The sequence below is a fragment of the Aegilops tauschii genome, chromosome 1 (genome assembly GCF_002575655.3).
Source record: "Aegilops tauschii subsp. strangulata cultivar AL8/78 chromosome 1, Aet v6.0, whole genome shotgun sequence".
In the NCBI taxonomy this organism is placed as follows: domain Eukaryota; kingdom Viridiplantae; phylum Streptophyta; class Magnoliopsida; order Poales; family Poaceae; genus Aegilops; species Aegilops tauschii.
In genome coordinates, this window is record NC_053035.3 from 252,142,937 (window position 1) to 252,215,025 (window position 72,089).

The following is a 72,089-nucleotide window of genomic DNA, read 5'->3' on the forward strand; positions in this document are numbered from 1 at the left end:
AGTGGTAGGTAGCGCGACATAGCGATAGAGCGAACAACTAGCAAGCAAAGATAGAAGTGATATCGAGGGTAATGGTCATCTTGCCTGAGATCCCGCAAGGAAGAAGAACGGGTCCAAGAAGAAGACAAGCGGGCGTAGTCGAACGAATCATCACAACTCCGGAACGAAACCGAAGCTAACGAGAGAAGCAAACAACATGGTAAAAAACCATCACATAAACATGGCATGATGCAAAATCAAGTATGATGCATGTCCGGTTTAATGAGGCATGGCATGGCAAAGTGCACAAACAAAACTACAAGTTAAGTGGAGCTCAATATGCAACGAGTTGCATATTGGCGAAGCGCCACGTTCAGTTATTTAGTTCGCTCTTGTTTATGTACCCAACAATATTAAATGTTGTTAAACATGGCAAGAGGTGAAACATATATAAACTGTCTATTTAGGCAAGTTTAAATGAGGCCGGAAATAACAAACAACAATTCCGGAAAATCCCCATATGCATATTTCAAAGTTGGTACTGTTCTGACTAAAACACCATTTTAATGTTGTTAAACAGGGAAATAAAGTTCACCATGTTAAACTATGCATTTTTCTACCCCATTTACATATAAAGTTTATTAAATTTGGAGCTACGGTTATTTAGTTATGAACTAAAATATTTTAACATGGCATTTATGCAAATTGAAGCAAACATCAAGTTAAACATTTTAAACATGGATGAAAGTAGCATATTATGAAACTAGACAGAATTCTAAACATTTTACATGTATAAAACATTTTAATATGATGCACGGTTCATGAGGTATTAAATGCATGAATGTTGAGGGTTTTTCTATAAAACCGACGTTCTCTGGATTAATAGCTAAAATCGTTCAGAGGCAAAAAATGCATCGGGCCGAATCTGACGGAGCTGGGCTGCTCACATTGGTCCTGCAGGGGCGCGTGGAGCTGGGCCTCGCGGGCGAAGGGAGCTGGGCCTGCGCGGCTGTGACCGAGCCGACGCTCGCGGTCAACGGTGACCGGATCGAGCTTGATGCGGCAGAGAACAAACAAGATGGCGGTACTGGAAGCAGAGTCTTCACGGGCGCGTGCTGGGACTTGCAGCGGCGGGCGCGTTCTCCGGTAGCTCAAGGCGAAGGTGACCGGCAGCGGCTCGGTCCAGTGAAGAAGGCGACGGGGAAGGGGAGCAACGCGGCTACATGCAGCGGGCAGCAGAGCACTTCCTCTGCACTTGAACATCGAGAGAGAAATTCAGAGAGGAAGGAGCAGAACGAAAAGGGGAAGAAGCGAGAAGGTGAGGGCGACGGGCGCGCGACCTGCGGGGCTCTGGTGGCGCGGCCGGGCATGTGCGAGGAGGAGGCACGGGGTTGCGGATCCGAACGGCTGGGGTCCTACGGGTCCTTGCTCCGGCTTGCAGAAGAACGAGCGGCACCATGTCCCTGTGCATAGAACGAGAGAGAGAGACCATGAGAGAGCAGAGAGATGGAGAGGGAGATGAAGAGAGAGGCAGGGGCACGCGACCTGGGGCGTGATGATGCTCCCGGCGGTGGCGGGGCTGGCCGAAGAGGCGGCGACGATGGGTGGAGACGCGAGTTGCAGGTGCTCCCAGACGTTCGAGCGGGACCCGCGGGATCCTATAGAAGAACAGGGAGGTCGGGGTGAGAGACAGAATCAAAGAGAGAAAGAGAGAAGGAGAGCAGGGGCAGGACCTGGTGCAGCTGCTGGATCGGGCTGGACGACGAGCGGTGGGAGGATGGCGCTGGTTGGCTGGTTGCTGAAACCGAGGTAGATGCGGGATGGATCCCAAGGAAGAAGAGACAGGAGGAGTGGCGGCGGCGGCGGGATTGATGGAACAAGGCTCCTAATTTTTAGGGTTGGAACTCATGTATATATAGCAGGAGGATTTGGTTAGGGGTATTGGGTCCCTCCGATCGTAATCGGACGGTTGAAAATAAATAGGCTAGAGAGTCCAATGAATAAAACGTAGATATTTTAGGGATGTTTGAGGATGATCCGGATCCAACGGTAATGACAGCGCGCTGCCCCTCCCCCTAGTCCAATTCGGACTAGTCAATGGGGGGGGGGCACAGCCTGCCTCTCCCTCTCCCCTAAAGCCCAATAAGGCCCATATACTTCTTCCCCCGTATTCCCGTAACTCCCCAGTACTCCGAAAAATACCCGAACCACTCGGAACCTTTCCGATGTCCGAATATAGTCGTCCAATATATCGATCTTTATGTCTCGACCATTTCGAGACTTCTCGTCATGTCCCCGATCTCATCCGGGACTCCGAACTACCTTCGGTACATCAAAACACATAAACTCATAATATAACCGTCATCGAACTTTAAGCGTGCGGACCCTATGGGTTCGAGAACAATGTAGACATGACCGAGACACGTCTCCGGTCAATAACCAATAGCAGAACCTGGATGCTCATATTGGCTCCCACATATTCTATGAAGATCTTTATCAGTCAAACCGCATAACAACATACGTTGTTCCCTTTGTCATCGGTATGTTACTTGCCCGAGATTCGATCGTCGGTATCTCAATACCTAGTTCAATCTCGTTACCGGCAAGTCTCTTTACTCGTTCCGTAATACATCATCCCGCAACTAACTCATTAGTTACAATGCTTGCAAGGCTTATAGTGATGTGCATTACTGAGTGGGCCCAGAGATACCTCTCCGACAATCGGAGTGACAAATCCTAATCTCGAAATACGCCAACCCAACAAGTACCTTTGGAAGCACCTGTAGAGCACCTTTATAATCACCTAGTCACGTTGTGACGTTTGGTAGCACACAAAGTGTTCCTCCGGTAAACGGGAGTTGCATAATCTCATAGTCATAGGAACATATATAAGTCATGAAGAAAGCAATAGCAACATACTAAACGATCGAGTGCTAAGCTAACGGAATGGGTCAAGTCAATCACATCATTCTCCTAATGATGTGATCCCGTTAATCAAATAACAACTCTTTGTCCATGGTTAGGAAACATAACCATCTTTGATTAACGAGCTAGTCAAGTAGAGGCATACTAGTGACACTCTGTTTGTCTATGTATTCACACATGTATCATGTTTCCGATTAATACAATTCTAGCATGAATAATAAACATTTATCATGATATAAGGAAATAAATAATAACTTTATTATTGCCTCTAGGGCATATTTCCTTCAGTCTCCCACTTGCACTAGAGTCAATAATCTAGTTCACATCACCATGTGATTTAATACCAATAGTTCACATCACCATGTGATTAACACCCATAGTTCACATCGTCATGTGACCAACACCCAAAGGGTTTACTAGAGTCAATAATCTAGTTCACATCGCTATGTGATTAACACCCAAAGAGTACTAAGGTGTGATCATGTTTTGCTTGTGAGAGAAGTTTAGTCAACGGGTCTGCCACATTCAGATCCGTATGTATTTTGCAAATTTCTATGTCAACAATGCTCTGCACGGAGCCACTCTAGGTAATTGCTCCCACTTTCAATATGTATCCAGATTGAGACTTAGAGTCATCTGGATCAGTGTCAAAATTTGCATCGACGTAACCCTTTACGACGAACCTTTTTGTCACCTCCATAATCGAGAAACATATCCTTATTCCACTAAAGATAATTTTGACCGCTGTCCAGTGATCTACTCCTAGATCACTATTGTCACTACTAGGAAAAGGGCTATAGATGGAATGGCCACTAATGGCGCACCAGACATGTGGTGCGCCATTGCTATATAGCAATGGCGCACCATGTGCTGGTGCGCCATTAGTGTGAAAGACACTAATGGCGCACCAGACAAACGGTGCGCCATTAGTAACAAATTTTATTTTTTTATTTTGCCAGACATACTAATGGCGCACCAGGACAAGGTGCGCCATTACTAGTTGTAACTAGTAATGGCGCACCAGCAACATAGTGCGCCACTAAAATATTTTTTTTATTTTTTACTTTTTTGCAAAACTACTAATGGCGCACCTGGTGCAGTGCGCCATTACTAGTTTAAGCTAGTAATGGCGCACTGCTACCCGTGCGCCATTAGTGTATATTTCATGGACACTTGATCTCGATCCCCCTTCCATCTCGATCGCTATCCCACCTCGCCAGATCCGGTCCCCCTCGCCGCCGAGCACCCCCTGCACCCTCTACCCCGCTCCACTGGGCGCCGCCGCCGACCCCCCGCACCCTTCCCCGCTCCACCGCCGCCGACGACCCACCGCACCCTAGCTCCCCTGCTCCACCGCCGCCGACGACCCACCGCACCCTCCCGGGCCCGCTCCACCGCCGCCGACGACCACCCGCACCCTAGCTCCCCTGCTCCACCGCCGCCGATGACCCACCGCACCCTCCCGGCCCGCTCCACCGCCGCCGACGACCCCCCGCACCCTCCCCCGCTCCACCGCCGCCGACGACCCGCCGCACCCTCCCCGGCCCGCTCCACCGCCGCCGCCGACCCACCGCACCCTCCCCGGCCCGCTCCACCGCCGCCGCCGACCCCCCGCACCCTCCCCGGCCCGCTCCACCGCCGCCGACGACCCCCCGCACCCTCCCCGGCCCGCTCCACCGTCACAAATTATTACTGTTTTTGTAAAAAATTGTTACTGTTTCATATTCATATTCATTTTCTAAAAAATTTATTAGATGCAACAAAAAATAAAAAAAAAATTACTTATGGCGCACCTATGGCTGGTGCGCCATTGCTACATAATTTTTTTTTACTAATGGCGCACCCGTCGTGGGTGCGCCATTGCTATGTAAAGAAAACATTCTAATGGCGCACCGCTTCGTGGTGCGCCATTAGTAAGTTTCCCCCCTTAGCTAATTCCTCCCCTCTCCCTCGCCAGTGTCCACCCGCGCGCTCACCTGACCCACGACGCCGCCGCCCCGACCCCCGCCGGACTCCACCCCCGCCGCCTCCGCGCCCCCGTGCCCCCCACCACTGCAGCTCCCCCGCGCCGCCGCCCCCGCGCCCTCCCCCGCGCAGCCATCCCTTCGACGCCGCCGCCGCCGCCGACCCCGACCCCAACCCCGACCCCGACCCCTCCGGCGACCGGCCGCGCCCGCCCAGGTACCTCTCCTCCTTCCTCCTTCCTCCTTGTCCATCACTGTGCTGCCGGCTCGAGCAAGAGCGGTGCACGCCATCAAGGATTTTGGTGAGCTTTAGAAAGATTGGAACATGCTCCAGATATTGAAGGCAAAGTCCAGGCAGCGTTCTAGCAATGCAGCTACACACGGCCACGTTGCCGATGAGATTAGGAGCTCCTGCCTTGCCAATCATAAATTGGAGATATAGCAGGAGAGTAAAAATAAAGATGCTCTGTAAGTTCTGGAATTTTGAGAAACAATACCCCGTGTTTGCAGTTTATACTAGTACAATACAGTTAATGCAGCAATTCTCCGAACGGAGATGGAACATAAGGGTTTCTGTGTGTGTGTGTGTGTGTTTCATTTTTATTCTCATGAAAGTATATGCTTGATTCGAGTTTTTCCTTTGTGTGATCAAGTATCGACTCTGCATCCGCCTGGCCCTTTCTTTTGCACTGGTACGTGCTGCGTCTACCTGTCAGCTGCTACGGAAGAACTTGTTTTGATTTTAAAAGCTAGAGAAGAAGACTTGTAACGATCTAAAAGGCGGCGGACAATGTAGAGCGATATGACCACTGATGGCATCGAGACGCTGGAATTCTTGTTGAAGAATCTGTCAATGAGTGATAACATCCTTGTTTATTGTACTTCTGTATTTGACCACTGTTTATTGTGGTTTTTACAGTACAAATAAATTGTTCCTTCTTCTGTATTTGACCACTGTTTATTGTGGTTTTGATTTTGTTACAGTGTTCTCAAGTATAACAACATAGTGGGATCATTTGTCAACATAGTGGGATCATTTTGCAGATTCCAGCAAACAACATAGTGGGATCATTTGTCAAGGCCAGCATCGGAGTGCTAATTTACAGGTATAAATAGATAAAAGATTCAGAGTGTAGCTCTTTGTGCTCCCTGCATCCTTTTTCTGAGTTGTTTGTGCTCCCTGCATCTTTCAGCTCTCATTTTCAGTGGAGTTGTTGAATTATATGCTCTTATTGGACATGTTTTACGTGTTGATCCATCAATTGCTAGTTTGCTGGGTTTTGTCTGCGACCATCGTGTCGTGATGATTTTGCAGGTACCCCGAGAGGCCCTTGAGTTTGCCGGAATGTCGATTAACTTCCGTTCCGGCAAATTCGGGTACTCCATATGTCCTATTTTCAGCAAAGGTCATGCTGAAATTTTCCGTGAATTTTAGCATGACTTTGCTAAAAATAGGACATATGGGGCACTTCCGACTAATGCATGGGCCGGGGTATCTTAGTACTTAATTAAGTAGGATCAACTGCCTCTTGTGTTATTCATATAGAAGTGTGATATCTACTCATAGTTATTACTAATGTCAGTTGCTCGTCATCGATAAACCCTAATCTGGTAGGATGACCTACTAAAAAAGCCCATACCACATATTCTATTTGGATGGGCGTGTTTTCACCACACTGTGGATTATCTTATTGGACCCAACAGAGATGATGTAGTTTTGAATTATGAACATAGGAAATGTCGTCATCGGACGACGAAAGTCTCTCGGGGGAGTGCGACTGGTGCCACGACGGTCGAGGTCTGTGCGACAGGCCTCACCTGGACGATGATCGGCGCTTCAGCATTAAGCTCGAGGAGACCTTCGAAGTTGAAACGGTACGCAACGCCGACAAGTGTTTTTTTCATAATTAAGCATGACTTCAACTATTCCAACGTGTAATTTCATCTTTTACAATTCGAGTATAGTTTATCCCATGCCATGCAAGACGCTATGTCTTGGAGAGGATGGATTTTGAAGATCATGAAAATTTTGAAACGAAGAAAATTCACCTAAGGACACATCATGATGTGGATTTTGAAGTAAATCTGTATAATGCTGAGAGCGTAACCCATTTTGGTTGCAAAAATTGGGAAGCATTTTGCAAGATGTATGGTTTTGATGAGGGTATGCTTGTCACCATGGATCTTGGTGATCCTGGCATCGACCAAGACAATATGGACATTTGGGTCCTTGTTGATACGCCTCCAGTTCTACCGCTATGTGAGTTTCTCAAACATAGTTAATTATTAACTAATCTATATTGTTTATTTCAAAATAGTTGACAACTTATTTCCATTGACAGCTTATTTTGATTGTTCAAAAAATGTGCGGAAAATGGTAGACAAAACCCACTACACCGATGGCTCCGAGTTAACTTATCAGGAGAAAAATCATCTGGTCGGATTTTGTACTGATCTTGAGAATTACAATATCTACAATCAAACTCCTCAACATTATGGTCAATACGTGCCACTAGTGCACGTGTTGAACTACGGTAACTACCATGGAGATACCCTGGTAAGATTTTGTACTATTACGACATCCGTGCATCTTTTGCATACTTCTAAAACTAGTACATCATTGCTAACTATGAAGTTATTACTATGTTTTTCAACAGAGAATCCCAGAGGATTGTGTGCCTCATTTGATGTATCAGAATGGCAGCCTTCAAGTTTTGAACTTATATCCAGGTCATCCTACAAATCTCAATTGTCCATACCGGATTTCTAGAAGAAGTGGAGACATGCTAACCAGAGAATGGAAAAAATGTATGGACAGTCGTAAGGAGGTTCTTGGAAGCAAAAGGAAGCGCCGCGCAAGAATTGGAGACAGGATGATCTCCATTCTCCATAATGGAGAGTCAGGGTCTATATTGTTTTATGCTATTTTACCTTAAATAGGGTATTTTAGGTCCTGCCTAATACTGATGATCATGTGCTAAGAACAATTAAGTAGGGTTGGTTCGATGACTATCAGGATGATGATCGTATGACTTGTTATTAATAACGAGTTGAAGTTGTATGATGATGATTAGTAGGACTTGTTAGGATTAGTATTAATTTCGACAAACTCGCTACTCGCGGTCTCGAGACTTGTAATGTTCTATCTTTGTTCGGTCTTTTGATTTCGGAGACTAATATGATGAATTGTATTCGGAGACTAATCTTCTATTGTATTCGATGAATCTGCTGTTGCTGTGTGGTGCTGTTTATATTCTGTCCAATAATATATTTTGTAATCTGTGCAAATATCAGAAAAGAAAAAAAACCCTAATATACATACTAATGGCGCATCACCCAGACGTGCGCCATTAGTATGCCAAAGGATACTAATGGCGCATCGCCCACCAGTGCGCCATTAGTATGGCAAAGCACATGCCCACTGGGAGGCATACTAATGGCGCACCGGGGCCTATACTAATGGCGCACTGCCTGGTGCGCCATTAGAGTACCAGATACTAATGGCGCACCAGCGGTGCGCCATTAGTAAAAATTACTAGTGGCGTGATGCTAGTGGCGCACCAGTAGTGCGCCATTAGTAGGCAAAACTGGTGCGCCACTAGTAAGCCTTTTTCTAGTAGTGTGTACTCCCTTGCCAAAATCAGTGTAGGGTATACAATAGATCTGGTACACAGCATGGCATACTTTATAGAACCTATGGCCAAGGCATAGGGAATGACTTTCATTCTCTTTCTATCTTCTGCCGTGGTCGGGCTTTGAGTCTGACTCAATTTCACACCTTGTAACACAGGCAAGAACTCTTTCTTTGACTGTTCTTTTTTGAACTACTTCAAAATCTTGTCAAGGTATGTACTCATTGAAAAACTTATCAAGCGTCTTGATCTATCTCTATAGATCTTGATGCTCAATATGTAAGCAGCTTCACCGAGGTCTTTCTTTGAAAAACTCCTTTCAAACACTCCTTTATGCTTTGCAGAATAATTCTACATTATTTCCGATCAACAATATGTCATTCACATATACTTATCAGAAATGTTGTAGTGCTCCCACTCACTTTCTTGTAAATACAGGCTTCACTGCAAGTCTGTATAAAACTATATCCTTTGATCAACTTATCAAAGCGTATATTCCAACTCCGAGGTGCTTGCACCAGTCCATAGATGGATCGCTAGAGCTTGCATATTTTGTTAGCACCTTTAGTACTGACAAAACCTCTTCTGGTTGCATCATATACAACTTTTCTTTAATAAATCCATTAAGGAATGCAGTTTTGTCTATCCATTTGCCAGATTTCATAAAATGCGGCAATTGCTAACATGATTCGGATAGACTTAAGCATAAATACGAGTGAGAAACTCTCATCGTAGTCAACACCTTGAACTTGTCGAAAACCTTTTGCGACAATTCTAGCTTTGTAGATAGTAACTCTACTATCAGCGTCCGTCTTCCTCTTGAAGATCCATTTATTTTCCGTGGCTTGCCGATCATCGGGCAAGTGAACCAAAGTCCACACTTTGTTCTCATACATGGATCCCATCTCAGATTTCATGGCCTCAAGACATTTCACGGAATCTGGGCTCATCATCGCTTCCTCATAGTTCGTAGGTTCGTCATGGTCAAGTAACATGACCTCCAGAACAGGATTACTGTACCACTCTGGTGCGGATCTCACTCTGGTTGACCTATGAGGTTTGGTAGTAACTTGATCTGAAGTTACATGATCATCATCATTAGCTTCCTCACTAACTGGTGTAGGAGTCATAGGAATAAATTTCTGTGATGAACTACTTTCCAATAAGGGAGCAGGTACAGTTACCTCATCAAGTTCTATTTCCTCCCACTCACTTCTTTCGCGAGAAACTCCTTCTCTAGAAAGGATCCATTATAAGCAACGAATATCTTGCCTTTGGATCTGTGATAGAAGGTGTACGCAACTGTCTCCTTTGGGTATCCTATGAAGACACATTTCTCCGATTTGGGTTTGAGCTTATCAGGATGAAACTTTTTCACATAAGCATCGCAACCCCAAATTTTAAGAAACGACAACTTTTGGTTTCTTGCCAAACCAAAGTTCATAAGGTGTCGTCTCAACGGATTTAGATGGTGCCCTATTTAACATGAATGCAGTTGTCTCTAATGCATAAACCCAAAACGATAGTGGTAGATTGGTAAGAAACATCATAGATCGCATCATATCTAATAAAGTACGGTTATGACGTCCGGACACACCATTACGCTGTGGTGTTCCGGGTGGCGTGAGTTGCGAAACTATTCCGCATTGTTTCAAATGAAGACCAAACTCGTAACTCAAATATTCTCCTCCACGATCAGATCGTAGAAACTTTATTTTCTTGTTACGATGATTTTCTACTTCACTCTGAAATTATATGAACTTTTCAAATGTTTCAGACTTTATGTTTCATCAAGTAGATATACCCATATCTGCTCAAATCATCTGTGAAGGTCTGAAAATAACGATACCTGCCGCGAGCCCCAATATTCATCGGACCACATACATCAGTATGTATGATTTCGAACAAATCTGTTGCTCGCTCCATTGTTCAGGAGAACGGCGTTTTAGTCATCTTGCCCAAGAGACATGGTTCGCAAGCATCAAGTGATTCGTAATCAAGTGATTCTAAAAGCCCATCAGCATGGAGTTTCTTCATGCGCTTTACACCAATATGACCTAAACGGCAGTGCCACAAATAAGTTGCACTATCATTATTAACTTTGCATCTTTTGGCTTCAATATTATGAATATGTGTATCACTACGATCGAGATCCAACGAACCATTTTCATTGGGTGTGTAACCATATAAGGTTTTATTCATGTAAACAGAACAACAATTATTCTCTAACTTAAATGAATAACCGTATTGCAATAAACATGATCAAATCATATTCATGCTCAACGCAAACACCACATAACACTTATTTAGGTTCAACACTAATCCCGAAAGTATAGGGAGTGTGCGATGATGATCACATCAATCTTGGAACTACTTCCAACACACATCCTCACTTCACCCTTAACTAGTTTCTGTTCATTCTGCAACTCCCGTTTCGAGTTACTACTCTTAGCAACTGAACCAGTATCAAATACCGAAGGGTTGCTACGAACACTAGTAAAATATACATCAATAATCTGTATATCAAATATACCTTTGTTCACTTTGCCATCCTTCTTATCTGCCAAATACTTGGGGTAGTTCCGCTTCCAGTGACCAGTTCCTTTGCAGCATAAGCACTTAGTCTCAGGCTTAGGTCCAGACTTGGGCTTCTTCACTTGAGCAGCAACTTGCTTGCCGTTCTTCTTGAAGTTCCCCTTCTTCCCTTTGCCCCTTTTCTTGAAACTAGTGGTCTTGTCAACCATCAACACTTGATGTTTTTCTTGATTTCTACCTTCGCCGATTTTAGTATTGCGAAGAGCTTGGGAATTGTTTTCGTCATCCCTTGCATACTATAGTTCATCACGAAGTTCTACTAACTTGGTGATGGTGACTAGAGAATTCTGTCAATCACTATTTTATCTGGAAGATTAACTTCCATGATTCAAGCGATTGTAGTACCCAGACAATCTGAGCACATGCTCACTGCTTGAGCTATTCTCCTCCATATTTTAGCTGTAGAACTTGTTGGAGATTTCATATCTCTCAACTCGGGTATTTGCTTGAAATATTAACTTCAACTCCTGGAACATCTCATATGGTCCATGACGTTCAAAACGTCTTTGAAGTCCCGATTCTAAGCCGTTAAGCATGGTGCACTAAACTATCAAGTAGTCATCATATTGAGCTAGCCAAACATTCATAACGTCTGCATCTGCTCCTGCAATAGGTCTGTCACCTAGCGGTGCATCAAGGACATAATTCTTCTGTGCAGCAATGAGGATAAACCTCAGATCACGGACCCAGTCCGCATCATTGCTACTATCATCTTTCAACTTAGTTTTCTCTTAGGAACATATATAAAACATAGGGAAGCAACAACGCGAGCTATTGATCTACAACATAGATATGCTAATACTACCAGGACTAAGTTCATGATAAATTAAAATTCAATTAATCATATTACTTAAGAACTCCCACTTAGATAGACATCCCTCTAATCCTCTAAGTGATCACGTGATCCATATCAACTAAACCATGTCCGATCATCACGTGAGATGGAGTAGTTTCAACGGTGAACATCACTATGTTGATCATATCTACTATATGATTCACGCTCGACCTTTCGGTCTCAGTGTTCCGAGGCCATATCTGTTATATGCTAGGCTCGTCAAGCTTAACCTGAGTATTCCGCATGTGCAACTGTTTTGCACCCGTTGTATTTGAACATAGAGCCAGTAACATGCTACACTACTCTAATGCAAGCATAGAGAAGAATAGGCGATATCTGGTGATCAAGGGGGGGGCTTGCCTGGTTGCTCTGGCAAGTAGGAGGGGTCGTCAACTCCGTAGTCGAACTGGGCAGCAGCAGTGTCGGTCTCGTAGTTTACCGGAGAGAAGAGGGGGGAAGAAACAGTAAATACAATGCAAACATAAGCATGACGATGCGTGACATGACAATGAGCAGTGCGAGGTGTGTCCTAACGCGACAGTAGGTGGTACCGGCGAAGGGGGGAACATCCGGGAAAGTATTCCCGATGTTTTGCGTTTTCGGACAGATGAACCGGAGGTGAAATGTTACAGGTTTGCTATGCTACGGATGTGTGGCGCACGAACGGGCTGCGTATCCGGATTCGTCTCGTCGTTCTGAGCAACTTTCATGTACAAAGTATTTCCATCCGGGTTACGGATTAAAAGATATGATTTTCAAAAGAATTTATTAATTTCTGGAATTTAATTAATTATTTAATTTAATTCGAAATTTGGATTTATGACATCAGCATGATGTCATGCTGACGTCAGCAGTCAACGTTGACCGTTGACCTGGTCAACCTGACAGGTGGGTCCCACCTGTCAGTGACTGTTAGTTAATTATCAGTAGTTAATTAGTTATTAGTTTAATTAATCTGAATTAATTAATATTAACATGATTAAATAAGTTAATTAATTATTTTTATTATTTTTTTTATTTTTTTCATTTCCTTTTTTTATTTCGTTCTGGGGCTGGGCCCCGTTTGTCATAGGCCAGGGGCGGACATGTCCGCCCGGGCCCTTTGGGCACCGGACTTGTCCGGGCTCGACCATAGTGGGCGCGGGCGCACGGGCGCGCGTGCGGCCGTGGGCGCGCACGAGCGCGCGGACGGGCTCGGTCGCCGCGCGGGCGAGCGCGGGCGCTGGACCTGGACGCGGCCAGCCGGGGCCACGGCAAGGGGGGAGGATTCGCCGGCGTGGCAGCGGCGAGGCCACGGTAGGGCAGAAGGGGAGGAGCAGGGCGCGGGCGCCGGAGCGCCAGAGGTGGCCATGGGCGTGGGGCGTCGCCTGCGCGTGGGGAAGGAGGCCGCAGCGACGGGACAGGGGGCGGCCGGGGTGAGGCCACGACGGGCGCAGGCCTTGGCGGCCAGAGCGAAGGAGGGGGCCGCGGGGGCGCGGGCCGGCGGCCAGGTGCGGGTGTGCGCGACGGGGCATAACGGGGCGGGGCCGGGCGGAGCTGCGGGAGGAGGTGCGGTGGCGGGGCGGCCAAACGCACGAGCAGGGGCGGAGAGGAGCGCCGGCGGCGGGGCGAGGCCGGCGCGCGGCTGATGCGGACGGCCAATAGCGGCGGTGAGCGGGGGAAGCGGAGGAAGGCGGAGCCTCACCGCGGGGCGTAGGGTACGGGGCAGCGGTGCTCGGGGTGGGGGACAGGGACGAGGCGACGCAGGGGAGGAGGCGAGGCGACTCCGGGCGACGACGATCCGGGCGGCGGCGGAGAGGTCCAGGGGCGGCGGGGTCGAACGCGACGGGCGATGGCCTCCTCCTCGATCCCGATCCAATCGGGGGAGAGGGGGGGATATTTCGTGGGGGGGGGGGGAGAGTGTCGGTGGGTACTGGGGGGAGTGGGGGAGGAGTGGATAAGGGAGTGGGGGCGGGGTGGGCCGGCCGGCTGGGCCTGGGGGTTGGCCCAGTTGGGCCAGGGTCCAGTGGGGGGGCTCCTTTTCCCTTTCTTTTTTTGTTTGTTTTCTCTTTTGTATTTTCTTTCTTTCTTTTATTTATTTTCTTTTCTGTTTTATTTCAATTTAAATTATTTAGGCATTTTATAAAAATGTATTTACTACACCATATTTACTTATGCAAAATATGGCATCTCCCGAACATTTTGTTTTAAATTTTGAAAAACTTTTATTGTTGACACTAATTGAATTTAAATTATGAAACGGTTTTGGATCATCGCACGGTTAACAACAGTAACCGAGGTGACGTGGCATGATTAGCGGGATATTACTGTAGCTTGATTACCCGGGCGTTACAAATCTCCTCCACTACAAGAAATCTCGTCCCGAGATTTAGGAGGTAGAAGAAAAAAATGCGGGATATTCTTCGCGCAGACGATCCTCTCGTTCCCAAGTGGCTTCATCTTCAGAATGGTGCGACCACTGGACTTTGAGGAACTTGATCGCCTTCTGACATGTGCGGCGTTCAGCTTGGTCGAGAATGCGGACCGGATGCTCCTTATAGGAGAGGTCCTGCTGCAATTCGAGCACTTCATGATCCACTGCTCGGATTGGGTCCTTGAAGCAATGGCGGAGCTGTGACACATGGAACACATCGTGAACCTGAGAAAGGTTCGGTGGAAGCTCCAGTTGGTATGCCACTTTTCCACGCCTTTCGAGAATAATGAATGGGCCAATATATCGAGGAGCTAGTTTGCCCTTGATTCCGAAGCGGTGAGCACCCTTCATTGGTGTGACTCGAAGATAAGCCTTTTCGCCAGGTTGATAGACCATTTCTTTATGATGACGGTCATACTGACTCTTCTGACGTGACTGAGCAGTCTTGAGATTCTCGCGAATAATGCGGACTTGTTCTTCGGCATGTTGGATAATATCCGGACCGAAGAGTGGACGTTCCCCAGTTTCTGACCAGTTCAGAGGGGTTCGACACTTTCGTCCATATAACACTTCGAAGGGGGCCATCTTCAGACTAGCTTGATAGCTATTATTATAAGAGAACTCAGCATACGGGAGAGATTCCTCCCATTTCTTGCCGAAGGAAATAACACAAGCTCGAAGCATGTCTTCGAGAACTTGGTTGACGCGTTCAACTTGCCCTTGCGACTGAGGATGAAACGCAGTACTGAATGACAGATGAGTTCCCATGGCTTCTTGGAAACTTGCCCAGAATCTTGAAGTGAATAAGCTGCCACGGTCTGAACTGATAACCAATGGAATACCGTGGAGTGAAACAATCCTGGACATATAGAGCGTTGCCAGCTGGCTAGCAGTGATCGTTTCTTTGACCGCCAGAAAATGTGCAACTTTGGAAAGCCGGTCAATGACGACAAGAATAGCATCATTACCTTTCTGTGATTTGGGAAATCCAGTGACGAAGTCCATCTCAACATGGTCCCATTTCCATTCAGGAATAGAGATAGGTTGCAGAGTTCCAGCAGGCCTTTGATGTTCTGCTTTGATACGACGGCAAACGTCACACTCAGCAACATAACGAGCAATGTCTTGCTTCATATTAGACCACCAGAATCTCTGACGGATGTCTTGGTACATCTTTGTACTACCAGGATGGATACATAGAGGCGTATCATGAGCTTCTTTCATAACTTCCTGTGTCATATCCAGGTTTTTCTCTGCACATGGCACCACTAGGCGGCCCTTGAAGTATAAGGTGCCATCTTCAGCAATAGTGAAGAATGAGGGCTTTCCTTCTGTGAGGTAGCGCTTAATCTTGTGGGATTCAGAGTCATACTTCTGTAGCCTTTTGATGCTATCCACGAGATCTGGTTTTGCAACTAGGGTATTGAGGGAACCCTGGGTAACAACGTGGAGGTTCACCTTGCCAAACTCCTTAGGAGGGGGAGCGAGTGCACCCGGAGGAACAATATGGAGGTTCAGCTTCCTGAATTCTTCAACAAGCGAGGGCTGAACTTTGTGAACCTGGAGGTGGTTGCAGTAAGACTTGCGGCTCAAGGCATCAGCCATTACATTAGCCTTGCCTGGCGTATAGGAAATACCCAAGTCAAAGTCTGCAACAAGCTCCATCCATCTCTGCTGACGGAGGTTCAGATCTGGCTGAGTAAACAGATACTTCAGACTTTGGTGGTCAGTGAAGATCTCGCAACGATTATCGAGAAGGTCATGTCGCCACTGTTTCAGCGCATGAATGACAGCAGCAAGTTCGAGGTCGTGAACTGGGTAGTTCTCTTCGTGAGGGCGCAATTGCCGAGAGGCATAAGCAATCAGTTTGCGGTCTTGCATTAGGACACAGCCTAATCCTTGACGGGAAGCGTCGCAGTAAATGACGAAGTCCTTCTTAGTATCAGGTGGAGCTAGAACTGGGGCAGAAGTCAACTTGTCTTTGAGTGCCTGGAAACTTTCCTGACATTTGTCTGTCCATTGGAACTTGACGCCCTTATGCAACAGGTTAGTCAGAGGCCTGGCGATCTTGGAGAAGTTCTCGACGAATCGACGGCAATAGCTGGCGAGACCGAGAAAACTTCTGACTTGCTTAACGTTCTTGGGAGGAGTCCAATCAAGGATAGCCTGGACTCGTTCAGGGTTGACGGCAATACCATCCTTAGAGATGACATGCCCAAGATAGGTTACTTCCGGTAGCCAGAATTCACATTTGGAGAACTTGGCATATAGTTGATGCTCTCGTAGCTTTTCCAGCACAAGTCAAAGATGTTCAGCATGTTCTTCTTCGTTCTTGGAAAATACCAGGATATCATCCAGATAAACCACGATGAACTTGTCGAGGTAATCCATGAATATATAGTTCATCAGACAAGAGAAGGTGGCTGGAGCATTGGTTAAACCGAAAGACATGACGGTGTACTCGTATGAACCATATCGAGTCACGAAGGCGGTCTTTGGGATATCCTCTTCGCGAACACGGATCTGGTGGTAACCCAACCTCAAGTCGAGCTTAGAGAACACTGACGAACCCGCCAGTTGATCATACAGATCATTGATCCGAGGAAGAGGGTATTTATTCTGAATGGTAGCTTGGTTTATTGGACGGTAGTCTTGAACTAATCGGTTTGTCCCATCCTTCTTCTTGACAAAGAGAGAAGGTGCTCCCCAAGGAGAGCAACTTGGGCGAATGAATCCTTTGCGAAGAGAATTGTCGATTTCCTCCTTAAGCTCAAGGAGTTCATGCGGCGGCATCTTGTAGGGTCGCTTGGCTATAGGAGTGGTGCCTGGTTTCAAGTTGATGATGAATTCGACAGCTCTAGCAGGGGGAATCCCTGAAAGTTCTTCAGGGAAGACGTCGAGGAATTCACGCACGACGGGAATGTTTTCAATGCCCTCGAGTGGTGCAGCGTTCAATGCATTCAATGCATAGAGCCTTGCCTCGGCATTTTGCACCAGATGGGCTTGGTAAGTAACTATCTCATCTGAAGGGTGTAGCAGATGGACGGTCTTAGTGGTGCAAACGATTGAAGCAGTATGCGCTTTTAACCAATTCATTCCCAGAATGAGATCGATGCTACAAGACTTCAGTACGATGGGAGAGACAAGAAATTCCAGTCCTTCGATTTCAACGGGGACGTCGTTGCAAATCATGGAGGTTCGACATTGGCCCGCAGGGGTGTGTACTAATAGTGAAGCATTCATGTCTTCGCTTCTAATGCCATGCATGAATGCAAAATCTTCTGACATGAATGAATGTGATGCACCTGTATCAAATAAAACGGATGCTGGTACTGAATTTACGAGGAGTGTACCCATCACAGTAGCAGGCTGGTCTTGAGCTTCGTTGAGATCAACGTGGTTGGCATGAACACGACCATAAGACTTGGCCTTGTTGCTGCGGGGCTAGTTGCTTCCATGGCCAGTTGCTGGAAGGGCCAGTTGATTCTGGTTCTGGTTGCATTCTCTAGCACGGTGCCCTGGTTGACCACACCTGAAGCACAAGCCATTATTGGGAGTGGGAACAGGGGCTTGGGACGGTGGGGCTGGAAGTCTTGACTGCCTAGATGGTGGTGGAGGCAGACGAGGTGCAGTATAGGTCTGCCTTGGGGCAGATGCATTTGGACGGTACATGCTGTTCGGGATCCATATCTTACGCTTCTGTGAGGGCGAGCCCGAAGATGAGCCCGTGTCACGGTTGCGCCTGTGAGAGCTCTGGTATTCCTGCAGGCCAGTTTCAACATTGATGGCCTTGTTCACCAAGGTGGCGAAATCAGCAAAGTCATGCACTAGAAGTGCGAGCTTGATGTCAGCTTGAAGGCCATCACGGAACTTCTCCTGTCTGCGTGCATCAGTTGCAATGTCCTCTTCAGCATAGCGAGACAAGTCCAGAAACTCCCGCTGATAAGCTTCAACAGTTTTGTTGCCTTGGGTGAGGTTGCGGAACTCACGCTTCTTCCGGTCCATGACTCCCTGAGGAATGAAGCGGGCACGGAAAGCAGCTTGGAAGTCTGGCCAGGTGATGATTGTTCCAGCTGGCAGAGTACGCCTGTGGCTGTCCCACCATTGAGCTGCGGGTCCCTTCAGAAAGAAGGAAGCAAAGTTGACATAGCTGGCAGGGGCTACATCGGCAGACTCCATCTCATAGGTGATGTCACGGAGCCAGTCATCAGCATCCAGAGGCTGAGTTGAGCTGCGGTACACAGTTGGGTTCAGGCGCATGAAATCCTGCAGAGTTACTGGGGTTGGTTGCTGGTCCATATTGGGGCGAGGAAACTGAGCCATCATATTTTCCATGAATTGGCGGTTCAGTTCGAACTGTTGGATCATACCAGCCATGTACTCAGGTGGTGGTGGGGCATTGCCACCACTACCACGACCACCTGGTCTAACCATCCTGCTAATATATAACAGGGGTAGTTCAGCATTGAGAAATTTGCAAAGACAAGAATCATTCATGATGAAACATGCATAATGAAAGGAGCATGATAGCTACTACATAGTAGTCGGCATAACTTACAAAAAGGGTCATGCATAGAGTTCAGTACATAGACTAAAACATCATAGGCGGCACACAGGCTCGCGGCGAATGCATCTAACACTAACAAGCAAGCCTACATCAGTCCCAAGAGGAACTGTGGAGGTAATCGTAGCCCGACAGCTGGTAGTGAGGCAACGGATAGCCCTCCATGTCAGCAGACTGGGGGCCGCGGATACTCAGGTGTAGAGCCCGACGCTCAGGTGGCAGAAGAGGACCAAGTGCGGGAGAGTAGCCTCCCACCTCTGGCCAACCGACACCGTGGGGCATCACGGTCCTGGCTGGGTAGATCGCAGTACGCGGTAGCTGTCCAGATCGGACAAAGGGGTGTAGCAGCGTCAGAGCACGGTAAAGGTGCTGACGGGTGGTGTACATCTCGTGGCGAAGAGCTCGGTTAGCTCGATCCAGCCCATCAGCATGCAGAACCAGGTTCTGATGGTAGAAGGGCTCTCGGGTGACAGTGGAGTAGGCAGCAATATAGTATCCCTCCGCACCAACATCAGATGCGATAGCAATGTGCCTGAAAGGGGAGGTGTCCAACTCCCGATACTCTCCACGAAGACGTGTCAGAGCAGCATAGGCAGCATCGTGGACAGCCATATCGATGGTCACACCAACACCATGAGCGGTGTGCAGCACAGTAGTGGAGTCATACTCCCGCGAGTAGAGGTGGACGATGGCACGATACTGCTCCTGGTTAAAGTCCCGGTACTCCTCGTAGACGGTGTAGTCAGGGTGCCAGCGATAACCCAAATAGGTCATCATCTCAGCTAGCACAGCCGGTGATCCCGAGGCACCAATGGCCGTCGTGTGACGCACGACCTGCCTCGTGGGTTCCATCTGAAAGCAAAGACGTTTCAAAGGAGTCAAATGACAGTGTGTGAATTGTTCAAAATACTATTCTAAGAAACAACTATGGCTTATCCAACTTTGGGGTGAATGCGGTCACGGGATCCTAGTGTTAGAGTTAGTAAATTCGTTTAACCCGAGTAGAAGAGATTTCAGAGTCCCAGAGTAAAGGTCGAGGAGTAAAAGATCCTAGTACCACCCAATGGCGACGTGGGCCCATAACCCACAGGTCCCAGGATCGAAACCTGGCTCTGATACCAACTTGTGACGCCCCTGATTTGACCGTACACTAATCATGCACGCAAATGAGTACGATCAAGATCAGGGACTCACGGGAAGATATCACAACACAACTCTACAACATAAATAAGTCATACAAGCATCATAATACAAGCCAGGGGCATCGAGGGCTCGAATACAAGTGCTCGATCACAGACGAGTCAGCGGAAGCAACAATATCTGAGTACAGACATAAGTTAAACAAGTTTGCCTTAAGAAGGCTAGCACAAACTGGGATACAGATCGAACGAGGCGTAGGCCTCCTGCCTGGGATCCTCCTAAATACTCCTGGTCGTCGTCAGCGGCCTGCACGTAGTAGTAGGCACCTCCAGTGTCGTAGGAGTCAGCGTCGACGGTGGCGTCTGGCTCCTGGGCTCCAGGATCTGGTTGCGACAACCAGGTGGAAAGGAAAGGGGGAAAAGAGGGAGAGAAGCAACCGTGAGTACTCATCCAAAGTACTCGCAAGCAAGGAGCTACACTACATATGCATGGGTATATGTGTAAAGGGGCATATCAGTGGACTGAACTGCAGAATGCCAGAATAAAAGGGGGATAGCTAGTCCTGTCGAAGACTACGCTTCTGGTCATCTCCATCTTGCAGCATGTAGAAGAGAGTAGATTGAAGTCCTCCAAGTAGCATCGCATAGCATAATCCTACCCGGCGATCCCCTCCTCGTCGCCCTGTTAGAGAGCGATCACCGGGTTGTATCTGGCACTTGGAAGGGTGTATTTTATTCAGTATCCGGTTCTAGTTGTCAGAAGGTCAAGGTACAACTCCGGGTCGTCCTTTTACCGAGGGACACGCTCGATCCCATTTGGCCGGACACACTTTTCTGGGTCATGCCCGGCCTCGGAAGATCAACACGTCGCAGCCCCACCTAGGCTCAACCGAGAGGTCAACACGCCGGTCTAAATCCTATGCGCGCAGGGGTCTGGGCCCATCGCCCATTGCACACCTGCACGTTGCGAGGGCGGCCGGAAGCAGACCTAGCCTAGTGGCGTTCCAGTCCAATCCGGCACGCGCCGCTCCGTCGCTGACGTCAAAAAGAGCTTCGGCTGATACCACGACGCCGGGATACCCATAACTACTCCCGCGTAGATGGCTAGTGCGTATAGACCAAATGACCAGACTCAGATCAAATACCAAGATCTCGCTAAGCGTGTTAAGTAACCGCGAACGTCGACCAGGGCCAGGCCCACCTCTCACCTAGGCGGTCTCAACCTGCCCTGTCGCTCCGCCACAAAGATCCACTTGCGGGTACTCCTACGAGCCGACCCGACTTTAGTCATCACATGTGTCATGTATATAGTATATAAGTATATACCCGTGATCACCGCCCAAGTGATCACGGCCCGATAGTATAGCACAGCAGACGGACAAGGATGTAGGGCCACTGATGGAAACTAGCATCCTATACTAAGCATGTAGGATTGCAGGTAAAGGTAACAACAGTAGAAGCAAGGGCAGGCTATGCATCAGTATAGGATCAACGGAAAGCAGTAACATGCTACACTACTCTAATGCAAGCAGTATAGAGAAGAATAGGCGATATCTGGTGATCAAGGGGGGGGGGCTTGCCTGGTTGCTCTGTCAAGTAGGAGGGGTCGTCAACTCCGTAGTCGAACTGGGCAGCAGCAGTGTCGGTCTCGTAGTTTACCGGAGAGAAGAGGGGGGAAGAAACAGTAAATACAATGCAAACATAAGCATGACGATGCGTGACATGACAATGAGCAGTGCGAGGTGTGTCCTAACGCGACAGTAGGTGGTACCGGCGAAGGGGGGAACATCCGGGAAAGTATTCCCGATGTTTTGCGTTTTCGGACAGATGAACCGGAGGTGAAATGTTACAGGTTTGCTATGCTACGGATGTGTGGCGCACGAACGGGCTGCGTATCCGGATTCGTCTCGTCGTTCTGAGCAACTTTCATGTACAAAGTATTTCCATCCGGGTTACGGATTAAAGATATGATTTTCAAAAGAATTTATTAATTTCTGGAATTTAATTAATTATTTAATTTAATTCGAAATTTGGATTTATGACATCAGCATGATGTCATGCTGACGTCAGCAGTCAACGTTGACCGTTGACCTGGTCAACCTGACAGGTGGGTCCCACCTGTCAGTGACTGTTAGTTAATTATCAGTAGTTAATTAGTTATTAGTTTAATTAATCTGAATTAATTAATATTAACATGATTAAATAAGTTAATTAATTATTTTTATTATTTTTTTTATTTTTTTCATTTCCTTTTTTTATTTCGTTCTGGGGCTGGGCCCCGTTTGTCATAGGCCAGGGGCGGACATGTCCGCCCGGGCCCTTTGGGCACCGGACTTGTCCGGGCTCGGCCATAGTGGGCGCGAGCGCACGGGCGAGCGGGCGCGCGTGCGGCCGTGGGCGCGCACGAGCGCGCGGACGGGCTCGGTAGCCGCGCGGGCGAGCGCGGGCGCTGGACCTGGACGCGGCCAGCCGGGGCCACGGCAAGGGGGAGGGTTCGCCGGCGTGGCAGCGGCGAAGCCACGGTAGGGCAGAAGGGGAGGAGCAGGGCGCGGGCGCCGGAGCGCCAGAGGTGGCCATGGGCGTGGGGCGTCGCCTGCGCGTGGGGGAAGGAGGCCGCAGCGACGGGACAGGGGGCGGCCGGGGTGAGGCCACGACGGGCGCAGGCCTTGGCGGCCAGAGCGAAGGAGGGGGCCGCGGGGGCGCGGGCCGGTGGCCAGGTGCGGGTGTGCGCGACGGGGCAGAACGGGGCGAGGCCGGGCGGAGCTGCGGGAGGAGGTGCGGTGGCAGGGCAGCCAAACGCACGAGCAGGGGCGGAGAGGAGCGCCGGCGGCGGGGCGAGGCCGGCGCGCGGCTGATGCGGACGGCCAATAGCGGCGGTGAGCGGGGAAAGCGGAGGAAGGCGGAGCCTCACCGCGGGGCGTAGGGTACGGGGCAGCGGTGCTCGGGGTGGGGGACGGGGACGAGGCGACGCAGGGGAGGAGGCGAGGCGACTCCGGGCGACGACGATCCGGGCGGCGGCGGAGAGGTCCAGGGGCGGCGGGGTCGAACGCGACGGGCGATGGCCTCCTCCTCGATCCCGATCCAATCGGGGGAGAGGGGGGATATTTCGTGGGGGGTGTCGGTGGGTACTGGGGGGAGTGGGGGAGGAGTGGATAAGGGAGTGGGGGCGGGGTGGGCCGGCCGGCTGGGCCTGGGGGTTGGCCCAGTTGGGCCAGGGTCCAGGGGGGCTCCTTTTCCCTTTCTTTTTGTTTGTTTGTTTTCTCTTTTGTATTTTCTTTATTTTATTTATTTTATTTTCTGTTTTATTTCAATTTAAATTATTTAGGCATTTTATAAAAATGTATTTACTACACCATATTTACTTATGCAAAATATGGCATCTCTCGAACATTTTGTTTTAAATTTTGAAAAACTTTTATTGTTGACACTAATTGAATTTAAATTATGAAACGGTTTTGGATCATCGCACGGTTAACAATAGTAACCGAGGTGACGTGGCATGATTAGCGGGGAATTACTATAGCTTGATTACCCGGGCGTTACACTATCACACCCGATCATCACGTGGTGTCTCAGCACGAAGAACTTTCGCAACGGTGCATACTCAGGGAGAACACTTATACTTTGATAATTTAGTGAGGGATCATCTTATAATGCTACCGTCAATCAAAGCAAGATAAGATGCATAAAAGATAAACATCACATGCAATCAATATAAGTGATATGATATGGCCATCATCATCTTGTGCTTGTGATCTCCATCTCCGAAGCACCATCATGATCACCACCGTCACCGGCGCGACACCTTGATCTCCATCATAGCATCGTTGTCGTCTCGCCAATCTTATGCTTCTACGACTATCGCTACCGCTTAGTGATAAAGTAAAGCATTACAGGGCGATTGCATTGCATACAATAAAGAGACAACCATATGGCTCACGCCAGTTGCCGATAACTCGGTTACAAAACATGATCATCTCATACAATAAAATTTAGCATCATGCCTTGACTATATCACATCACAACATGCCCTGCAAAAATAAGTTAGACGTCCTCTACTTTATTGTTGCAAGTTTTACGTGGCTGCTACGGGCTTAGCAAGAACCGTTCTTACCTACACATCAAAACCACAACGATAGTTTGTCAAGTTGGTGTTGTTTTAACCTTCGCAAGGACCGGGCGTAGCCACACTTGGTTCAACTAAAGTTGGAGAAACTGACACCCGCCAGCCACCTGTGTGCAAAGCACGTCGGTAGAACCAGTCTCGCGTAAGCGTACGCGTAATGTCGGTCCGGGCCGCTTCATCCAACAATACCGCCAAACCAAAGTATGACATGCTGGTAAGCAGTATGACTTATATCGCCCACAACTCACTTGTGTTCTACTCGTGCATATAACATCAACACATAAAACCAGGCTCGGATGCCACTGTTGGGGAACGTAGTAATTTCAAAAAAAATCCTACGCACACGCAAGATCATGGTGATGCATAGCAACGAGAGGGGAGAGTGTGTCCACGTACCCTCGTAGACCGAAAGCGGAAGCGTTAGCACAACGCGGTTGATGTAGTCGTACGTCTTCACGATCCGACCAATCAAGTACCGAACGCACGGCACCTACGAGTTCAACACACGTTCAGCTCGATGACGTCCCTCGAACTCCGATCCAGCCGAGTGTTGAGGCAGAGTTCCGTCAGCACGACGGTGTGGTGACGATGATGATGTTCTACCGACGCAGGGCTTCGCCTAAGCACCGCTACGATATTATCGAGGTGGACTATGATGGAGGGGGGCACCGCACATGGCTAAAAGATCAATGATCAATTGTTGTGTCTCCAAGGGGTGCCCCCTCCCCGTATATAAAGGAGTGGAGGAGGAGGAGGGCCGGCCCTATCTATGGCGCGCCCTAGGAGGAGTCCTACTCCCACCGGGAGTAGGATCCCCCCTTCCAAGTAGTAGGAGTAGGAGTCATGGAAAGGGAAGAGGGAAGAGAAGGAAGGAGGGGGCGCCGCCCCTCCCCCTAGTCCAATTCGGACTAGTCAATGGGGGCGGCGGCCTGCCTCTCCCTCTCCCCTAAAGCCCAATAAGGCCCATATACTTCTTCCCCGTATTCCCCTAAGTCCCCGGTACTCCGAAAAATACCCGAACCACTCGGAACCTTTCCGATGTCCGAATATAGTCGTCCAATATATCGATCTTTACGTCTCGACCATTTCGAGACTCCTCGTCATGTCCCCGATCTCATCCGGGACTCCGAACTACCTTCGGTACATTAAAACACATAAACTCATAATATAGCCGTCTTCGAACTTTAAGTGTGCGGACCCTACGGGTTCGAGAACAATGTAGACATGACCGAGACACGTCTCCGGTCAATAACCAATAGCAGAACCTGGATGCTCATATTGGCTCCCACATATTCTACGAAGATCTTTATAGGTCAAACCGCATAACAACATACGTTGTTCCCTTTGTCATCGGTATGTTACTTACCCGAGATTCGATCGTCGGTATCTCAATACCTAGTTCAATCTCGTTACTGGCAAGTCTCTTTACTCGTTCCGTAATACATCATCCCGCAACTAACTCATTAGTTATAATGCTTGCAAGACTTATAGTGATGTGCATTACTGAGTGGGCCCAGAGATACCTCTCCGACAATCGGAGTGACAAATCCTAATCTCGAAATACGTCAACCCAACAAGTACATTTGGAAGCACCTGTAGAGCACCTTTATAATCGCCCAGTTACGTTGTGACGTTTGGTAGCACACAAAGTGTTCCTCCGGTAAACGGGAGTTGCATAATCTCATAGTCATAGGAACATGTATAAGTCATGAAGAAAGCAGTAGCAACATACTAAACGATCGAGTGCTAAGCTAACGGAATGGGTCAAGTCAATCACATCATTCTCCTAATGATGTGATCCCGTTAATCAAATAACAACTCTTTGTCCATGGTTAGGAAACATAACCATCTTTGATTAACGAGCTAGTCAAGTAGAGGTATACTAGTGACACTCTGTTTGTCTATGTATTCACACATGTATCATGTTTCCGGTTAAAAAAATTCTAGCATGAATAATAAACATTTATCATGATATAACGATGCGACTATATCTTCCACTGTCGAGGCACGACTTAGAGGCATAACCGCATTGTGGTTTTGTCGCAAGAAGGGCCATCTTCACACAATCCCATGTAATGAACAAGAATGGGATAAAGAGTTGGCTTACAATTGCCACTTCACACAATACATTAATTAAACATACATCATCAGAGTACACGCATAGTCTGACTACAGACAAATACAAATGAAAAGGAAGATAACCCCAAATGCTAGATCCCCGATCGTCCCAACTAGGCTCCACTACTAATCATCAAAAAACGAAACATAGCAACGACCAAGGTCCTCGTCGAACTCCCACTTGAGCTCGGATACGTCACCTGCACTGGTATCATCAGCACCTGCAACTGTTTTGGTAGTATCTATGAGTCACGAAGACTCAACAATCTCAAAACCCGCGAGATCAAGACTATTTAAGCTTATGGGTAGGATGGGGTAATGAGGTGGAGTTGCAGCAAGCACTAAGCAATTATGGTGGCTAACATACGCAAATAAGAGCGAGAAGAGAAGCAACGCAACGATCGAGAAGCTAGAAGTGATCAAGAAGCGATCCTTAAAACTACTTACGTTCAAACATAACCCAAAACTGTGTTCACTTCCCGGACTCCGCCGAAAAGAGACCATCACGGCTACACACGCAGTTGATGCATTTTATTTAAGTCATGTGTCAAGTTCCCTACAACCGGACATTAACAAATTCTCATCTGACACATAACCGCGGGCACGGCTTTCGAAAGTTTATACCCTGCAGGGGTGTCCCAACTTAGCCCATCACAAGCTCGCACGATCAACGAAGGATATTCAATCTCCCGGGAAGACCCGATCAGACTCGGAATCCCGGTTACAAGACATTTCGGCAATGGTAAAAAAGACCAGCAAACCACCGAATGTGCCGACAAATCCCGATAGGAGCTGCACATATCTCGTTCTCAGGGCACACCGGATGAGACAAGCTACGAGTAAAACCAAACCTCAAGTTCCCCCGAGGTGGCCCCGCAGGCTGCTCGGTTCGGACCAACACTCAGAGGAGCACTGGCCCGGGGGGTAAATTCAGATGACCCCCGGGCTCCGGAAACCCAAGGGAAAGGCTTAGGTGAGGCAAATGTAAAACCAAGGTTGGGCCTTGCTGGAGGAGTTTTATTCAAAGCGAACTATCAAGGGGGTCCCATAACCCCAACCGCGTAAAGAACGCAAAATCAAGGAACATAACACCGGTATGACGGAAACTAGGGCGGCAAGAGTGTAACAAAACACCAGGCATAAGGCCGAGCCTTCCACCCTTTACCAAGTATATAGATGCATTAATTAAAATAAGAGATATTGTGATATCCCAACATAATCATGTTCCAACATGGAGCAATCGTCAACATCACCTGCAACTAATAACGCTATAAGAGGGGCTGAGCAAAAGCGGTAACATAACCAAACAATGGTTTGCTAGGAAGGTGTGTTAGAGGCTTGACATGGCAATATGGGAGGCATGATATGACAAGTGGTAGGTAGCGCGACATAGCGATAGAGCGAACAACTAGCAAGCAAAGATAGAAGTGATATCGAGGGTAATGGTCATCTTGCCTGAGATCCCGCGACGAAGAAGAACGAGTCCAAGAAGAAGACAAGCGGGCGTAGTCGAACGAATCATCACAACTCCGGAACGAAACCGAAGCTAACGAGAGAAGCAAACCAGAAAGAAGCAAACAACATGGTAAACAACCATCACATAAACATGGCATGATGCAAAATCAAGTATGATGCATGTCCGGTTTAATGAGGCATGGCATGGCAAAGTGCACAAACAAAACTACAAGTTAACTGGAGCTCAATATGCAACGAGTTGCATATTGGCGAAGCGCCACGTTCAATTATTTATTTCACTCTTGTTTATGTACCCAACAATATTAAATGTTGTTAAACATGGCAAGAGGTAAAACATATATAAACTATCTATTTAGGCAAGTTTAAATGAGGCCGGAAATAACAAACAACAATTCCAGAAAATTCCCATATGCATATTTCAAAGTTGGTATTGTTCTGACTAAAACACCATTTTAATGTTGTTAAACAGGGAAATAAAGTGCACCATGTTAAACTATGCATTTTTCTACCCCATTTACATATAAAGTTTATTAAATTTGGAGCTACGGTTATTTAGTTATGAAATACAATATTTTAACATGGCATTTATGCAAATTAAAGCAAACAGCAAGTTAAACATTTTAAACATGGATGAAAGTAGCATATTATGAAACTAGAATGAATTCTAAACATTTTACATGTATAAAATATTTTAATATGATGCACGGTTCATGAGTTATTAAATGCATGAATGTTGAGGGTTTTTCTGTAAAACCGACATTCTCTGGATTAATAACTAAAATCGTCCAGAGGGAAAAAATTGCATCGGGCCGAATCTGACGGAGCCGGGCTGCTCACATTGGGCCTGCAAGGGCATGCGGAGCTGGGCCTCGCGGGCGAAGGGAGCTGGGCCTGCGCGGCTGTGACCCAGCCGACGCTCGCGGTCAACGGGGACCGGATCGAGCTTGACGCGGCAGAGAACGAACAAGACGGCGGCACTGGAAGCAGAGTCTTCGCGGGCGCGTGCTGGGACTTGCAGCGGCGGGCGCGTTCTCCGGCAGCTCAAGGCGAAGGTGACCGGCAGCTGCTCGGTCCAGTGAAGAAGGCGACGGGGAAGGGGAGCAGCGCGGCTACATGCAGCGGGCGACGGAGCACTTCCTCTGCACTTGAACAGAGAGAGAGATTCAGAGAGGATGGAGCAGAACGAAAAGGGGAAGAAGAGAGAAGGCAAGGGCGACGGGCGCGCGACCTGCGGGCTCCGGTGGCGCGGCCGGGCATGTGCGAGGAGGAGGCACGGGGTTGCGGATCCGAACGGCGGGGTTCCTACGGGTCCTTGCTCCGGCTTGCAGAAGAACGAGCGGCGCCATGTCCCTGTGCAGAGAACGAGAGAGAGAGACCATGAGAGAGCAGAGAGATGGAGAGGGAGATGAAGAGAGAGGCAGGGGCACGCGACCTGGGGCGTGATGATGCTCGCCGGCGGTGGTGGGGATGGCCGAAGAGGCGGCGACGATGGGTGGAGACGCGAGCTGCAGGCGCTCCCGGACGTTCGAGCGGGATCCGCGGGCTCTTATAGAAGAACAGGGAGGTCGGGGTGAGAGATAGAATCAGAGAGAGAAGAGAGAGAAGGAGGAGAGCAGGGGCACGACCTGGTGCCGCTGCTAGATCGGACTGGACGACGAGCGGAGGGAGGATGGCGCTGGTTGGCTGGTGGCTGAAACCAAGGTAGATGCGGGATGGATCCCAAGGAAGAAGAGACAGGAGGAGCGGCGGGATTGATGTGACGGCTCCTAATTTTTACGGAATCAATAACTCCCGAACCTACCGCGTTTTACACTTTGAGTCCGAACGCTGAAATCGCCGTCCATCTGGTCTCCCGATTTTTAAAGCCACGAGTAGTGCCACGTCAGCCTGCTACCACCGTTCGTCCTGAATGAAGCTCGGCCCGTACGCCCCTCCCTCTCACTCTCTCAGCGGACCTTGTCCTATCAGTTCCCCTCCCCACCTTGCTCACCGCCGCACAAATCGACACCATAGCCGCCGCTAACCATGTGCCAATCCGGCCACCGCAGTGCAGCTGCGTGCCGTCGCCTTCGTACAACATCTCCCGCCCGACGACCATTGCCTCCGCCGCGCGGCAAGAAGCCACACAGTTCCCGCGGCGGCCTCGCGGCGAGGAGCATGGCAGGCCCTGGCGGCGGCCTCGTGTGCGGGTCAGGGCACCACGCCAGGGAGAGGGGTCTCGCCCTCCACGGGATCCCGATGCGGGGTGGAGTCGCGGTGGAGGTGCTGCTCGTGGGGGGGCGATGGCCTGCCTCGCGCGAGTGCGGTGGTGAGGATGTGGGATGGCTGCGGCGGGCGGCTACGTAGCAGGTGGCAATGGAAGCTGCCGAGTCACGGCACTAGAGGGGGAGGGAGCGGCTAGTGATGGGGGCGACGGCTGGGGGTTCTCCTCGTCTCACGCGGTCGCTGAGGGAAGCCGGCGGCTACTTCTGTTTCCGTTGGCAGCCGCTCCCGCTTCTGATATGAGTGGATCCTGCTCCCGCTCGCCCCTAGTCAACCTCCTGCGTCGGCGCGCCACTGTCGCCTCCGCCGACTCCACCCATGGGTGGAGGAGATGGCCGAATCGGCCGCCGTGGCGTGCAAGCGCGGGCTGCTCCTGCACAACCACCAGCGCCCGTGGAGGAGCTGCGGCGGGGAGGTGTTCATCTACTCTTTTTTGTCACTGGAATAAGGTGCGCCTGTACTGACGTCTGATGATTTTGCTAGGAGTTAATCTACCTGCTAGATGATGAGTACTATGAGCTTTTTGAACACAATTTGGCGTGATGCTTGTGTATGAAACAGTCCCTAAAAATTGCCATGCTACACTAAAATCAGAGTAGCACGCACTTTTGACGTGATTTAGTTACTAAATTTGCCATGTGAGTAGTACAGAATTTTAGGATTTTGGTCTAATAATACATGGTAATTTCTAATCACGATGTTTAGCAAAACATGGCAAGTTCTTAGATTATTTACAAATTATCACAGCATGGCAACTTTATAATTTGTTAGTTCATTCACCAAACTAGAGAAAATGTACATATAGGTTTGCGAAACTATGATGTATTTTTGCCTCGGCCACTAAAAACGTACCGGCATGGTAGATTTGAGACCATGGGTACATGACATATTTAATTTTGCTCTTCTCTACAACATGACAATTTCTGAAAGTTTCTAAAACATGCCAATCTTGATATACTTCAAATAGTTTGCCACCATTTCTCTTCAAATGTAAGTTAGTTTTTATTTCTCTAACATGGCAAACTTAGTATATGGACCATGGCACAATTAATTGATGGACCATGGCAAGTTTAATTCAAGTATCATGGAAAAATTATTTTCTCTAATATGGCAAACTTGCCATGTTTTTAGACACCTCTAATATTGCCATGACAAAACCACTAAAACATGGCAAATTTTGAAATTTTTAAATCATGGCAAACTGGCCATCCTTCAAATAGTTTACCACCATTTTCTTTGAATGTAGATTATTTGTTATCTCTTTTTAACATGGCAAACTTATTTGATGGACCGTGGCAACATTAATATATTCGCCATGGCAAGTTTAATCCATGTACCATGGCAACTAACACAAAATCTTACCACGGCAATTTAAGATGTGCTTTTGCCTTGGCAAATTAAGATGTTTTTTTACGGTTTGTTTTGCCATAAAAAACTAACATAAATTCTGAAAGTTTCTAAAACATGGCAATATTGCCATCCTTCAAGTAATTTGTCATCATTCTACTTTAAATGTATGCTAGTTTTCATTTTTCGAACACGGCAAACTTAATATATTGACCATGGCAAAATTAATTGATGTACCATGGCAAGTATCATGGAAAAATTCTTTTGTCATATCACGACCGAATTATTTTACATAAATGACATTTTTCTTTATAGATTTTACATGGCAAGTTTAACTCAAGTATCATGTCTACATTTGCCATGTTTTTAGACATCTCTAAAATTGACATGACAAAACGATCACTAAAACATGGCAAGTTATGAAAGTTTTTAAATCATGGCAAACTTGCCATCTTTTGAATAGTTTTCCACCATTTTCTTGAAATGTGGATTATTTTTTATCTCTTTTAACATGGCAAACTTATTTCATGGACCAGGGCAACATTAAATGACCAAGTTTAATCCATGTACCATGGCAACTAACATATAATCTTACCATGCCAATTTAAGATGTGTTTTTGCCATGGCAAATTAAGGTATGTTTTTAGGGTGTGTAAAATTTTGAAAGTTTCTAAAAACCAGGCAATCTTGCGATCCTTCAAATAGGTTGCCACCATTTTCTTCAAATGTATGTTAGTTTTCATTTCTCTAACACGGCAAACTTACTATATGGACCATGGCAAAATTAATTGATGGACCATGGCAAGTTTAATTCAAGTACCATGGAATATTTATTTTGTCACATCGCGGCTTTTTTTTACGTAAATGACATTTTCCTTTATAGATTTTACATGGCAAGTTTGACTCAAGTATCATGTCTATTTTTTGTCCATGTTTTAGATTCCATGGCAAAACAATCACTAAAACATGACAAATTCTGAAAGTTTTTTAATCATGGCAAACTTGCCATCTTTCAAATAGTTAACCCCATTTTTTCTTGAAATGCATGTTACCATGGTCCATATAGACATGGAAATTTTTCCATATTTTATTTATATATTTTTTAACATGGCAAACTTTTTTATGGACCATGGCAAAATTAATTTATGGATCATGGCAAGTTTAATCCAAGTACTATGGCAAATTCATACTCGATAACATGGCAAGTTTAATCCAAGTACCATGGCAAAAACTTTTAAATTTGCATGTTTTCTCATTTAATACCATGGCATTTTCTCGTGTATATGCTGTTTTTTTGTTTTTTACCAGGGCCAATTTTATTTTCTATTCTACGGCAAATTCATCAAGTATACCATGGAAAACTTCTAATTGTGTCATGGCACTTTTTGTCCATGTTTTTACTTTCTCTTGGTTGTGTGTAAGGAAAATGCAAGTAAATTTGTGTATTCAAAGATGTCAAAGTTAATAAATTTTGATCCATTTGACATGGCATTGCTCAGAATTTTTCTATACATGCCCAATGGCAATTTTTGTACAAGTCTTTTTTGTTCTATCTTATATGGTCATTTTTTTTGTGTTTTCTTAATATTATGGCAAAATTTCCACACTCAATTTGTCATGAAGTGTGCAGGAACATCATGTCAAATCATGAAAATTTCTGTAATATACGTTTTTTCCATGATTATGTGGTAGTTCTGTTTATTAAAGCATGGCAACTTTCTGTTCCTGGATATTTTTCAGGTAGTGTTTTTCTTGGTCCAGTACATTTTTAGGCATTTTTTGTGTTTTCTCTATTGTTTAGGATAGAAGCAGTTTTGGGCCTTCAATATTTTAGTTCTTTGTTTTTTTTATTCTTGGGCTTGCCCCATTTTTGGGCTGATCGTTGTCCTTGCCAGATCGTTGTCCAAGTTTATCTGACGTGGGATGGTTCGGGCTAGAGGGGTACTTCTATCGAACGAGTTCGTTCGTTCCAACGACTCTCCCAGCACGAACGACTCGTTCGGGCTGGGGTATCCCCAGACCGATCGTTCGGCAGTTATCGATGTCCAATTTTTATGGTTGGACCTCGTGTATATATAGCAGGTGGATTTGGTTAGGGGTATTGGGTCCCTCCTATCGTAATCGGACGGTTGAAAATAAACGAAAACACTAACGTCCACACATGTGGCACTACTGTAACTCGTCCACATGCGTGGATCACCGTCCAGTTAAGTTCGCACGAATCTTGACACATTGAGGCAGTTTTCACTTGCCACGTAGAACGAAGTTGGTGGGTGGGAGTTTTGGCAGCTCGCCCGCACGCTGGTTTCTCGCACTGATCTTTTGGTTCATGTTCGGGCCGAACGACGCGCTACCGCACAAATCTTATCCACTCCCCCGTCCACTCCTCCCGCGGGTTCACTCTCTCCCCTTCCTCTCGAGCTCGTGCGGCGGAATTTTGAGAGACCACGGTGAGAGGAGCTCGTGCCTGTGGCTGCGTGGTGGCCTACTCAGACCCCGCGACGGAGGAGCTGCTCATGGACGCATGCGCGGCTCTCCCAAGCGCTCCTGCTCGGCGGCTCCGGCGACGCGCGCGCTGGCGGTGAGGAGCGGCGGGAAGGAGATGGGGGCGATGCGTTCGACGACGATGGCCACCCCTGCTACTGTCCTCGGTGTCGGCGCTCGTTCCTTGCCTGCGACGACGGCGCCGCCAGGAACGGCGCCCTCCGCTCTTCCCCACTGTTCTGGCTTGATCTGGTGGCAAGGGTGCTCAGGAGCGATTCGTCGGCGGCGGGGGAGGCGGAGCTCGACAAGGAGGTGAGCGAGGTCGTGCGTCTTGCGGCCGAGCTGCTTGTTGTCGGGGGGAACGTTGTCGTCTTCATGCACTGCGCCGTCAGGGAGATGGTCACCGGGAGGCGTAGGTGTCCGAGGGAGAGGCCACGGAGGTGGGCAGAGGTTGACGACGAGCTTCCGTGCTTCACCATCGGCATGAGGCGCAGTTGGGCCAGGAGGTGGACGAGGCCCTGCTAGTTGCAGCGGAGCTGCTCGTCGGCGTGGACGACGTCTTCTTCGTGTGTGTCGCCGATGGGGAACTGCTCGGCGGAGTTCGTCGCGAGCTCAGGTATTCCGCTGTTTCCCAGTAGCCATCTAATATTTTCCTCATCTACCATGGCCGCCAGCTCGAGTTCTTCTACGGGCCTGGGACGAGCACGATCCCACTACGTTTCATACTGCAATCTTAGATATTGGTTTTACAATTTTTGCATGGATAATCTGTAGTTGCCACGCACATTCCCGGTATGCCGTGATGAAAAGTTTGATATGCACACCTACTGCAGTTCTTGCCATGTTTTTTGCTTAGAAAGAACATGGTTTAGGGAGGAAACAAGTGAACTACATTGGACATGGCAAAAAAACATGGCCGTTTTTTAATATGAGTTGTTGCCATGGATATGACATTTTTGCCATGGCAAAAAACATGGCAGTTTTTTGATACTAGTAGTTGATGGATAAATGCTTTGAGTTTTTTGCCATGGCAAAATTCTGGTTCAATTGCCATGGCAGAATTTTTTGGAATTCATCCCATGACAAATTTGTATGACATCATCTGACTAAGCTAATAGAGCATGGCAACTTAATTTCATGGACCATGCCAATTTTTATTTATTTTTATTTGCAAATTTATTCTTTTTCTAGATAATATGGCAACTCTAGTGTTTATAACATGGCAATTTAACTTTTTTATTTTGGACCACGGTTGCCATGGCAACATGAAAATTTTAATTAAAAATAACATGGAATTTTTTTAATGAACTCGCCATGGAAATTCTTTGTTCATAATTTGTTCCTTTTCTACATGCAGACATTGGTCATGACATTTTTGCCATGGCAACTTTCTTAACCATGGCAAAGAAATCTTCATCGTCATGGCATATTTATTATTTGAACCATGTTAAATTCATACTTCATATATGGCAAATTTATTTATTACGGGGCATGGCAATTGTAGTTTATGGGGCATGGCAAATTCATGCTTCATAACATGGCAAATGTAGTCATGGCAAAAAAAACTTGAAACCTTTTGTGATGAATCCAATAAAGAAACTTGCCATGGCAAAAATCTTACAAGTTTTGCAATGCCATCAATTCAAAATTTGCCATGGTTCCATCCTAAGTCCCCACGACCACTACAAAAAATTTTCATGGCAAAAATCTTATATTTTTTGCCATATCATCAGTTCAAAATTTGCCATGGTTCCAACACAAAGTTTGCCATGTCAAAATCTTACAACTTCTTGCCATGGCAAAATCTTACAACATTTGCCATGTCAAGTTCAAAAACTTAAAACGCCATTGCAAAGCATGGTATTTTAAGAGAAAATACCATGGCAAATTTTTATATACATTTGCCATGGCAATTTTTTATGTACATTCTGCCATGGCAATGTATTAATTATACTTTGTTTTATACATGGCAAATTTCTTTTATATAAGCATGGCAATTTGAAATATGCATTTGCCATCGTAATTTTGGTCCTAATTTTGTTTTGGTGTATGACAAAATAACGTAACATGATTAAAATGACGTAATGATGTTTTCGGCCACGGCAAATTTGTGCTCCACTTTAGTTTTTTTTTTTCAGCCAAGGCATTTTTGCCGTGATTTGGATAGGTTTTCATACCAATTTTTGCCATGTATAATGGTAAATTATTCTTTTGTGTCTTCATAACATAGCAAATTCATTTTTTGTTCATACGGCAAATTCCATTTTTCGTCATCATTTTTTCATATGGCAAATTCTATTATTGTCACATGGCACATTCTTGACATTTTCTATTTTTATATTTTTTTGTTCATAACATGGCAAATTAGTTTATCTACGGTCATATGGCAAATTCATTTAAGTTCTCATGGCAAATCCATACCATTTTTCTTTCAGGTTACCTAGGCCAACAGGGGACGAGAAATTGGATCAGCAGCTGGCGGTTTAGTTTCTCTCCAGCGGATCAGCAACCATGGCAATTTTTACACTGAACTCTATTTTTGATGGCAAGGAGTTCCTTTTTCTTCTTCATTTTTTACTTTTTTTCCTCGTGCTTTTTATTTCACGTCTGGGAAGAGGCCCAGCAAAATGGGCTCTTAGGCCTTTTTAGATCGCTAAGATCGTTCCGAACGTCAGTGGGTTATCGTACCCGAAGGACTCGTCCGGTGCGCTGGTCCTGCTGCCACACGTGTGGGCATTTTAATGTTCGCCCACACAGGGCCGTGTGGGCTGTCTCCTGGGTACACCACACGACTCGTGTGGGCGGGTGTCCATTGTGTCACACGTGTGGCAGTTATCGGCGTCCAAAATAAATAGGTTAGAGAGTTCAATGAATAAAACGTAGATATTTTAGGCAGGTTTGAGGACGATCCGGATCCAAGGTAATGACAGCGCGGTTCGGGTTCGGGGAAGTTTCGGACGCGGGCGAAGGGTCGATGCACTGTGCAAAAAAAGGGTTAGGTGGTTTGACAAGAGGGGATCGAAAACCCAGTTGGTCTGAGAGAGGTCGACGAAGACAAGAGGGCTTGACAAAAGGTCAACAAAGAAAGAGAGAAGCGGCACGAAGAACGACTACGAGCTTTATGAAAACATGTGGATGCAAAGCGCGTGATGACATGATGAAACGCAACAACACCACCAATAAAACACACAACGGTCACGCAAAACATGGAAGGCATCTGGAGCGCCGGTCTTGGGGCGTCACAATTTCATTTCAGATAGATCAGATATAGCATCATGATGCCCAGCTGCAGTCTCAGTGTCACTGGGGTCAGCTGATGCATAGCTACTCTTATGCGGCGTTGTTGCGTAATAATCAACATCCTCCATGCTCGCCTCCCCTCCCATCTCCTGGCTATCTGTCAGTGTTAGAGTCGTCTGCATCATCATTGACTGCCCAATTTCCTTTCGAATCCTCGGATCCATGTCCCTCCTCAACCTTTCATACAATTTATTCTATTTCATTTCACTCCTCGCTTTTTTCATGCTGAGCCTCTCTTCTTTGCTGAGTGTGTAAGCCCTCTTGTGCGGGACATTGACACCTATACCCCTTACACGGCCAGGGGGCTCTTTTGTTTTCAGAGCATTGGACAGTGTCACATGGCCATGAGTTCCTGTAGAACCTTCCAGGGATCTTGGAAGCCTTTAACATCACACGATACAGTTCTTCGGCATGTGAGTTTTCAAAGTAATAAGTTCCGCCGTCACACCTCCTTGCACGTGCCCGCAAGTAGTCTCTAGCACACTCGCCCATGATTTCACTAAAGGTCGGTTTCCCACCTGCAGCTACTACTTCTTTGTCCTCATGGTCCCATATGGTTTCATGCCTTAGTATCCTGCCACACCCATATGGTGGGGTGTGTGTGTTTCTCTTCTGACCTTCCGATTGCTTGACACTCTTCTCAGTAAACTCTATAGTTGCCCTGGACCTTTTGAATTCTGCCCAGTCTGCCTTTGTAATTTGGGGGTATGCATGGATTGGTTTCTTGCCTTCACTCAAGTACTTCTTGTATAACACGTGCTTCCAGTTTCTCCAAGCATCCCTGGCCTTCTTCAGTGCAGCGTGTTCCACCTGCATTCTCCACTACTCTGGAACGTTGAAGTGTTCCATGATCTCTCGGACTATCCTTTGCCGTGTTTATGTGTCAGCTTTCCGAAACCCCGACAGATTAATGTTGAGCCTTGCCCTGCCAACAGATCCACGCACACTCCTGAACCTCGTGCGTGCTTTATCTGGTTTTGTTGGAGCCCAAGACTTTAAATCGATGTCGGTTAATTCATATACACCTTTAGGCTGGTGTGTGGGCTTTCTTGGAGCGTTCTTCCGTGTCCTGGCCGAAAGGGTGATTGCTGCAGCTCTATCCCGTTCCAGATTACTTGATCCCTGACCATCTGCTGGAGACCTAGGGTTGTCGAACTTAGATGAAGATACATCGCCTGAAGCATGAGTGATGTCGCTGCTACTCGGCATCTATAGAGAACATATGTGAAACTCAGGAAAGGAGGATAAGCATAAAGCTAACAACTTGGTAGCAAGCTGTCTAAACATGTCATGCAATAATTTTGAAAATGTACGGCTAATTTGTTAACTTTGTGTAACTCGGGCGCCCATGATCGGTAAATCGACAATACCTAATTGAAACAAATACAACTTATATGTACTAGTTAGGAAAGTAAATAATGAACATATATACGCTCTTCACTATTTTATAGCCAAATTGGGAACATACCGAACGAAATAGGAAGAAGGATTGCAAGGAAACATGCCTCACCACGATGGAGAGCAGTAACTAATAGGTTTTGTGCAAACCCGGCAGGACCACAGGAGAGGCGAGGGTTACAAGATCGATATGCTTGAGGGCGGCTGGCGAGCAAATGAAGACGATGAGGTGCGGGCAGCCGCGTGTTAGGAACGACAGTGGAGGTAGGGGTGACGCCAAAGAGCAGGCACACGGCTGGGTTGAGCACGCTGGCGCCAGAGAGGGTTCTGGTGTGGATCTGGGGGAGGGGGGAGCATGCGATGGAGATTGGGTGCACTAATGAGTGAAATGGGGGCGAGCGGTGGGGGGATGTTGGCGGCTTCGGTGAAAAAAGTGAAAAATGATCCTCGATCGCCGCACCAAAAGGCCTATGCAAACGGTTGCCTCTAAGCGCCCGTGTGCACAAACAACATAATTTCGTTTGAAATGAAGACGTGCTAATTTTGAAATGAAGACGTGAGTTCATCATTTCGCCTTGAATTTTTTTCCATAGTAAACAATCACCATTATACCATAGGTTTGATTTTCTGGCGCATTTCAGGTTCATTTGCTATACTTAAGCCTTTTTTGCATTTACCGTGCATTTTGGCATATAAATCAAATCCTACCCGCAACTGGATGTGCTGATGAAAGGGATGAGGATTGCCGTTTGATCTAGGAGCATCCAACGGTCCAGACGTACGATCCGTGGGGTTTGGGTTCTGGCTAATCAGAACACTCGACTCACTCGCGCGTGCAGTATGGAGGTAGGCATCGGCCACGGTTTAGTAGGCACACGGCTTTCATGACTGAACTGTGTCCTATTTGAAAACATTTACATCAACTAACAACATATTTTCGTTTGAATGAAGACCCGAGTTCATCTTTTTGCCTCGATTTTTTTTCCATGGTAAGCAATCACCATTGTACCCTAGGTTTGATTTTTTTTCCGTGCATTTTAGGTATCGTTTGTTATATTTGAGCCATTTTTGCATTTACCATGCATTTAGTGCACATATATATTCTCCTATACTAACACTTCCGGACTGCATTGATAAGACATTGATAATCCCAAAGTGCAAGGAATCATCGTAGCAATTTCCAAAGGTGGACGTGATAATATGGAGTGTCGAACCCTCAAGGAGCTAAAGGTAAGATTAATATTAACTCAAGTCCTATCTGCCACCGATATAACTCTACGTACACCGAGCGTTTGCTTTCATCTAGAAACGAGAAATAAAACTACGTTGTGGGTATAAAGAGGATAGCTTTGCATAATATCGGAGAGCTAAAATATAAAAATAGGTGTTGTTAACATAAAGTTAGAATATATCACAATATATTACAAATAGCGAGATTGAAATAATGATGGAATGATGTGCGGAATTGTCCTACGCAATTGTTAACAAGATCGGTTATCATTATTGCAATTTTATATGAGGGAGATGTATAAGCTAACATACTTTCTCTACTTGAATCATATGCACTTATTGAATGGAACTCTAGCAAGCGTCAGCAACTACTAAAGATCATTAAGGTAAAACCAAACCATAGCATTAAAGTATCAAGTCCTCTTTACTCCCATACGCAAACAACCCCTTACTCGGGTTTAAACTTCTATCACTCTAGCAACTCACTATAAGCGAATCATGAACATATTGCAAACCCTACAGCGTGAATTCCTGATACGTCTCCAACGTATCTATAATTTTTGATTGTTCCATGCTATTATATTTTCTGTTTTGGATGTTTTATATGCATTAATATGCTATTTTATATGATTTTTGGGACTAACCTATTAACATAGAGCCCAGTGTCAATTTCTGTTTTTTTTCTTGTTTTAGAGTTTCGTAGAAAAAGAATACCAAATGGAGTCCAAACGGAATGAAACTTTCACGATGATATTTCTTAAACCAGAAGACATCCAGTGGACTTGGAGTACACGTCAGGGAAGCCACGAGGCATCCACAAGGACGTTGGGCGCGTCCCCACCCTTGTGGGCCCCTCGTGACTCCACTGACCTATTTCTTCCGCCTATATATTCTCAAATACCCCAAAACCTTTCGGGGGTGCCACGAAACCACTTTTCCACCGCCGCAACCTTCTGTACCCGTGAGATCCCATCTAGGGGCCTTTTCCGGCGTCCTGCCGAAGGGGGATTCGATCACGGATGGCTTCTACATCAACACCACTTCCTCTCCGATGAAGCGTGAGTAGTTTACCACATGCCTACGGGTCCATAGCTAGTAGCTAGATGGCTTATTCTCTCTCTTTGATTCTCAATACCATGTTCTCCTCGATGTTCTTAGAGATCTATTCGATGTAATACTTTTTTGCAGTGTGTTTGATGAGATCCGATGAATTGGGGATTTATGATCAGCTTATCTATGAATATTATTTGAATCTCCTCTGAATTCGTATATGCATTATTTGATATCTTTGTAAGTCTCTTTGAACTATCAATTTGGTTTGGCCAACTAGATTGATTTTTCTTGCAATGGGAGAAGTGCTTAGATTTGGGTTCAATCTTGCGGTGCTCGATCCTAGTGACAGAAGGGGAACCGACACGTATTGTATTGTTTCCACCGAGGATAACAAGATGGGGTATTCATCATATTGCTTGAGTTAATTCCGCTAGATCATGTCATCTTACTTAATGCGTTACTCTGTTCTTATGAACTTAATACTCTAGATGCATGCAAGAGTCGGTCGATGTGTGGAGTAATAGTAGTAGATGCATAATCGTTTTGGTCTACTTGGCACGGACGTGCTGCCTATATTCATGATCATTGCCTTAGATATCGTCATAACTTTGCGCTTTTGTATCAATTGCTCGGCAGTAATTTGTTCACCCACCGTAATATTTTCTATCTTGAGAGAAGCCTCTAGTGAAACTTATGGCCCCTGGGTCTATTTTCCATCATATAATCTTCTAGTTTTCATCATATAAGTTTCCGATCTACAATTTTAGTTTCCTTTAACTTTATTTGCAATCTTTTACTTTCTGATATATAAACCAAAAATACCAAAATATTACTTTACCGTTTATCCATCTATATCATATCTCACTTTGTAAATAACCGTGAAGGGATTGACAACCCCTTTGTCGTGTTGGGTGCAAGTTGGTGTTTGTTTGTGCATGTATTCGGTGGCTTGTTGCGTTGTCTCCTACTGGATTGATACCATGGTTCTCAAAAGCTGAGGGAAATACTTACTCTACTTTGCTGAATCACCATTTCCTCTTCAAGGGAAAAACCAACGCAAGCTCAAGACGTAGCAGGAAGAATTTCTGGCGCCATTGTCCGGGAGATCTACGCCAAGCCGAGACATACCAAGTACCCATCATAAACTCTCATCCCTCGCATTACATTATTTGCCATCCGCCTCTTGTTTTCCTCTCCCCCACTTCTAAAACGATTTTCGAAAAGATTCGCCTTTTCTTCGCCCCTCTTCCGTCTGTCTTCTCTCGCTTGCTTTTTTGTGTGCTCGTGTGTTTAAACGTCTGCTTCGCTTTTATGGCTAGTCCTTTTTCTCTTCCCTTGTCTCCTGAGTTTGAAGTTCTTCACTTCTAACAAAGACAAAGAGAAAAATTAAAAGATTCTTGGTATAGGATGATAGAATCCTATCGTAATTGCACTATAGAAGGGGATTTCAAGATTTTACTTTATAACTTTTATGTTGGGCTAAACATGTCCCATAGGCAACTCTTGGATTTCGCTACTAAAGGGAATTTTATTGAAATTAATCCCAGTATTGCGTATGAGATTATAGAGGGAATAGTAGAATAGTTCGCCCACAAAAGGGACTACATCATACTCAGGAAGGGACCCAAGTTTTTGAGAAACTAAGCGAAGTAACGAAAATTTTGCAAAAATCTCTTGAACCTCTCAAAAATGTTAGCGGGAACCTTCACCGCATGATTATGTTGATCACTCTTTGCAATAAGCGGTTAGATGCTCTAGATCTATAAATTTCCAGATATGAAGGGAAACGTAAGGAACCTCCCGGATTCGAGAATGTTTCCATTAAAAACATAAAAGCTAAAGATGATAATACTTAGATCTATTCGTGTTTTATGCCTAGATAAGGGCGTTAAACAATAGCGCTTGTTGGGAGGCAACTCAGTTTTATTTTCCTTTTTGCTTTTTAGGCCCTGTTTTGAAATAAATAATTCTTCTAGCCTCTGGTTAGATGTGGTTTTATGTTTTAGTTAGTGTTTGTGCCAAGTAAGACCTTTGGGATAGCTTACGGTGATAGTTGATTTGATCCTGCTGAAAAACAGAAACTTTTGCGCCCAGGAGATTAGTTTTCAAATTTAACAGAAGCGCGATAAAATACTGATTATTTTTGAAGGTGATTAATAAACAAATTGCCTAGGACTTTCTAATTTCTCAGAATTTTTGTGTTACAGAAGTATTCAAAATGTCCAGATTGCTACAGACTGTTCTGTTTTTGATAGATTCTGTTTTTCGCGTGTTGTTTGCTTATTTTGATGAATCTATGGCTAGTACCGGGGGGTATGAACCATGGAAAAGTTGGAATATAGTAGATATTACACCAATATAAATAAAGAATGAGATCACAATAGTACCAAAAGTGGTGATTTATTTTCTTATACTAATGGAGCTTACGAGATTTTCTGTTGTGAAGTTTTCAAGTTTTGGGTAAGGATTTGATGGACTATGGAATAAGGAGTGGCAAGAGCCTAAGCTTGGGGATTCCCAAGACACCCCAAGGTAATATTCAAGGATGCCAAGAGCCTAAGCTTGGGATGCCCCGGGAAGGCATCCCCGCTTTTGTCTTTGTAACACCCTGAACGTAACTTTCCATTTTTGTAACTCCAACTCTTGCCATTTTCGGCTATGTGTTATAATATTCCCTCAGTGGTTGGGTTTTTGTTTTTCGTTTTGCATTTTGTTTATGTCATGCATCTCATATCATGTCATCATGTGCATTGCATTTGCTTACGTGTTCGTCTTTTGCATCCGAGCATTTTCCCCGTTGTCCGTTTTGCAATCCGACACTCCCACCCCCTCCGGCGCACCCCTCTTGTTTCTTTTCGTGAGCGGGTGTTGAACGTTCTCGGAATGGACCGAGGCTTCCCAAGTGGCCTTGGTATACCACCGGTAGACCACCTGTCAAGTTTCGTTCCATTTGGAGGTCGTTTGGTGCTCCAACGGTTAACCTGGTAACCGCAAAGTCCTTTTGCGTGTTGCAGCAAAACCCCTCTCTAAATAGCCCAAAACCCCTCTAAGTCATCTCCATGCTCTAGGTCATTCGATCACGATCGTGTGGGCGAAAACCGCACTCCGGTTGGAGTCTCCTAGCTCCCTCTAGCTATTTAAACACCTCCCCCTCCGAAATCTCGGGCAAAAACCACCCTAACCTTAGTTCTTTTCCCCTCCGCGCCGCCGGACGCTTATCCCGCAGCCGCGGACGCGTCCACCGCCACCCCTCGCCCAATCGGCGCCTGCCCGTGGCCGGCCCTCCCGGTCCTCTCGCGCGCCGCCCGTGCCTCGCCTGCGCACGCCGCTCCCGCGCGTCCACCGCGCGCCGCCGCCCTCCGTCCGCCGCCGCACTCCGCTCCCCGCCGTCTGCCCGCGCCGCCGCCTCGGTGCCCGCCGGCGCCACCCGTCGCTGCTCCTCCTCCGCGCTGCCCCGCGCCCGTCGCCGCCTCCCCGACCGCCGTCCTCCCGCGCCGGCCCCGCCGTCTCCTCCCTCGCCGCCATCCCCCTCCGCCGCCGGCAGCCGCGTCAGCTCCAGCGAACCCTAGCCCGATCCAGATCGGGTCAACGCCGAAGGTTGACTCTCCCATTCCCCCAAAATTTCTCCAAGTCCCATGCATCTTACAATATATGGCCATGTTCATCGCATCATAACTCTCTGCATATATCTCCATTTCGTGCGTGTAATATATCGAAATGTTCGCCTCTAGATGCTCTTCATTTTGTTCCATTGCACCATATTTATTTAGTCCATCTTGATGCCCAAATCTCTGGTGCAAGAGTGCTAGTTGCTGTTACTTATCAAAACTTTGGGTTTTGTTATTTTTGTTGCATTTGATGTGTGCATCTTATGGGCATGAGCCCTACATGTGTTTTGATGCATGCCATGCCATCTTTACAGAGGTGTATGCCATGTATTTTTGTGATCTCTGTGGTGACTAGCACAAGCATGCAAACTAGGCTCCGTAATGTTCTGATTTCAGAGACTTGGTGATTTCTCTGTCTGAGACTGCTGTTATTTTGTTGCTATGTATCCATGTGGCTACAGAGGGATCCATGCTTATTTTGGTGATGTTCAGTAAGGATGTTTTGTAGATATTGTTGTAGTTGATCCATTCATGCCTTTGTTTGTAATTATGGAGTGCCATAGCATGACTCAACAGAATCCAACCACACTAGAATGGTTGGTACAAAGCCCTCCGGCCTTTCATACTTTTGGAGAACTTCCTGCGGTAAAAGAGACAAAAAGCTAAAAAAAAACCTCTCCTAACTATGAAGGAAGTTTCATAGAGATAGGTGTGGGGAAATCAGTTCTTCATTTGAAGAGTTAGTTGGCTGGCCTACCGGCCCGCAGATTAGGTTGGCTTTTATCGCCAACTGAACTGCGTAACCAAAGCGATTTCTTCTTGGTGGAGATAGGTGGGTCCTGGTCCAACCTAAGTCAGTTCGAACCTGACGGAATCTTGCTCTACTTTTGCTATAAAATATTTCTAGCAGATTGTTAACATGATATCCAATTTTGTCAAGCTTGTTGTACTTGTTTCATACATGCTATGTACTTGCTCTTGCCATGGATAGCTTCATAAACATGCCATCTTGCTGTAGGTATGATTGTTTTATCATGCATTGCTTTGTGGTGAGTGCATCAAGATTACCAAGATGCCCTCATAATGTCTGTTTCTGCCATGCTCTGTTTTCTGCTAAGTCTGAAACCTGTTAACGAAACTTGCTATGTTTACATGGTTGCCATCATATCTTCTGGTCCTTTTTGGCTTATGGTCAGTAAGGGACTTTTGTCATAGGAATTTAGTAGAATACTGCCATGCCTTGTTTTGCCATGTTAAGTTCCTGTATCATGTTGATTTCGTGCTCTGAACATTGCTACCTGATGCTGATTCTGCCATGTCCAGTAATTTTCACCAAGTCTGTGAACCTGTTATTTTTTTGCACTTCTGCTATGCTTGTTTGAACCTGTTGTGGTGTGATCTAGCCATGGCTCAGTGTTCATCTTTTGTCAAGCATCTCCTGTAGATTACTGCCATATGCTTTGTTGCTATGTTAGAGTGCTGTAGCATTGTTACTTGTTGCATTCTAAGTGCTATCATGCTGTTAATCGCAGATTCGTGTCATTCTTGTTTTGCTTGCCATTTGCAAACCGTGCATCCGTTTCCGGTGATCTTTATATCGATTTCAACCGAAATCATCTCATCTTTCCAGTGGCATGCTTGGTTTGCCAAGTTACTGCCTTGTTCATCATTTTTCCTCCGGAGCATGCATACGCATCACATATCATATCTCGCATATCATACATGTTTTGCATCATGTTGCTTGTGCATTTCCCGTGTTTGATTGTGGTTCCGTTGCTTGTGTTTTTGTTTCGGGTAGAGCCGGGAGACGAGCTCGTGAACGAGGAACCTGTTGAGTACGCTTACGAGGATCAAGCTTTCGACAACTCTGAGAACCTTGCAGGCAAGATGATCATACCCTCGAAATCACTTCTATCTTTGCTTTGCTAGATGTTCGTTCTATTGCCATGCTGCGCTACCTACCACTTGCTATATCATGCCCCCATATTGCCATGTCAAGCCTCTAACCATCCTTTCCTAGCAAACCGTTGTTTGGCTAAGTTACCGCTTTTGCTCAGCCCTTCTTATAGCGTTGCTAGTTGCAGGTGAAGTTGAAGTTGGTTCCATGTTGGAACATGGATATTTTGGAATATCACAATATCTCTTATTTAATTAATGCATCTATATATTTGGTAAAGGGTGGAAGGCTCGACCTTATGCCTGGTGTTTGTTCCACTTTTGCCACCCTAGTTTCCGTCATACCGGTTTTACGTTCCTTGAGTTTGCGTTCCTTACGCGGTCGGGTGATTTGTGGGACCCCCTTGACAGTTCGCCTTGAATAAAACTCCTCCAGCAAATCCCAACCTTGGTTTTACCATTTGCCACCTAAGCCTTTTCCCCCGGGTTTTCGCGAGCCCGAGGGTCATCTTTATTTAAACCCCCGGGCCAGTGTTCCTCTGAGTGCTGGTCCAAACTAGAGCCACCTGCAGCGCCACCTTGGGGAAACTCGAGGATTGGTTTTAGTTGTACGTAGTGTTCATCCAGTGTGCCCCGAGAATGAGATATGTGCAGCTCCTATTGGGATTTGTCGGCACATTCGGGTGGCTTTGCTGGTCTTGTTTTACCATTGTCGAAATGTCTTGTAAACCGGGATTCCGAGACTGATCGGGTCTTCCTGGGAGAAGGTTTATCCTTCGTTGACCGTGAGAGCTTATAATGGGCTAAGTTGGGACACCCTTGCAGGGTATTATCTTTCGAAAGCCGTGCCCGCAGTTATGAGGCAGATGGGAATTTGTTAATGTCCGGTTGTAGAGAACTTGTCACTTGACTTAATTAAAATACATCAACCGTGTGTGTAGCCGTGATGGTCTCTTCTCGGCGGAGTCCGGGAAGTGAACACAGTTCGTGTTATGCATGAACGTAAGTAGGTGTTCAGGATCACTTCTTGATCATTTCTAGCTTCGCGACCGTTACGTTGCTTCTCTTCTCGCTCTCTTTTGCGTATGTTAGCCACCATATATGCTTATTGCCTGCTGCAGCTCCACCTCATTACACCATCCTTCCCTATAAGCTTAAATAGTTTTGATCTCGCGGGTGTGAGATTGCTGAGTCCTCGTGACTCACAGATTCTACCAAAACAGTTGCAGGTGCCGACGATGCCAGTGCAGATGATGAGATCGACCTCAAGTGGGAGTTCGACGAGGAACGTCGTCGTTACTATGTGTCTTTTCCTGATGATCAGTAGTGGAGCCCAGTTGGGACGATCGGGGATCTAGCATTTGGGGTTATCTTATTTTCATTTGGATTTGACCGTAGTCGGTCTATGTGTGGATTTTGGATGATGTATGAATTATATTTATGTATTGTGTGAAGTGGTGATTGTAAGCCAACTCTCGTTATCCCATTCTTGTTCATTACATGGGATTGTGTGAAGATGACCCTTCTTGCGACAAAACCACAATGCGGTTATGCCTCTAAGTCGTGCCTCGACACGTGGGAGATATAGCCGCATCGTGGGCTTTACAAGTTGGTAATCAGAGCCATCCCTGACTTAGGAGCCCCCTGCTTGATCGAATCGCTAGCGTTGTTGAGTCTAGAACAAAAATGTTTTGAGTCTTAGGATTATATATATCGGAGAGTAGGATTCTTTTTACTCCTCAGTCCCTTCGTCGCTCTGGTGAGGCCTCCTGACGTAGAAGTTTTGACTCTTCTCACCTCAAATTTCACTAATTTTTTTTAGGATCACGCGGGTATCTTGGAATCGTTCCGATGGTTTTGTGACGAGAACATTGTCCTTGGTGCCTCCTGACATTTAGGGGTTGTGGCAGTGTCCCGGGGAGTTGAGCTCCGAGGTGTTGTCGTCACAATTTTATCATTGCAGTTCTGGAATACCTGAGTTTCGCCGACATCGAAATCTCTTTTATGCAGTTGTTGGTGAGATCACCTCGACGCCACCCAGTACTGGGGCGGGAGTTCGGGAGTATTGCCATAACTCGTATAACGGATGCTTTTCGAAGGTTGAGGTACACGATTTCTGAAGGTTTCTTGGTTATGTGTTGACGGATGGATACAGCTGGATCTAGGGATTGCTAGTTTGGGTGATATATTTTGTGTCCCCTGTATCCCCAACACCAGATTGCATAACCAGAAAGTTTCGGGAGTTTATAAGTGGGAATTCAAGTAGCTCCTAGGATATCTTTCTGACAGACGCATGATATGAGATTGGGGTTCGACGTCTAGTGGTCCGCCTTTCCACGGTTGGTTTTACAGTGGTCTCGTAGTGTCTTAAAGATTCCTTGACTATGCCGACTCGGGGACGCTTTGTATGTCATGTGCACAGCCTTGTACATGATGGTGCTGTACGATCGAGCCCGTGTGGGCCCCACCACAAAAACTTCGGACGAAATCTCTATCATATGTTTGTTCCGGCTTATTCTGCAAGCCAATACTTTGTTTTGTTTTGAATTGTGCTATTTGAGTTGCTTCGAAGGCAAATATTGATTCCATACCTTTTTCTAAGTGGCTTCTCAACTTAATGGAAGTGTGATGATTTACTATGGAATTCATTCGTTCATCTTCGTTCGAATGTTTATTGTGAAGACTATATGTTGCAATTTCTATCCGTTGATTCTACTTGTCTATTTGTCTATCAAGATGCTAACGGGAGTCACCCTCTTCAGGATGGCTCCGCCAACGCGTCAGAATCCGGAACGCAATGATGGGAGTCAGGCGAACCCTCCGCCACCACCTCCGCCTCCGGAGGCATGGAAAGCTATCTTGGCAGCCACCAACGCCAATGCTCAGATGATTCTGCAACTCTTGCAAGAACGCACCCAAGGGCAAGGCAATCAAGGAAATCAAGGTCAAGGCAACAATCAGCCTCACTTCGCTACCCTCAACCAGTTCCTCGCAAATCAGCCCAAGTCTTTCAGCTACTGTGCCGAGGCCACGGATGCCGATGATTGGCTCGTGGACATCAACAAGCATTTTGAATGTAGCAATGTTAGGCCTGAGGACTATGTCAAGTTCGCTTCTTTTCAGCTCAAGGACCAAGCTGCTGATTGGTATCAACAATACAAAGATTCCAGAGGAGGTCGTGTGATCACTTGGACTGACTTCTCTCGGGACTTCAAAGCTCACCACATTCCACAAAGTGTTGTTGAGAGCAAGCGTGAGGAGTTCCGCAATCTAAAGCAAGGCAACATGTCTGTGTATCAATTCAACATCCAGTTTCAGAAACTTGCTCGCTTCGCTAAACAAGACGTTCCTGATAAAAAGAGCATGATCTATCACTTCAGAGGTGGCCTTAGAGAGGATCTGCAGTTAGCTCTCGTTCTTGTTGAGCCTACTCAGTTTGATCAATTCTATAACATGGCACTGAAGCAAGGGGCTGCTCAGCTCAAGTGTGAGGCTTCTAAGAAGAGAGTCAGGGACGCAGTTCAGTCTTCTTCTTCCTCACTAGTGGCTGCTAAGCAACAGAAGTTCTGGTTGCCTCCTCCTCCTCCGTTTCGTCAGCCTTGCCAGCAGAAGAACAAAGGTGGCCATGGATCTTCCCACTCTGGCTATCAGAACAAGTCTCAGAATCAAGCTCCAAAGTCGAATGCTCCTTATCATCGTCCACTCTCAGAGGTGACTTGCAACAAGTGTCAGCAGAAAGGTCACTATGCTAACAAATGCTTCAACCAGAGGCGCCTTCCGCCTCCTCCTCTTGTGAGATCTTCCAGCAATGCAGTGGTCAAGCATAATCCCAAGTCTGCAAAGGTGAACATGATGAATGCAGCTCAAGCAGAGGAATCTACTGATGTGATAATGGGTAATCTCTCAGTTAATGATATTCCTGCAAAAGTTTTATTTGATACTAGTGCATCGCATTCTTTCATTTCAAGACCTTTTGTGGCTATGCATGATCTGGTTACTGAAGTATTGCCGAGTCCTTTGTCTATTGTTTCCCCGGCTCGACAAATGACTTCTCGAGTATTCGTTCGGCATTCCGTTATCAAGATGGGCGATTATAAATTTCTGGCCAAACCAATTGTTCTTGGTGACTCGGATATTGATCTAATTCTCGGGATGGACTGGCTTTCTAAGCACAAGGCTCAACTTGATTGTGCTGCCAGGGAAATTCAATTGACACACTCTTCTCAGGATGTTATCATTTATGCCGCTCGTGATGAAACCATTCGGTTATTTTCTCTCAATGAGAAGGGCGAATTGAATGCCATCTCTCAAATTCCAGTCGTTTGTGATTACCAAGATGTCTTTCCAGAAGAGCTTCCGGGTATGCCTCCTCACCGACCAGTTGAGTTCGTTATCGATCTTGAGCCGGGCACTGAACCCGTTTGCAAGCGTCCATACAGGCTTGGACCCAAGGAGCTGAAGGAATTGAAGAAACAGCTCGATGAACAAGAGCGTCTGGGTTTGATCAGACCGAGTTCATCTCCATGGGGTTGTGGTGTTCTTTTTGTCCAGAAGAAGGATGGCACGGACCGACTTTGTGTCGACTACCGTCCATTGAACAAGAAGACAATCAAGAACAAGTATCCACTTCCCAACATCAATGAGCTATTCAAGCAACTCAAAGGTGCTAAAGTATTCTCCAAGCTTGACCTTCGTATGAGTTATCACCAGATTCGCATTCGTGAAGAAGATATTCCCAAGACAACATTCAGAACAAGCTTTGGTTCTTATGAATATACTGTCATGTGTTTCGGCCTTGTCAATGCTCCTCCAACATTCTCTCGGATGATGAATTTCATCTTCAACCCCTATACCAATGAATTCGTCCTGGTGTATCTCGATGATATATTGGTCTTCTCCAAGAATAAGAAGGATCATGCCAAACATTTGCGATTGGTGCTCGACAAGCTCAGAGAGTATCAATTTTATGCGAAGTTTTCCAAATGTGAGTTTTGGCTTGATGAAGTTCTTTACCTTGGTTACATCATCTCTGCCAAGGGCATCGCTGTTAATCCCGAGAAGGTGTCCGCAATTGTGAATTGGGAACCTCCTCAGAATGTCAAGCAGCTTCATAGTTTTCTTGGTCTTGCAAGCTATTGCCGAAGATTCGTTGAGAATTTCTCTAAGATTGCAAAGCCTCTTTCTAACCTCCTCTAGAAGCATGTGAAGTATGTCTGGTCTCGTGAGTGTGACGTTGCTTTCAACACTCTCAAAGAGAAACTCGTCACAGCTCCTGTCTTAACTCCTCCTGATGAATCCAAGCCATTTGAAGTTTTCTGTGATGCTTCTCTTCAAGGTCTCGGTGCTGTGTTAATGCAAGAGAAGAAAGTTGTGGCCTATACCTCTCGTCAGTTGAAGCCCAACGAAAAGAACTACCCCACTCACGATCTTGAGTTGGCGGCAGTTGTCCATGCATTAATAACATGGAGACATCTCTTGTTGGGAAGGAAAGTGGACATTTTCACCGATCACAAGAGTCTTATGTACATCTTCACTCAGCCCAACCTCAACCTCAGGCAGACTCGTTGGGTCGAAATGATTCAAGAGTACAATCCGAGTATTGAATATACTCCAGGCAAAGCCAATGTCATTGCAGATGCTTTGAGCAGGAAGGCTTATTGCAACAACTTAATCCTCAAGCCTTTCCAACCGGATCTTTGTGAAGCTTTCCGCAAGCTGAATCTCCAAGTTGTTCCTCAAGGCTTTCTTGCCAACCTCATAGTCTCTCCTACTTTGGAAGATCAAATTCGTGAGGCACAACTTCTTGATGCCATGGTGAAGAAGGTGAAACGTGGTATCAACAAGGGTCTTTCCAAATACAAGTGCTATCGCATTGATGACAGAGACACTTTATTCTTCGAGGACCGGATTGTGGTTCCTAAAGGTGATCTAAGGAAAGTCATAATGAACGAGGCGCACAATTCTCTTCTTTCCATTCATCCTGGAAGTACGAAGATGTATCATGACCTCAAGCAGTCGTATTGGTGGACTCGAATGAAGCGAGAAATCGCTCAATTCGTGAATGAATGTGATGTCTGTCGAAGAGTTAAAGCAGAACACCAACGACTAGCTGGTCTCCTCCAACCTCTTGCTATCCCAGAATGGAAGTTTGATCATATCGAAATGGACTTCGTGACTGGTTTTCCAAAGTCCAAGCGTGGAAATGATGCTATCTTCGTTGTCATTGACAAGCTTTCTAAAGTGGCTCATTTCCTTCCAATCAAAGAATCCATCACATCAGCTCAGTTGGCAGAGCTATACACCTCCAGAATTGTCTCCTTGCACGGCATTCCATAATTGATTTCTTCAGATCGTGGAAGCATCTTCACTTCTAAGTTCTGGGACTCCTTCCAGAAGGCCATGGGCACCAACATTCGCTTCAGCACAACTTTCCATCCTCAAACTAGTGGCCAAGTCGAGCGAGTCAATCAAATTCTTGAAGATATGCTCAGGGCTTGTGTCATTTCCTTTGGCATGAAATGGGAAGATTGTCTTCGATATGCCGAATTCTCCTACAGCAACAGCTTCCAAGCGAGTTCGGGCAAGGCCCCATTCGAAATTCTCTATGGCAGAAAGTGCCGTACTCCTCTCAATTGGTCAGAGACTGGTGAACGCCAACTTCTTGGCAATGACTTAATCACAGAGGCTGAAGAAATGTGTAAAGTCATCCATGACAATCTCAAAGCCGCGCAATCGTGCCAGAAGAGTTACTATGATAGTAAGCACCGTGATGTGGCTTTCGAGATCGGAGACCATGTCTACCTCCGCGTCTCTCCAATGAAAGGCACTTGTCGCTTCGGTATCAAAGGGAGGCTTGCCCCTAGATACGTGGGTCCTTTCAAGATCATTGGCAAAAGAGGCGACCTTGCCTATCAACTTGAGCTTCCTTCCAACTTCGCGAACGTGCACGATGTGTTCCACGTGTCACAGCTCCGCAAGTGCTTCAAGGCTCCTGAGCGCACCATCAACTTCGAAGAGATTGACCTTCAAGAAGATCTGTCTTATCATGAGCACCCAGTTGCTATTCTTGAAGAAACTGAGCGCAAGACTCGCAACAAGTCAATCAAATTCCTGAAAGTCAAGTGGTCGCACCATTCCGACCGAGAAGCCACCTGGGAACGCGAGGACCACCTCCGTTCCGAATATCCGGAGTTCTTTCAGTCCTAGATCTCGGGCCGAGATCCTCTCGTAGTGGTGGAGTGTTGTAACACCCCGGACGTAACTTTCCATATTTGTAACTCCAACTCTTGCCATTTTCGGCTATGTGTTATGATATTCCCTCCGTGGTTGGGTTTTTGTTTTTCGTTTTGCATTTTGTTCATGTCATGCATCTCATATCATGTCATCATGTGCATTGCATTTGCATACGTGTTCGTCTTTTGCATTCGAGCATTTTCCCCGTTGTCCGTTTAGCAATCCGACACTCCCACCTCCTCTGGCGCACCCCTCTTGTTTCTTTTCGTGAGCGGGTGTTGAACGTTCTTGGAATGGACCGAGGCTTGCCAAGTGGCCTTATACCACCGGTAGACCACCTGTCAAGTTTCGTTCCATTTGGAGGTCGTTTGGTGCTCCAACGGTTAACCGGGTAACTGCAAAGTCCTTTTGCGTGTTGCAGCAAAACCCCTCTCTAAACAGCCCAAAACCCCTCTAAGTTATCTCCATGCTCTAGATCGTTCGATCATGATCGTGTGGGCGAAAACCGCACTCCGTTTGGAGTCTCCTTGCTCCCTCTAGCTATTTAAACACCTCCCCCTCCGAAATCTCGGGCAAAAACCACCCTAACCCTAGTTCTTTTCCCCTCCGCGCCGCCGGACGCTTATCCCACAGCCGCGGATGCGTCCACCGCCGCCCCTCGCCCAATCGGCGCCTGCCACGTGGCGCCGTACGCCGCGCCGCCGCGCGAGCCCGCGAGGCCCGTCGCCGGCCCTCCCGGCCCGCTCCTCCCGCGCGCCGCCCGTGCCTCGCCTGCGCACGCCGCTCCCGCGCCTCCACCGCGCGCTGCCGCCCTCCGTCCGCCGTCGCACTCCGCTCCCCGCCGTCTTCCCGCGCCGCCGCCACGGTGCCCGCCGGCGCCGCCCGTCGCTGCTCCTCCTCCGCGCTGCCCTGCGCCCGTCGCCGCCTCCCCGACCGCCGTCCTCCAGCGCCGGCCCCGCCGTCTCCTCCCTCGCCGCCATCGCCCTTCGTCGCCGGCAGCCGCGTCAGCTCCGGCGAACCCTAGCCCGATCCAGATCGGGTCAACGCCGAAGGTTGACTCTCCCCTTCCCCCGAAATTTCTGTAAGTCCCATGCATCTTACAATATATGCCCATGTTCATCGAATCATAACTCTCTGCATATAGCTCTGTTTCGTGCGTGTAATATATCAAAATGTTCGCCTCTAGATGCTCTTCATTTTTTTCCATTGCACCATATTCATTTCAGTCCATCTTGATGCCCAAAGCTCTGGTGGAAGAGTGCTAGTTGCTGTTAACTGCTGTTACTTATCAGAACTTTGGGTTTTGTTATTTTTGTTGCATTTGATGTGTGCATCTTATGGGCATGAGCCCTACATGTGTTTTGATGTATGCTATGCCATCTTTACAGAGGTGTATGCCATGTATTTTTTTGATCTCTGTGGTGACTAGCACAAGCATGTAAACTAGGCTCCGTAATGTTTCTGATTTCGGAGACTTGGTGATTTCTCAAGTCTGAGACTGCTGTTATTTTGTTGCTATGTATCCATGTGGCTACAGAGAGATCCATGCTTATTTTGGTGATGTTCAGTAAGGATTTTTGTAGATATTGTTGTAGTTGATCCATTCATGCCTTTTTTTGCAATTATGGAGTGCCATAGCATGACTCAATCTTGCTCTACTTTTGGTATAAAATATTTCTGGCAGATTGTTAACATGATATCCAATTTTGTCAAGCTTGTTGTACTTGTTTCATACATTTTATGTACTTGCTCTTGCCATGGATAGCTTCATAAACATGCCATCTTGCTGTAGGTATGCTTGTTTTGTCATGCATTGCTTTGTGGTGAGTGCATCAAGCTCACCAAGATGCCCTCATAATGTCTGTTTCTACCATGCTCTGTTTTCTGCTTAGTCTGAAACCTGTTAACGAAACTTGCTATTTTACATGGTTGCCATCATATCTTCTGGTCCTTTTTGGCTTATGGTCATTAACGGACTTTTGTCATATGCATTTAGTAGAATACTGCCATGCCTTGTTTTGCCTTGTTAAGTTCCTGTAGCATGTTGATTTCGTGCTCTGAACATTGCTACCTGATGCTGATTCTGCCATTGTTATTTTCTCACCTTCACAGATGATTTAAGCAGATATGGGTATATCTACTTAATGAAACATAAGTCTGAAACATTTGAAAAGTTCAAAGAATTTCAGAGTGAAGTGGAAAATCATCGTAACAAGAAAATAAAGTTTCTACGATCTGATCGTGGAGGAAAATATTTGAGTTACGAATTTGGTCTTCATTTGAAACAATGCGGAATAGTTTCGCAACTCACGCCACCCGGAACACCACAGCGTAATGGTGTGTCCGAACGTCGTAATCGTACTTTACTTGATATGGTGCGATCTATGATGTCTCTTACCGATTTACCGCTGTCATTTTGGGGTTATGCTTTAGAGACAGCTGCATTCACGTTAAATAGTTTGGAGCTGCAATGCTTATGAACTAAATCCATTGAGACGACACTTTATGAACTATGGTTTGGGAAGAAACCAAAGTTGTCGTTTCTTAAAGTTTGGGGCTGCGATGCTTATGTGAAAAAGCTTGAACCTGATAAGCTCGAACCCAAATCAGAGAAATGTGTCCTCATAGGATACCCAAAGGAGACTGTTGGGTACACCTTCTATCACAGATCCGAAGGCAAGACATTTGTTGCTAAGAATGGATCCTTTCTAGAGAGGGAGTTTCTCTCGAAAGAAGTGAGTGGAAGGAAAGTAGAACTTGATGAGGTAACTGTACCTGCTCCCTTATTGGAAAGTAGTTCATCACAGAAACCGGTTCCTGTGACACCTACACCAGTTAGTGAGGAAGCTAATGATGATGATCATGAAACTTCAGATCAAGTTACTACCGAACCTCGTAGGTCAACCAGAGTAAGATCTGCACCAGGGTGGTACGGTAATCCTATTCTGGAGGTCATGTTACTTGACCATGACGAACCTACAAACTATGAGGAAGCGATGATGAGCCCAGATTCCGCAAAATGGCTTGAGGCCATGAAATCTGGGATGGGATCCATGTATGAGAACAAAGTGTGGACTTTGTTTGACTTGCCCGATGATCGGCAAGCCATCGAGAATAAATGGATCTTCAAGAAGAAGACTGACGCTGACGGTAACGTTACTGTCTACAAAGCTCGACTTGTTGCAAAATGTTTTCGACATGTTCAAGTAGTTGACTACGATGAGACCTTCTCACCCGTAGCGATGCTTAAGTCCGTCTGAATCATGTTAGCAATTGCTGCATTTTATGATTATGAAATTTGGCAAATGGATGTAAAGACTGCATTCCTGAATGGATTTCTGGAAGACGAGTTGTATATGATGCAACCTGATGGTTTTATCGATCCAAAGGGTGCTAACAAAGTGTGCAAGCTCCAGCGATCCATTTATGGACTGGTGCAAGCCTCTCGGAGTTGGAATAAACACTTTGATAGGTGTTATTTATGTGCAGAAACAAAAGTTCTCGGAATGACCTGAAACTCCACGGAACATATTTTTGGAAAATATTAAAAATACTGGAAGAAGAATCCACGTCAGGGGGCCCACACCCTGTCCACGAGGGTGGGGGGCGCACCCCTACCTCGTGGGCCCCCTGACGCTCCACCGACCTCAACTCCAACTCCATATATTCGTGTTCGGGGAGAAAAAATCAGAGAGAAGGATTCATCGCGTTTTACGATACGGAGCCACCGCCAGGCCCTAAAACCTCTCGGGAGGGCTGATCTGGAGTCCGTTCGGGGCTCCGGAGAGGGGGATCCGTCGCTGTCGTCATCATCAACCATCCTCCATCACCAATTCATGATGCTCACCGCCGCGAGTGAGTAATTCCATCGTAGGCTTGTTGGACGGTGATGGGTTGGATGAGATTTATCATGTAATCGAGTTAGTTTTGTTAGGGCTTGATCCCTAGTATCCACTATGTTCTGAGATTGATGTTGCTATGACTTTGCTATGCTTAATGCTTGTCACTAGGGCCCGAGTGCCATGATTTCAGATCTGAACCTATTATGTTTTCATGAATATATGTGAGTTCTTGATCCTATCTTGCAAGTCTATAGTCACCTACTATGTGTTATGATCCGGCAACCCCGAAGTGACAATAATCGGGACCACTCCCGGTGATGACCGTAGTTTGAGGAGTTCATGTATTCACTATGTGTTAATGCTTTGGTCCGGTACTCTATTAAAAGGAGGCCCTAATATCCCTTAGTTTCTGCTAGGACCCCGCTGCCACGGGAGGGTAGGACAAAAGATGTCATGCAAGTTCTTTTCCATAAGCACGTATGACTATATTTGGAATACATGCCTACATTACATTGATGAATTGGAGCTAGTTCTGTGTCACCCTATGTTATGATTGTTACATGATGAACCGCATCCGGCATAATTCTCCATCACCGATCCAATACCTATGAGCTTTTCATATATTGTTCTTTGCTTATTTACTTTTCCGTTGCTACTGTTACAATCACTACAAAACCCAAAAATATTACTTTTGCTACCGTTACCGTTACTTCCATACTACTTTGCTACTAAATACTTTGCTGCAGATACTAAGTTATCCAGGTGTGGTTGAATTAACAACTCAACTGCTAATACTTGAGAATATTCTTTGGCTCCCCTTGTGTCGAATCAATAAATTTGGGTTGAATACTCTAGCCTCGAAAACTGTTGCGATCCCCTATACTTGTGGGCTATCAAGACTATTTTCTGGCGCCGTTTCCGGGGAGCATAACTCTATTCTTTGAGTCACTTGGGATTTATACCTGCTGGTCACTATGAAGAACTTGAAAGACGCGAAAACAACAATTTATCCCTCAACTACGAGGGGAGGTAAGGAACTGCCATCTAGCTCTGCACTTGATTCACCTTCTGTTTTGAGTAAGCTTGCGACACCTAAACCTGCTTCTGCTATTAATTTTGATATGTCGCATGTTATTGATGATGCCACTTCTGCTATGCATGATACTTATGATGAAACTACTTCTATGCCTGATACTACTGTGCCACTTGGTGAATTTCTTGATGAACAACTTGCTAGGGTTAGAGAGAATGAAATTATTGAAACTGATAATTTTGATGATAGTGATGATGAAGACTCTCCCCCTAATAAATATGAATTGCCTGTTGTGCCTGAGGGTTATGCTCTGGATGAAGAATCTACTAGAGCTATTCTTGCTTGCAATGATAGAAGTGATTTAAAGAGGTTATTAGCTAAATGGAAGCAGCGATCTCTTAATGCTAGAATGAAACCTGACCCTGCTTTTGCTACTTCACCTATCTGTGTTACTGATAAGGATTATGAATTCTCTGTTGATCCTGATATAATTAATTTGATTGAATCTGATCCTTTTTATGGCTATGAATCTGAAACTATTGTGGCACATCTTACTAAATTAAATGATATAGCCACCCTGTTCACTAATGATGAGAAATCTCGCTACTTTTATAACCTTAAAATATTTCCGTTCTCATTAAAGGGTGATGCTAAGATATGGTTTAATTCCCTTGATCCTGGTTGTGTGCGTAGTCCCCAGGATATGATTTATTACTTCTCTGCTAAATATTTCTCTGCTCATGAAAAACAAGCTGCTTTAAGGGATATATACAATTTTGCGCAAAAAGAAGAAGAGAGTCTCCCACAAGCTTGGGGGAGGCTTCTCCAATTACTTAATGCTTTGCCTGATCACCCTCTCAAGAAAAATGAAATACTTGATATCTTTTATAATGGACTAACCGATGCTTCCAGAGATTACCTAGATAGTTGTGCTGGTTCTGTTTTCAGGGAAAGAACACCGGATGAAGCTGAAATTCTATTGAATAATATGTTGACAAATGAAAATAATTGGACACTTCCTGAGTCAACTCCTGAGGCTATTCCTAAACCAACTCCGAAGAAAAGAGGTGTTCTATTTCTCAGTCCTGAGGATATGCAAGAGGCAAAGAAATCTATGAAAGAAAAAGGTATTAAAGCTGAAGATGTTAAGAATTTACCTCCTATTGAAGAAATACATGGTCTTAATTTACCGCCCGTTGAAGAAACATATGATCTTAATCCATCACCTATTGAAGAAACTCATGGTCTTGATAACCCGACACAGGTAGTAAAGGTAAATTCTCTCTATAGATTTGATGAAGGCAATGTTCCTCACTATAAGTCTGCTAGACAATGCTTAGAAGAGTTTGATAATTTTATTGTCAAACAAGAAAACTTCAATGCTTATTTTGGTAGGCAATTGAAATACAATTCCGATACGCTTGAACACTTGGGTGATTATATGTCTAGAGTTAAAGGTGAACTTAAACTCATTACTAAACATGCTTCTATGGTTACCACTCAAGTAGAGCAAGTACTTAAAGCTCAAAATGATTTGCTCAATGAATTGAATAGTAAGAATAATGATTATACTGTTAGAGTGGCTACTAGAACTGGTAAGATGACTCATGAACCTTTGTATCCTGAAGGCCACCCTAAGAGAATTGAACAAGATTCTCAGAGAAATAATACAGATGCACCTAGTCCTAAAAAGAAGAAAAAGAAAAATGATAGGACTTTGCATGCTTCTAGTGAACCTATTGCTGAACCACCTGAGAATCCAAATGATATTTCTATTTCTGATGCTGAAACACAATCTGGTAATGAACATGAACCTAATGATAATGTTAATGATGATGTTCATGATGATGCTCAACCTAGTAATGATAATGATGTAGATAAGAGATACTTTGTTGCTAGGAAGCACGGTAAAGAAAGAGAACCATGGGTTCAGAAACCCATGCCTTTTCCTCCCAAACCATCCAAGAAAAAGGATGATGAGGATTTTGAGCGCTTTGCTGAAATGATTAGACCTATCTTTTTGCGTATGCGATTAACTGATATGCTCAAAATGAATCCTTATGCTAAGTACATGAAAGAAATTGTTACAAATAAAAGAAAGATACCGGAAGCTGAAATTTCCACCATGCTTGCTAATTATACTTTTAAGGGTGGAATACCTAAGAAACTAGGAGATCTAGGAGTACCAACTATACCATGCTCCATTAAAAGAAACTATGTTAAAACTGCTTTATGTGATCTTGGAGCCGGTGTTAGTGTTATGCCTCTCTCTTTATATCGTATACTTGATTTGAATAAGTTGACACCTACTGAAATATCTTTGCAAATGGCTGATAAATCAACTGCTATACCTGTCGGTATTTGTGAGGATGTGCCTGTTGTGGTTGCAAACGTTACTATTTTAACGGGCTTTATTATTCTTGATATTCCCGAGGACGATAGTATGTCTATTATTCTTGGAAGACCTTTTTTGAATACTACAGGGGCTGTTATTTATTACAACAAAGGCAATGTCACTTTTCATGTTAATGGTAATGAGCATACAGTACACTTTCCGAGGAAACAACCTCAAGTTCATAGTATCAACTCTATTGGAAAAATTCCATCGATTATTTTTGGAGGTTTTGAATTTCCTCTTCCTACTGTTAAGAAGAAATATGATATTCTTATTATAGGGGATGTGCATATCCCCGTTGAGTAACATAGTGTTATTCGAAATTTCTCCGGTTCCATGTTATTCGGAATGAGTTTGTTAACAAGACCTGATCAACCTTGTTAGTGGATTCCTTTTGATGAGCATGAGATGGATGAAACTAGAAGGCACAACCTTCTGTACCTTCCTTTTACCTTCTGTTATTTAGTTGAAATAAAGTAAAAATAGTATTTTCCTGTCTGTTTTCTGAATTATCCGTGCAATATAAAAATACCCCAAAAATAAAAGTTCTCCAAATGCCCCGAAATTGAAATATGTTTTTTTCTAGAATATTTGAGAATATCTGGCACTGAGAACACAGCACGGGGAGCAAGCACCTGGGCACGAGGGTCTAGGGCGCGCCCTACCCCCTGGGTGCGCCCCCTGCCTCGTGGGCCCATGGTGGCTCCCCTCCACTTATTCCTGCACCCACACACTCCTTCTTCCTCCCAAAAAATCACCATCCAGCTCAAGCACGAGTTCTAGCTCATTTTGCTGCGATTTTTGATCTCCTTGCTCAAAGCACCTCTCACAAAACTGCTTTAGGGGATTGTTCCTTGGTGTGTGACTCCTCCATTGGTCCAATTAGTTTTTGTTCTAGTGCTTTATTCATTGCAAATTTGTGCTGCCTAGGTGACCATGTTCTTGAGCTTGCATGTCAAATTTATATGGTTCCAAGTAGTTCTAATGCATGATATAGGCCTTAGGCACTTGTAGGAGTAGTTGCTATCAATTTTGTTGAGCTTGGTTCACTTTTATTTGAAGTTACTAAAAATTTCATAAATTTTTCAGAGGAAGAAATATGCTTAGGAAAATGTACCAAGGTGGCTCTTCAAGGAAGCAAGGACCCAGGCTTGCAATGCGTGATGCTGACGATGAGCCACCAAGGGACGCCCCAGTGCGGCCCTGTGAATGGCCTTCAGAAAACTTTATGGATCGAGCGGGAATCAAGGAAGGATTTAACGCATATTTGCGTAACGCTGATCTTGTGAGCTCCGAGGAGGAAAAATGCCGCCAGTACCACTATCTGACTAGTTCCTTTGTGAGGAGGTTTGAATTTTCATCTTCACGCAATTCTCCAACTGTCCTGTTTGATCTTTATGAAAAATCTTATACGATGGACTTAGAGGATTTTACCACTGCTTGCAAACTTCCACAATGGGGTAGTGCTAGTGAACCTCGCAAATCTGAATTTATAAATTTTCTTGCTAGTATAACTGTGGGGGAATCTAGAGATATAGCACAAGCTACCATTGGGAGCATTCATTTTCCTGCTATACATTATTTTGCTCTCTTCATAGGTAGGTGCATAAATGGTAAAGATGAAGCATGCCATATGTGTGTCCCCGACCTCAGTATTCTTAGGAGTGCTGTGTTAGGAGACAAATCTTATAATTTGGGAGCCATTGTTGCACGTAGGTTGCATCATAATAGATTTAATGGAGATTTCCTTGGTGGAATTTATGCAACCCGCTTAGCTGATTTTCTTGGTGTAACCATACGTAATGATGATATTGAATTGCCTCCTACTTATTTAGACTTTAATGCTATGGTTCACCACCAGTTTGTCGAGAGGAATGAATCACCTCTCCGGTATCGCTTAATCTTTGACAGACGTCGTGCTGTCCGTATTACTCTCCTTGCTCCTGCCTTCTTTGATTATCAGGGAAAAGGAAGACATTTTATTACCAGAGAGGAGGCAGATGAGTACGAGAGGAGGGCGGAGGCAGCTCGCCGCCACGCTGCAGCCCAGGAGGCAATAACTGCCGCATCGCAGTACGACCCCAGCTACAACTACGGATATCCGGCAGGCCATCCGTGGCAATAAACCAACTTAGGCCAAAAGCCTAAGCTTGGGGGAGTACGTATTTCTCACCGACATTACATTTATGTTCACACACTCATTGCTATCGGTGCTCATACTCTTTCACTGTAATATCCATGCTAGTTTATTTTCCTTTTTATGCCTTCTTCTTGTGCGTTTAATAAACCTTAAGAAAAACAAAAAAAAAATAGTTGTAGCTTTAGCTAGTTTACTTTCTTGCTGTAGTAGTAATAATTAAAAAAAAACCCAAAAAGATTTCCCGTTCTTCTTTTGCTTGTAGGGAGCTTTCCCGTGTAAATTGTTTTATTTTCTTTTCTTTTCTTTGGGGGTTGATAGGAGAAGACCATGATTAAATTGTTGAAGTGGCTCTTATGTGCATTATTGTTGATTTAACCAAGAGCCCATATTGCCTTGTCTTCTCCTGTTTATTGAATGCTCGCAAATTCCAGCTTAGTCCAATGCACGTGCACTCTTATTATATTCACATCGTTCGGTCGTGCAAGTGAAAGGCAATTATGACTATATATGATGGACTGATTGAGATGGGAGAAACTGGTATGAACTCGACCTCTCTTGTTTTCGTAAATATGATTAGTTCATCATTCCTGATTCAACCTATTATGGATAAACATGTTTGCAATGACAATTAGAGATCATAGTTGCTCGTGCCATGCTTGATTAGCTATGAGTTATAATGGTTTACCTTGCGTGCCAACATGCTATTAAAATGGTTGTGATGTGGTATGATGGGGTGGTATCCTCCTTTGAATGATTTAAGTGTCTCGACTTGGCACATGTTCACACATGCAGTTGAAACAAATCAACATAGCCTTCACGATATTTATGTTCATGGTGGATTATATCCTACTCATGCTCGTAATCAATGTTTATTAATTTTAATGCATGTTCATGACTGTTGTCGCTCTCTAGTTGGTCGCTTCCCAGTCTTTTGCTAGCCTTCACTTGTACTAAGCGGGAATACTGCTTGTGCATCCAATCCCTTAAACCCCAAAGTTATTCCATATGAGTCCACTATACCTTCCTATATGCGGTATCTACCTGCCGTTCCAAGTAAATTTGTATGTGCCAAACTCCAAACCTTCAAATGAAATTCTATTTTGTATGCTCGAATAGCTCATGTATCAACTAGGGCTGTCCGTATCTTCCATGCTAGGCGGGTTATTCTCAAGAGGAGTGGACTCCGCCCTCACTCACGAGAAAATGGCTGGTCACCGGGATGCCCAGTCCCATGCTTTATGCAAACTAAATCAAAATAATTACAAACAAAACTCCCCCTGGGATTGTTGCTAGTTGGAGGCACTCGTTGTTTCGAGCAAGCCATGGATTGATGCTTGTTGGTGGAGGGGGAGTATAAACTTTACCATTCTGTTTGGGAACCGCCTATAATGTGTGTAGCATGGAAGATATCGCCATCTCTTGGTTGTTATGTTGACAATGAAAGTATGCCGCTCAAAATATTATTTATCTCTATTTACTTCCATGTTGAGTCATCACCTCTTATTAAAAAGCACTAGCTGGAGAGCGCAGCTGTCATTTGCATCCATCACTATTAATTTATATTGGGTATGACTGGATCTCTTTTACCATGAATTACAATGTCTAGTCAGTCCTTGATCTTTAAAGGTGCTCTGCATTTATGTTTTGCGGTCTCAGAAAGGGCTAGCGAGATACCATCTTGTTATATCATATTATGATTGTTTTGAGAAAGTGTTGTCATCCGAGATTTATTATTATTGCTCGCTAGTTAATTATGCTATTGACATGAGTAAACATGAGACCTAAGAGTTATTGTGAATGTGGTTAGTCATAATCTTTGCTGAAAACTTGAATGCTGGCTTTACATATTTACAACAACAAGAGCGAACAGAGTTTGTAAAAGTTTTTCTTTATCACTTTCAGTTTATCAACTGAATTTCTTGAGGAGAAGCAAAGGTTTAAGCTTGGGGGAGTTGATACGTCTCCGTCGTATCTACTTTTCCAAACACTTTTGCCCTTGTTTTGGACTCTAACTTGCATGATTTGAATGGAACTAACCCGGACTGACGTTGTTTTCAGCAGAATTGCCATGGTGTTATTTATGTGCAGAAACAAAAGTTCTCGGAATGACCTGAAACTCCACGGAACATATTTTTGGAAAATATTAAAAATACTGGAAGAAGAATCCACGTCAGGGGGCCCACACCCTGTCCACGAGGGTGGGGGGCGCACCCCTACCTCGTGGGCCCCCTGACGCTCCACCGTCCTCAACTCCAACTCCATATATTCGTGTTCGGGGAGAAAAAAAATCAGAGAGAAGGATTCATCGCGTTTTACGATACGGAGCCGCCGCCAAACCCTAAAACCTCTCGGGAGGGCTGATCTGGAGTCCGTTCGGGGCTCTGGAGAATCCGTCGCTGTCGTCATCATCAACCATCCTACATCACCAATTCATGATGCTCACCGCCGCGAGTGAGTAATTCCATCGTAGGCTTGTTGGACGGTGATGGGTTGGATGAGATTTATCATGTAATCGAGTTAGTTTTGTTAGGGCTTGATCCCTAGTATCCACTATGTTCTGAGATTGATGTTGCTATGACTTTGCTATGCTTAATGCTTGTCACTAGGGCCCGAGTGCCATGATTTCAGATCTGAACCTATTATGTTTTCATGAATATATGTGAGTTCTTGATCCTATCTTGCAAGTCTATAGTCACCTACTATGTGTTATGATCCGGCAACCCCGAAATGACAATAATCGGGACCACTCCCGGTGATGACCGTAGTTTGAGGAGTTCATGTATTCACTATGTGTTAATGCTTTGGTCCGGTACTCTATTAAAAGGAGGCCTTAATATCCCTTAGTTTCCGCTAGGACCCCGCTGCCACGAGAGGGTAGGACAAAAGATGTCATGCAAGTTCTTTTCCATAAGCACGTATGACTATATTTGGAATACATGCCTACATTACATTGATGAATTGGAGCTAGTTCTGTGTCACCCTATGTTATGATTGTTACCCGATGAACCGCATCCGGCATAATTCTCCATCACCGATCCAATGCCTACGAGCTTTTCACATATTGTTCTTTGCTTATTTACTTTGCCGTTGCTACTGTTACAATCACTACAAAACCCCAAAATATTACTTTTGCTACCGTTACTTCCATACTACTTTGCTACTAAGTACTTTGCTGCAGATACTAAGTTATCCAGGTGTGGTTGAATTGACAACTCAACTGCTAATACTTGAGAATATTCTTTGGCTCCCCTTGTGTCGAATCAATAAATTTGGGTTGAATACTCTACCCTCGAAAAATGTTGCGATCCCCTATACTTGTGGGTTATCAACGCTTAATTGGACTTTCACAAAGCACATACCTTGACAAAGTTTTGAAGAAGTTCAAAATGGATCAGGCAAAGAAAGGGTTCTTACCTGTGTTACAAGGTGTGAAGTTGAGTAAGACTCAATGCCCGACCACTGCAGAAGATAGAGAGAAAATGAAAAGTGGTCCCTATGCTTCAGCCATAGGCTCTATCATGTATGCAATGCTGTGTACCAGACCTGATGTGTGCCTTGCTATTAGTTTAGCAGGGAGGTACCAATGTAATTCAGGAGTGGATCACTGGACAGCGGTCAAGAACATCCTGAAATACCTGAAGAGGACTAAGGATATATTTCTCGTTTATGGAGGTGACAAAGAGCTCGTCGTAAATGGATACGTCGATGCAAGCTTTGACACTGATCCGGACGATTCTAAATCGCAAATCGGATACGTGTTTACATTGAACGTTGGAGCTGTCAGTTGGTGCATTCTAAACAAAGCGTCGTGGCGGGATCTACGTGTGAAGTAGAGTACATAGCTGCTTCGGAAGCAGCAAATGAAGGAGTTCATATCCGATCTAGGTGTCATACCTAGTGCATCGGGTCCAATGAAAATATTTTGTGACAATACTGGTGCAATTGCCTTGGCAAAGGAATCCAGATTTCACAAGAGAACCAAACACATCAAGAGATGCTTCAATTCCATCCGCGATCAAGTCCAGGTGGGAGACATAGAGATTTGCAAGATACATACGGATCTGAATGTTGCAGACCCGTTGACTAAGCCTCTCTCACAAGCAAAACATGATCAGCACCAAGACTCCATGGGTGTTAGAATCATTACTGTGTAATCTAGATTATTGACTCTAGTGCAAGTGGGAGACTGAAGGAAATATGCCCTAGAGGCAATAATAAAGTTATTATTTATTTCCTTATTTCATGATAAATGTTTATTATTCATGCTAGAATTGTATTAACCGGAAACATAATACATGTGTGAATGCATAGACAAACAGATTGTCACTAGTATGCCTCTACTTCACTAGCTCGTTGATCAAAGATGGTTAAGTTTACTAACCATAGACATGAGTTGTCATTTGATAAACGGGATCACATCATTAGGAGAATGATGTGATTGACTTGACCCATTCCGTTAGCTTAGCACTTGATCGTTTTAGTTTACTGCTATTGCTTTCTTCATAACTTATACATGTTCCTATGACTATGAGATTATGCAACTCCCGATTACCGGAGGAACACTTTGTGTGCTACCAAACGTCACAACATAACTGGGTGATTATAAAGGTGCTCTATAGGTGTTTCCGATGGTACTTGTTGAGTTGGCATAGATTGAGATTAGGATTTGTCACTCCGATTATCGGAGAGGTATCTCTGGTCCCTCTCGGTAATACACATCACTATAAGCCTTGCAAGCAATGCAACTAATGAGTTAGTTGCGGGATGATGTATTACGAAACGAGTAAAGAGACTTGCCGGTAACGAGATTGAGCTAGGTATTGAGATACCGACGATCGAATCCCGAGCAAGTAACATACCGATGACAAAGGGAACAACGTATGTTGTTATGCGGTTTGACCGATAAAGATCTTCGTAGAATATGTAGGAGCCAATATGAACATCCAGGTTACGCTATTGGTTATTGACCGGAGACGTGTCTCGGTCATGTCTACATAGTTCTCGAACCCGTAGGGTCCGCACGCTTAACGTTCGGTGACGATCAGTATTATGAGTTTATGTGATTTGATGTACCGAAGGTAGTTTAGAGTCCCGGATGTGATCACGGACATGACGAGGAGTCTCGAAATGGTCGAGACATAAAGATTGATATATCGGACGGCCATATTCGGACACCGGAAGTGTTCCGGGTGATTTCGGAGAAAACCGAAGTGCCGGAGGCCCCCGGGAGAACTAATGGGCCACATGGGCCTTAGTGGAGAGAGAGAGGGCCAGCCAGGGCAGGCCACGCGCCCCTCCCCCTGTTCCAAATTGGACTAGGGAAGGGGGGCGGCGCCCCCCTTTCCTTCTCCCTCTCCTCCTTCCTTTCCGACTCCTTCTCCTGGCGCGCCCTGCAAGGGCCGGCCGGCCTCCCCCTTGCTCCTTTATATACGGAGGCAGGGGGCACCCTAGGACACACAAGTTGATTGTTCCAAGCCGTGTGCGGTGCCCCCCTCCACCATAATCCACCTCGGTCATATCGTAGCGGTGCTTAGGCGAAGCCCTGCATCGGTAGCAACATCATCACTGTCATCACGCCATCGTGCTGACAGAACTCTCCCGTGAAGCTCTGCTGGATTGGAGTTCGTGGGACGTCATCGAGCTGAACGTGTGCTGAACTCGGAGGTGCCGTGCGTTCGGTACTTGGATCGGTCGGATCGTGAAGACATTCGACTACATCAACCGCGTTGTTCTAACGCTTCCGCTTTTGGTCTACGAGGGTACGTGGACACACTCTCCCCTCTCGTTGCTATGCATCACCATGATCTTGCGTGTGCGTAGGAATTTTTTTGAAATTACTACGTTCCCCAACAAGGCTGTCCAAGGTCAACGATGGAGTCTCTACTCAACGCGACTCTCGAGTTGACGTTCTTCACAATCTCTTCAACCGCATCAAATGACTCAACAATGAGAATGTTCAGCAAACCTTCGATCGCCTCACTGACATCTCAAATGAGCTTCAAGCACTTGGTGCCACTAACATCGCCGACCATGAGGTGGTGAAGAAACTACTGAGATCACTTGATTCCTCATTCGATACACCTACACAGATGATTCAAGAACGTGGAGACTACAAGTTACTTGATCCCGCTGATATCCTCGAGAGGCTAAATATTCACGAGTTCCAACTTGCAGAAAAGAGAGACCTCTACGGGCCAAGCTATGGAAGATCACGTGCTCTGAAGTCCAAGGTAGTTTTCCGAATCTGAAGGTGAGGACTCTAGTAGTAGCCTTGGTGATCCTGAAGAACTGAGCCAGGAGCTAGCAATCCTCGTGAGGAAATTCTAGAAGTTCTCAAGACGTGGTCTCTTTGGAAAATCAAGAGGTGATGACATGAGATCATATTCCTCATCCCGTGATTACAAGAAGAGGATTTTCCACTAATGCAAGAAACCTGGCCACTACATTACTGATTGTCCTCAATGGGCGAAGGAATCAAGGAAGAATAAGTACAAGGATGATAGTTCAGATGACTTGAAGAAGAAGAAATCTTAAAAGTCCTCATCATCAAAATCCTCAAAGTCTTCATCTCACAAGAAGAGCAGTTACAAAAAGGCTCAGACATTTATTGGCAAGGAAATGGACTCTGAAGCTGAATCTGAAGAAAATGAGTAATAGGAGGAATCTAACGAATCAGACTCTGGTGTGGCAAGCCTAGCCCTCGCTACTGCTTTTGTCAGCAAGTCCATCTTCAACACTGAGGAAAATGGCTTCCCCAACACTGCTGACAACGGCGTCGATGACTATGCTCCCACCTATTGCTTCATGGCAAAAGGTGCCAAGGTACTCAAATATCCCTCCTCTATATCAAGTGAGGACGAATCTGATGAAAATCTTAAACCTAGCTACTCCAAACTTGCTAAGATTGCTGTCAAACAACAAAAGGCTTTTGAAAAGATTCAAAATATGCTAGACAAAAGCGATGGCCTGTTGGGTGAAGAAATGGATCGTACTCAAACATTGACTGATGATCTTAAACGACTTCAGTCCAAGTTTGATAACCTTCAAATTCATCATGAAACACTCTTAGTCGATCATGACAAGCCTTCTTATGAATTTCTTCAAAGAAAGCAAATGATTCATTACTTTCTCAACAGTCCAGTTTCGCTCAGGAAGAATTCATTCCACCATGTTTGAAATGCATTGAACGTGAATCTGCTAATTCTTCACCTGAAAGTTCAAATGCTTCTATTGCTGCAAATTCTTCAACTATCTCTGTGGTCACAAATTCCTCATCTAAGGACACCACAAGTATCACTGATGATGCAAGGTTGAAGGAATTGTATGTGACATGCATGTACAAAAGCCTCAAAGGACATCAGGCCCTTTGTGATGTGCTCAAAAAGTAGATTCTCAACAGGAACCCTAGGAAAGAGGGTATTGCCTTTGAGAGAAAACTCAATGTTGATGGGTCCTACTGGAAACCTGAGCAGTACCCCAAAACCTCATGGGTTGCTGCGAAAGGACCTCCCATAGATCCATCCACTTTATATGGCTTTACATGTGAATCTTCATATTCATCTGATGAGTCATTTGACTCCAACTATAAACTGTTCAAAAATCAGAAGGGGGGAGTATTTGCTAGATATGTTGGAACTAAGTGCAGGAACAACCCTCCTATGAAGAAAATCTGGGTTCCCAAAAGGTGCCTTGAAAGTCTTCAGGTGAATGTCCTCATGATACCACCTGTGAAGAACATGAACCCCGGATCAAATTCTTCATATGGACCAAAGTCTTCAAATGGACCCAAGTTCTCATATGGACCAAATTCCTCATATGGATCAAATTCCTCACGTGGATCGAAATCCTCATATGAACATCATTATCCTAACACTTCTGTTTTGCAGGGAAAATCTAAGAGCTATGAATACGTGCATTATTCTTCAAATCATTATGTTCATAAGTCCTCGAAGAATTTCTCTGCTTATTCATATGCATACTCTAACTCCTCTTCTGCGAAATGAAGTGCTCTGGCTTTAATGCCACCATTCTCATATGGAGCTCGCAGAATGATGAACTCTTTGCCACCCTTCCAGATGTGGGTGGTGAAGAATAAGAACTAATCTCTTATGCAGTGTCAGGTCTCCAAATGAACTTGAATGTCTGATGAATTTGCTGGAGACCTGAAAACGCTTGAAATAACGCAAGCTAATCATGAGAAATGAACTACTCATTTCTCACCGTCCTCATACTGCTATTTCTATTGCACTGCTTGATGAAACTCACTTCGATGAATTTGATGTCATATTCTTCACTAATGAAGTATATGAGTTCGTAAGTTGTACTAATTCATCTATAGGATGATAAACCCAAAGCTACTGAGTGGGTCCTCCACAGTGGATGTACAAATCACATGACCGGTGACAAGAACTTATTGATGGACTCTGCCTTATCTCCATCTCATCTGAAGCATATCACACACGCTGACAAAGGAAAAAGCAAGGTATTGGGTCTAGGTAGGGTTGCAATCTCAAAGGATCAACACATGGACAAAGTCAAGCTTGTCGAGTCCCTCGGATTGAACCTCATGTCTGTCTCAATGCTTTATGATCTTGATATGGTTGTTTTTTGGGAAATATCATTGCATAGTACTCATGGAATCTGACAATTCCAAAGTCTTTGAAGGCTTTAGGAGAGGAGACTTATATATTGTTGATTTCTCTGCAGGACCACAGCCTGCCACATGTCTACTTGCAAAATCTTCAGAAGGCTGGTTATGGCATCGACGACTAGGTCATGCTGGCATGAGGAACTTAAATACTCTCTCTCAAAGAAGCACGTCATTGGCATCGAGGGTGTCATATTCCTCAAAGACCATCTTTGTGGGGCTTGTGAAGCTGGAAAGATGACCAAGTCCAAGCATCCCTCGAAGACTATCATGACTACCACTCGTCCATTTGAATTACTTCACATGGATCTCTTTGGTCCTACTCATTATGCCACACTAACAAATGCAACATCTCTATATTGCTTTGTTATTGTTGATGAATATTCTCGTTACACCTGGGTGCATATCATCACTTACAAAACTGAAGTGCAGGAAATCTTCAATTGATTTTCCTC

The 72,089-nt window shown here is 45.5% G+C and overlaps 2 long non-coding RNA genes across 4 annotated transcripts; one reads left to right on the top strand and one right to left on the bottom strand.

Moving 5' to 3' along the window:
- Positions 1-26,258: 26,258 nt before the first annotated feature.
- On the bottom strand, positions 26,259-29,464 carry LOC109770678 (uncharacterized). 2 transcript variants are annotated; one of them, XR_012180853.1, is made up of 5 exons: positions 29,199-29,464; positions 28,995-29,116; positions 28,604-28,905; positions 27,746-27,836; positions 26,259-26,517 (listed from the first exon to the last, which is right to left on the bottom strand). It is a non-coding gene; the product is annotated as an uncharacterized lncRNA (long non-coding RNA). The 2 variants fall into 2 exon arrangements; XR_002234663.4 differs by having other exon boundaries at positions 26,259-27,836; positions 29,199-29,463.
- A 202-nt stretch (positions 29,465-29,666) lies between these two features.
- On the top strand, positions 29,667-36,516 carry LOC109770677 (uncharacterized). 2 transcript variants are annotated; one of them, XR_005771355.3, is made up of 3 exons: positions 29,712-30,477; positions 31,912-34,475; positions 36,295-36,516. It is a non-coding gene; the product is annotated as an uncharacterized lncRNA (long non-coding RNA). The 2 variants fall into 2 exon arrangements; XR_012180852.1 differs by having other exon boundaries at positions 29,667-34,475.
- Positions 36,517-72,089: the final 35,573 nt, after the last annotated feature.